At 40.0% G+C, this 64,967-nt stretch overlaps 3 protein-coding genes across 3 annotated transcripts in view; 2 read left to right on the top strand and 1 right to left on the bottom strand.

Moving 5' to 3' along the window:
- The window catches only part of LOC135462469 (1,25-dihydroxyvitamin D(3) 24-hydroxylase, mitochondrial-like), an 18,728-nt gene extending 12,729 nt beyond the window's left edge, over positions 1 to 5,999 (top strand). The window contains exons 9-11 of the mRNA XM_064739695.1: positions 3,271 to 3,427; positions 5,144 to 5,187; positions 5,952 to 5,999. Coding sequence (XP_064595765.1) covers positions 3,271 to 3,427; positions 5,144 to 5,187; positions 5,952 to 5,999 — 249 coding nt within the window. The remainder of the gene's footprint in view (positions 1 to 3,270; positions 3,428 to 5,143; positions 5,188 to 5,951) is intronic.
- A 7,441-nt stretch (positions 6,000 to 13,440) lies between these two features.
- Positions 13,441 to 53,109, top strand: LOC135462470 (C3 and PZP-like alpha-2-macroglobulin domain-containing protein 8). The gene is made up of 39 exons (XM_064739696.1): positions 13,441 to 14,010; positions 18,096 to 18,250; positions 18,940 to 18,962; positions 19,762 to 19,930; positions 20,960 to 21,030; positions 21,669 to 21,723; positions 22,442 to 22,555; positions 23,231 to 23,315; positions 23,724 to 23,832; positions 25,122 to 25,349; positions 26,005 to 26,172; positions 27,200 to 27,328; positions 28,244 to 28,406; positions 30,537 to 30,700; positions 30,973 to 31,122; positions 31,858 to 31,998; positions 33,216 to 33,306; positions 33,568 to 33,688; positions 34,068 to 34,299; positions 36,525 to 36,675; positions 36,951 to 37,121; positions 38,405 to 38,611; positions 39,507 to 39,598; positions 39,908 to 40,034; positions 41,009 to 41,098; positions 41,412 to 41,588; positions 42,764 to 42,845; positions 43,742 to 43,898; positions 45,045 to 45,119; positions 45,875 to 46,040; positions 46,975 to 47,058; positions 48,235 to 48,371; positions 48,582 to 48,800; positions 49,213 to 49,331; positions 49,685 to 49,844; positions 50,550 to 50,655; positions 51,525 to 51,629; positions 51,993 to 52,211; positions 52,570 to 53,109. Exons 1-39 carry the CDS (start codon positions 13,943 to 13,945, stop codon positions 52,635 to 52,637), a joined length of 5,148 nt encoding a protein of 1,715 aa, XP_064595766.1. The 5' UTR covers positions 13,441 to 13,942; the 3' UTR covers positions 52,638 to 53,109.
- Positions 53,110 to 53,880: 771 nt separating this feature from the next.
- LOC135463167 (galactoside alpha-(1,2)-fucosyltransferase 2-like) lies at positions 53,881 to 55,631 on the bottom strand. Its single transcript, XM_064740484.1, has one exon. It carries the CDS (start codon positions 55,086 to 55,088, stop codon positions 53,928 to 53,930), a length of 1,161 nt encoding a protein of 386 aa, XP_064596554.1. The 5' UTR covers positions 55,089 to 55,631; the 3' UTR covers positions 53,881 to 53,927.
- Positions 55,632 to 64,967: the final 9,336 nt, after the last annotated feature.

A 64,967-nucleotide genomic window follows, 5' to 3' on the forward strand; every position in this document is an offset into this window, starting at 1 on the left:
AGAAAACTTCAGCCAACATCTATGCCAATTAGGGTGCTCATTACATAGGTATTATCTATTTCCTCTACATATGAACGTCTGTGTCTTAACATATCTCATGTTATTAGTCTGAGGCTATAATGTCATTAATTATTGTACGCATGCAACCATACATGACCGTTTATATCCATACATATCTTGAACTCATTGTGAACATTCAGACTGAGGATGTCTACGATTTAGAGGTCACGATGAGACGCTAGTTTACCCCTAACTATTGCACTAGAAGATACAATATCTCCGAGTTCGCTTCTATGGATAAATGTTAGCGATCGATTAAATAACCATTTACAATACTTATGTGACACTCCTGATCGAATTTTACCTGAAAGTGATGTAGGAATCATGTATTGTAAAGTGCAAGCATGCTACAAACGGCGTAACATGCTGCCGGTCGCTTACAGCGGATATGCAGTGACGTCACAGCGTCAACAACCGTTACCGCAGATATTACGACATCTACATCCCCTGATATCTACCTACGCAAATTTCAGGTCCTGACATACTATCATTTCCCTTAGGTAGGAAACCGCTCGTACAATTCCACAGTTACCCAAGAATCAAAGAATTATTTCCGGCCAAGGAATAAACTAGTAATGCTTCTTTCAGTAAAACTAAACAAATCTACCGTAATTCCAGACAACTATCGACTTCGGTAACAACTGAGTACGAAATGATTATAAGAGTTACTTCCCTGGAATAACATACATTCCCATACATCACACTAGCGCAGCGTAATGACCCAGTAGCCTCTCACCAATGCGGTCGCTGTGAGTTCAAGTCCAGCTCATGCTGGCTTCCTCTGTGGGAAGGTCTTTCAACAACCTGCGGATGGTCGTGGGTTTCCCCCCGGCTCTGACCGGTTTCCTCCCACCATAATGCTGGCCGCCGTCGTAGGCCTATAAGTGAAATATTCTTGAGTACGGCGTAAAACACCAATCAAATAAATAAATAACTCAAGCTCGGCGTACCGGGAAGAAGACTCAAATCAACTCTACTGCTGCGTTGAGTTCTAACAGCTCGTGTATGTGGATGTGACTCAAATGGAGTTGAGTACTCATGTCATTAGGTGTATGCCGGTCAATTTTAAAGGCATATAGCAACGAACGACTGGGACTAATGTCGTACGACCAGTTGGATTAAGTTCAGTCGCGCCTTGAGTTCTCTGTCTGTCGAGTTTTAGCCAAATAATCTAGTGCTCCCGAAAATTCCTTGAAGTGAAAGACAGCACCTGACTAATGCTTATGTCCGCTGAAAGACTTCCATGCAAAGTAACTTTAACCGGCATAAATTATTTTTTTTAGATTTTTTTCAATCCCGTGAAAGTTTTATGATACTTTGTCTTAACGCAGCTTCAGCGCGTCTCCATTATGGACTGCAAGTTGACGTCACGTTTACTCTAGCTCTCTAATGTCGAAGGTATTTTCCGCATTATAGTCAACGCGGTAGAGTATGGCAGATACAAGTGGTGGACTTCAGCGATGAAGGTTCAAGTGATAAATAGCTTACTGGAAGGATATTTCTTCCACGGTTTGAACTGTTGATACAGTAAGCCTGCTATATCATTTATACAGTTTACAAGTAGCCTCCAGATGCACGGCCGGGGTATTCCTGGTTCAGGTTAGCTCTGTTGGGCTGTGATTACGTATACTATCACAACCCTGTCTTGATCCATAAGCTTACCTGACCACCTCTGTGCTTCCCGTGCGGGCTTCAATACACTACTGTTGGCCACCAAATAATGTGTCTGTCCGTACTCACATTCGTCTCAGACATCGATTCCTGCTAGGTGTCCCAATATATCATCCCTAATAAATCCACACAAGCATGAAACTGGTTAAAGCTGGATAAATTCGAATTCTAACCGCCATGTTTGAATGCATACCCTTCACAGCCCATACAAGGGAGATAACTACTGACACTACTAGCATTTGGCATATTTTATACATCTTGTTTAATCTTTAATTATTTGAGAAACTTTTCAGTGATCAGTCTTGATTATTGGTTCCCTCTAGGCCATTACTGGTACGACTGATCCTAAACAATTAGCTCATGTGTGTCAAAAGGTCAAACAAGCTCAGTAGTAGTAGTGGCAGTGATTAACCTCGACCAGCTTATAAGATGAGAGCAGTGCTGACCTAGTCAGCGCGGACGTCAGAGAAAGCACCTCGGCTTCCACACGGCATTTCAATAAATTTGCTGTAATTTATACAAGAAAACAGGGAAAAAATCAATCTTTGTATGCGATAAAGACAAAGGAGTGAAATTTAAATTCCTCAATTCTAATAAATTTAGAGAAAAAAAGTTATATCATAAGTAATTTTAAGCATTGTCCGGTGAAATGAGTTCTTCTTATCCCCATAAACCTTCGGCATTCCAAATGAAATTTTCACTGATTCTGATATTTATTATTTAGAAACTGCTGACTAAACGTTAAAATGAACGACAAAAAAATTCGTATAATTTGAACAGCGTGTCTAAGTAGGCCTAGGGTCTACTGGGGAGATGAATGTGGTTTGGGCCGAGACGGTATGCTACTGTCTGACATAATTTGTGATACCGTCGTTGAATATTACACGGCTTGTAAATCAACTAATTTTACATCTGTGGTGGTCCGTAAATGATACAGACCTGTCCCACAACACTCTGTGAAATAACTCTTCGGCTACACGTAACTAAATCGTTGTAAACGATCTCAAAATCATGTCTTATGCGGTAATTCTGTATTATCGTATGTCACTTCATAGAGTGAATGGGTAAAGGCTGCGTCACAGCTTAGGCCACTCAACCTGATAGCATCGTGTTTGATTGAATTTATAAAATTCTCAAGATGTCTGCCTGGATTCACACCAGCCATTTGTGCAATATTGTCATTTTGATCTACATGTTCTTCCGCGAAATTCCAGTAAAATAATAAAGTATGATACCGTTTAGAAAGCTTGAGAATCCTGTTTTCGATTGAAATATGTTTTAGCCAGGTGCTGTCTTGTCCTTTAAGGGCTTTCAGGGCACGAATGGATTAAGTTTCATATCATTAATTCCTTTATCGATATCGATGATCTATTTGTGGACATCAGTAATTCTCGAAAAAATGTTAATGGATATATGAATAGGTAATATAAAACGACGAAGTTGGTTGTAAGAAAAATGAAGAAAAATATGCCAAAAAATGAGAAAAATTCATTTTGAGGCATGTTTTATATTTCTTAATATATTTTATTACGATTATAGACCCATCTGGCATGTTCGATGTACGTCATGGGAAGAGACGAGACATTATTCCCTGAACCAGATCGCTTTAAACCAGACAGATGGCTGGGAGGTCGAAACCTAATAGGAGGCTTTTTTACAAAAGTCCCATTCGGATCCGGAGTTCGCATGTGTTTAGGTAAGACGTAATAAATACTGATTTTCTCTTCTACAATCGCTATGATAATTAATGGGATATTCAGTACAACTCAAATATAGTTGCATTCATTTTCCTACTTATTATTTGAGCTTGTAAAGGCCCTCGTTACGGCCGTGGCCTACATTATTCTGCTCACATCTGCAAGCTTTTAAGGTTGAGGGTTCAAATTCAAGATATTCTGCATTTTAATAACAAACCTTTACAACATTGTTTTAAACTATTAAAATTTAACTTAATTTAAAAGTCATAACTTTATATTTAACTTTTAAATTTATTTTAAAAGTCGTAACTTTATATTTTAATTTTAAAATTTAATTTAATTTTAAAAATCGCAACTTTATTTTAAATTTATAAAATTCAGTTTAATTTAAAAGTCAGTAGTTAAATTTTGATTTCATTCAGTAAGACACATCCATTCGTATGTTGGTTCCGCTGTGGTTGTACCTGAGTTTTTCAAGGTGAAGGACGGTGGTTTACTATGGGCACTCCTAAACCTGACAATCGTTACATCAGTGAAAAATTGTTTAGCGCGGTGTTAACTAGAAATCAAATAAATAAAATCCATTCAAATGTTTAATATACGTGTAGTATAACCCTAAAAAGTACGACTTGTTGTATGTTTCGGAGTTATGGCATTTCATTTTGTCATTATTAATCTTCTAACGATACCAAAGTAAAGTAGGTCCTACTGTAAGAGTGTGTCAGAGTGTATTATACTTAAAGACGTACAGCACAGAGAGTAAAACCAGAGCAGCGACGACAGTGTCAAAGACGTACAGCACAGAGAGTAAAACCAGAGCAGCGACGACAGTGTCAAAGACGTACAGCACAGAGAGTAAAACCAGAGCAGTGACGACAGTGTCAAAGACGTACAGCACAGAGAGTAAAACCAGAGCAGCGACGACAGTGTGACAGACATACAGCATAGAGAGTAGAGCCAGAGCAGCGACGACAATGTCATAGACGTAGAGCATAGAGAGTAAAACCAGAGCACCGACGACAGTGTGACAGAAGTACAGCATAGAGAGTAAAGCCAGTGTAGTGACGACTGTGTGACAGACGTACAGCACAGAGAGTAAAACCAGAGCATCGACGACAGAGTGACAGAAGTACAGCACAGAGAGTAAAAAAAGAACAGCGACGACAGTGTGATATCTGGCAAATAGTCACACGCCTAACCGGTGAAATTCGCCATCTTGTCAATTTACTTCAGTCAGGGTTTTCTTCTCTTCATGTACGTATATAAATGGTAGAAATTTACACGCCACCAAACATCATGGCTTAAGCAGAATTAGGTCAAAAAAAGAATTACTCAAAATTATGACTATAGTAATAACAGTGCTCGTTTTAAACATAAACCTGTATGGTTTCTCTCTGGCTCTGTTCAGTTGGATATTTCCCTGCAATCACAAGCTAATATTAGGGAGATTCGGCGACACGTTACGTTCGCGTAACATTAAATCCTTGTGAAGAAAACTCGTTATGGTATCTTCCTTCTGCAAACTGAGATCGTTGTACGTCTAGTAAAAGAGCTCAAGATAACACGTATTTTTTTCTTTAGGTTTAAGTTACACATATACGTACACGTATACGTACACGTAAAACGTATAGACAAACTTCTCTAACGATTACTGACTTGAATCGTTGAAAACAGTTTTATAATTTTCGTCGGACTTTCTGTTTGTGCCTCACCAGGTCGGAGAATTGCGGAAACAGAAATTTTGCTCTTTCTGCTGGAGGTAAGTGAGCGGTTTTTTTTCTTAGAAATACTTCACGTTGGATTTGTAAGATATAAAGATCTAAAGCATTGCAGGTTTTAATTCTGTCCCAAGCCATAGCGCTAGGATTGCGTGCAATTTGCTTCTGTTTTTGCATTTACATGAGCAGTTAGAATAAAACCCTAACTTAAGTGAATTGACAAGAGGCCATATTTTCACCTCTTTCTTGTGACCATTTGCCAATTATCACACTGTCCTGGCTGCTCTGGTTTTGCTCCCCATGTTGTAGGCTGTATGTTAGATGAAAGCGAAAAAAACAGGATGCTAATGTCTTTTATTTGGAAAGTGTATACAATTTTTGAACATTTTAGAAACGCATATCATCCTGGAATACCGATTTAAGATGATGCTAGTAAATAGTGATTCATTAGAAATTTTATGAAACGTGTCTCAAAGGTTTGTGTTGAAATAGTTTTCAACACTTTCTTCTATCCGGTTTATCGGCCTAATAACACAGTTAGTCGACCGTCCCGCTTTGGGAGCGGTAGATCCAGGATCAATCCTGGGTCGAGTCACACCTAAGACTTCATAAGGAGGAAGTTGCCTTCGGTAAGGCCGTCTTGGTGAAGCAGCACTAGATAAAAGAGCAGTGAAAATCCCCCTGCAACAGGAGGTATATTACATGCACTCTAAGTATTCCCTTCGTCGTCATACGACATCAAACCCCAAGCACTCAACTCACTCGGTTTTATTGCTTTTGTGATTGACTTTGTGTTCCTTTGCAGATGTGTAAAGCGTACAGAATAGAGGCAGAGTCAAAACACTCCTATTGAGCCGACGTTTTCGTATTCTCATGGTTCCCAAGACACCTCTCAGACTAAATTTTTGTTCCCAGAGAGAGACAAGACGAGACTCAAAGCTTCAGGATATGACTCTTAACCGAGGCGCTCTTAAATCAGTGCCAAAGTTTAAACCATCGATGTCACAGTCAGATATGGACACATTTTTGGTGGGATAACTCCGATTCTCTGGGTGCCACGTTCATGGAAATCTCGCTTGAAATTTCCCTATACTGTGGAAAATTAGATAGGTAGCAATGTGGGCTAAAACCAATAAACAGATTGAACTTACTGTTTATATACCTCCACGTAATGGAGGTACATGCACCTAGATAGAGGATTTCGTCAAAATTCTTCGGCTTTTTATCAATGGGATTTTTTTTTTTTTTTTTTTTTTTTTTTTTACCTGTAGTAGGTCACATTTTTATGCATAGATATGCTCATAAAACATTGAATGACTCGAGAACGGGTTACACAGAGTCAGGGGGCTAAAGGGCTATGGTGGCGGGCCCACCCCCCACCAACCCCCACCCATCGGGGATTTCCCATGTAATAGCGCTATTAGTTAATAGCCTTTCGATTTGACGTCTCGGAAAGGGGATTAAACGTCCGTCTTAACTAATCTAAAATTAAGAGTTAATATGTGATATTAGTGTTTAATTTTAATAGGTCGTCGAACAACTGTAAAACGCATAGTTTTCTTCTGTGACGCTGTAGTGCGCGCGTACTTGATATATGTTTTATGAGCACACATACACCAATAATTGTGACCTTATAAAGGGAAAAACAAATGACTTCACAGCTTTGAAAAGTTTTGATAAAGGCTTGAAGGAGTTTTACGAGTAATTTCCCATTACATCGTACATAAGCACTCCAGCGATTTAGATCTCTTTGTGTAGCTGTATAGCCCACTTGAGTCTCTTAATAAATACCATACATAATTCAATATCTATGCAGATTTTTTTGAATATAGGTCAAAGTTCACTACCACAGTAAACTATGGAATATGAAATTATCTTCCATTCTGATGAGTCCGGTTGCATGCACATTCGCGCAGAGAGTTTTCTATTAAAGTATACGTTGTGTTTGTGTTGTGGTGTAGCGTCATATGGCGACGTGATAGAATGACGTCATAAGGTGACGTCATCTAAGTAGAAATTTCTCCGCACGGAGGTTTATTACAGCGATATTATAAGTTTAAAACACACAAATTCAGTCAGCATGTCGGCACATATTTGATAACCTTAGGGTATTGTGCAGTCGAATTCGGTCACTGAGCTACCTTTTCCCGCGTAACATAGACTCGAGGACAAGCTGAACTGACGACATTGCAATGCATGAGCAATATGTCATCAGTTTGCACTCAAAGCACTATCGCAGAGGTAGAAAATACCAATAGAGTGCACAACCTTAATCGTTCAGAGTTACTTTAGGCCGTAAAGGTTTTCACCCTAACGAAAACACGACTTTTTCCATAGGTTACTTCCCTTTTCAAGGACATGTCTCTCTTGAGGGTAGGTATCTGTTCTTCATTTTTGCATAAAAGCGTGTGGGACTATGGAAAGTATTACCGTTTACTTTGTCAGTTTCTCAAGTCAATTGCAACATGATTCAAAAGTAATAAACCTGATTTTACAGATGGATTAGCCGAGGTTAATCACATCGGTTGTTGAAATTACACCACACCGGTAGCTCCAAATGCTCTAAATGTTAATCACAAATTACGTACATATCCTATATCAACTATATAATCCAGGGACAAGCTATAATGTCGTGAATGTTCGATTTGTCTATTTATTGTTAAAGGAAAAGACAAAAACAATACATGTTGACATCAATATAATGACAGTTTCGCTCTAATTTGAAAGATAATTTTCAGTAGTTCTGTAATTTTTTTTTGTTTTTAGTGTGAACAAATAGCAATTGTATTATACGTTGGATTTTCCTACTTCAGGCATTGTGGAACGTCAACGGGTCTAAACAGCAGAGACGCACGCTTCGGAACATACCCGCGTCACGACTCGCGTCACAAAACTCCACCTTGGGCGACACCATTTTAAAGTAGGGGGTTATCACACGTATTCAGGCCACAGATTCAATAACGCAGACGACAACAAACTCATGCTAATTGCTTTACCCCTCCGCTTTGTGTGTGTGTGTGGTCCTTTCCATGACGCTCTCGAAGTGCTTTTGACAGCGGACGAGAGAGCAGTGATCGCAGTCTCGTCGTGATCGCAGTCTCGTCGTGATCGCAATCTCGCAGTGATCTCTGTCTCGTCGTGATCACAGTCTCGTCGTGATCACAGTCTCGCAGTGATTTCTGTCTCGCAGTGATCCCAGTCTCGCAGTCTCGCAGTGATCGCAGTGAGGGAGTCCTGGGTCACTGTGCAAGAACTGAAAATGTGAAACAAATAGTATGCGTATATCATGCGACTAGAAATCATTGTGTGTGTGTAATTATACTATCTTCCTGCGGCATGGCGAGTCCATGCCGCCAATGTCCTGCCGCCACTGAAGAATCATGCCGAAGACACCTGGCACGACACCTCACCCAGTCACATTATACCCACACCAGGCCAACCGTCAAGCTTTATTGCTCTAACCCCTCAGTGATCAGCGCCAAGTGAGGCAGCAAAACATACCTCTAACCTGTAGGCAACCGAAGAATATCTGTCTTGGTTCTGGTAACATTTGTAGGTAAACTTGAACTTGAAACCGCGTGCACGAACACTGAATTCGATTTAGTAACCGCTTTCATAGCATATATGACTTGCAAAGTTTTTGCGAAGATATACTATTCTGAAACAGTAGGTGACTTTCGACTTCCCTAGTTGACTAAATTTTGTCCTTGCCTCGTTTCCCTTGTCGGATATCTGAGTGTTGACTAAATTTTGTCCTTGCCTCGTTTCCCTTGTCGGATATCTGAGTGTTGACTAAATTTTGTCCTTGCCTCGTTTCCCTTGTCGGATATCTGAGTGTTGACTAAATTTTGTCCTTGCCTCGTTTCCCTTGTCGGATATCTGAGTGTTGATTAACTGTTTATCTATGAATAGATATGAAGATATGAATATCAAATAGTGTTAGATGTGGTTCATTTATATTAAATACCGTGTACTTTTTCATTTAGTATGTATGGTCCCTGTCATTATTTATTAAATGTTACTGTTTATTAAATGTGTTGAAAACACAGTAATTGAGTAATTCTACACAAGTGGCATTTAATATATTGCGATTAAAATCACATCATTTTTTGCCTAGTTCTGCATAAGCCATGATGCTAGGTGGCGTGTATAATTTGCTACTATGATCTACATGGACAGTTAGAATAAAAACCATTAACTGACAAGAGACCTGATTTCATTGGTTGTAACCCTTTACTAATTACCACAATGTCCATGTTGTAGACTTTTATGTTATATGGCAACGAAAGAACCAGTTATCCGGCATCCAGATTCCCCAGATGGTGCCCACAAACATGCCCGCCCAAACCACGTGCGGTTAATGGCTCCTCTGTTTGACAGTAGTGTTTAACAAGTGTTAATAGGCCATGTAGTCTGGTTTATCGCTTTTCTACTGCAAGGCCTTCCCTGACACGTGCAAGGCACCTGACACACGAAGAACAATCCCTAGCGTAAATAAACGCCATTGATAACATTCTAAAACAGACTATGCTGAGAAGGCGGCTCTAACGTTATTGACGGCCGTTTTATTCCCCATATTAGGAATGACCATACAGTATGCTCCCCATACAATCCCTGTTTTGGGGGTTTTCTTTGGCCTTTTCTATGGTAGTTTTTTTTTTGTTCGTTCTACAGCATGTTGAAACATTTTTTTCTGATTTTGTGGCCTACAAGTTAAAACAAAACTATACCAATAGGGGTCTATATATGGACATGAAAGTTGATGCCAAAAACGTATGGAAATTCTCAAGATGACGACGGTTAAAACACAAATGTTGCGATAACAACAGCCGTTAAGTGGTGGAAGTCATGTTAGGGAATTCAAAATGGCTGTTAATTACAGCAAAGGCGATATTCCTCTGCCTTGCCGAAAAAGAATTTAGTATCTGTGATAAGAATATTATAGCTATAGGCTTGACAAGACATGTCTGTGGTGAAATATACAAGGAAATGAACATCGATGGAAGCGTGTCAAAACATTTTGGCACCAACACACACGGCGATCTGGACTGTACAGCACGTGTCCGGTGTCAGCAGCTTATCACGGGTGGCTGAAGTGATATCTTGCCCGAGATGGGCCATTCAGTGTGAGTTCGGGTGATGGTGGGCAGGTGCACAAAGTCCGTGGGCAAAGAGGTGGAACCCGTGTCTTCCATTGTCAACGGGACTCACAAGATGAGATGGTTAAATTATGGCCCAATGCAACAATCAGGCCCTTGACCACTGAGGTTGCGAGTTCGAATCCAGCTCTCTGTGTTTCTATCAAGACCTTATGCCAAGACTTTTGTCAGGTAAATGTCGAAGATCTGAAGTTTTCTACACCCAGGGAACCTCGATTCCCTCACCAACGCGAAAAATTCTTGGGCACGGCGTTAAACTCCAGTCAAATAAATGAATTGAAATTCTCTAAAGTGAATATTAGCCTGATTACAAAGTTACGGTTTTGGTAATTTCTAAGTAAGTTCCAAAAAGTGGATACAGATGTGAGGATTACAGATCAGACCATCGCTCTTCACCAGGTGACCTATACCTGACACACCTGACAAGGAACAGATCAGTATTTGACAAATGCCAATGTGATGGCGGTTCCAAAAACTATTTCTCACACGACTGAACCACGTTCAAATTTGTCAGACTGTTGCAGTATTTATGTATTAGTTCGATTGTTATTTTACGCCGCACTCAAGAATATTTTACTTATATACTTATGCAGGCGGCCTGCATAAATCGGGCATAGTACGTCCGGGGTAATCCCACGAATGCCCATAAAATATCTAAAAGAAGACCTTATTCTGCAGTTACATTCGCCTACAGTTTATCGGATGGGGCGGGGGGGGGGATTAAGTATGCTTTCATTTGTTCTTATTTGTAATAATGTAATAATACTTCAAATGAAAGCTAAAATGTAACGTCCGGTTCATGTGACTGTCAGCAATAAACTATAAGTAATAATGAATTTTTGTTTTAGAATTTTAAAGAGAGCCCGTGCGCTTAAATGTAAAAATTCTAATATGATGGACTTTCTTAACCATAAAGGTTGTTTTCAGCTTTATTATTCACAAGTGGAGGCCTCCGTGGCTCAGTTGGTTAGCGCGCTAGCGCAGCATAATGACCCAGGAGTCTCTCACCAATGCGGTCGCTGTGAGTTCAAGTCCAGCTCATGCTGGCTTCCTCTCCGGCCGTAAGTGGGAAGGTCTGCCAGCTACCTGCGGATGGTCGTGGGTTCCCGCCGGGCTGTACCGGTTTCCACCCACCATAATGCTGGCCGCCGTCGTATAAGTGAAATATTCTTGAGTACGGCGTAAAACACCAATCAAATAAATAAATCAATATTATTCACAAGTAACAGATCGTGTATTAATAAAGATTTTACAAAAAAATTCAACTATAGATGATTAAAACGACAAATGGGTGTGACCTCAGAGTTCCTGCCATTGGCTGTGTTGCGGTCCTAATAACCCATATAATGCAATTCACATATTTGAATATTCATTTACTTCCACGTCAAAGAAGTTTAGAGATAAGAATAATAATACTCTTCAGTCTAGATCTATCTGGAGACGCTCACTTCAATTTTGAACATATTCCTTTAAAGTATATTTTTTCTAATATTATCTATGTCAATTTTGAACACTATAACTAACTGCCAACTTCCGTTCTCCTGTCTGTTTAGTGGTTATCATATCAGGCGAATTACACGTATACACTTACTCCCCATCTGTTACTCTGTCTGGCACGTGTTGTGGTGTGTCACGTGACAGACGCAGGCTTTCACATGTTTTCGGAGCTTACCAATTATCATATAAACCTTTCGAGTCAATGAAGAGATAGAGGGATCTTGATACACCGGTCTTCAGTTTCGGTATACCTCCCGTGGATTCGGCTGGCGGCCGTTTGAGTATCCTCGTTCGTCTGAACAAGGTTTGTACGCGTACAGTGTGCTCAGCGCTGAGGATAGACCAGACTGTAAGTACAAACCTTATGGCTTGTTTGTAATTCACGGAGAGACAAGGTGTAAAGTCTTGGGATTTAGCGGCAGTAAGCAATTTTTACCCTTATTAATCATTTATTCATTTGATTGGTATTTTACGTCATATTAAAAAACATTTCACTTACACTACGGCGGCCAGTATTATGGTGGGAGGAAACTAGGGACAGCCCGGGGGGAACCCACGACCATCCGCAGAATTCTGGCCGATCTTCCCAGGTACGGCCGGGGAGGACGTCAACATGAGCTTGAACCCACGCCGATCGCACTGGTGAGAGGCTCCTGAGCCATCGTGCAGCCCAAGCACCGTTAAGCGCTAGGTCACGTAAGACCCATTAATCCTGTTAGTCGGGTGACAGTGTTACTGGAATTACAGCATGACAAGATGTCTGTCTTAACTGTCTTCAGTTAAGACAGAAACGCTGAAATAGCCAAAAAAAAACTAACAGGTAAGTTGAAAGCAGGGCTGACATTTTAGGTGAAGCATTTGTAATTGCCATCTGTTGTAGCTTAGGAAGAGATTGAATGAATGAATGAATGCTTGGAGCTTAACGTTGTATCGGTACGTTTTTACCAGTACAATTTTTCATTCATATGATGACAAGGCGTCATTAGGTTGTGTACATATACTGTGTCTTCCTCCAGAGTGGTGCCGCCACTGAAGCATCATGCCGAAGACACCAGACATGACACCTCGCCCAGTCACAGTATACTGACACCGGGCCAACCAGTAGTGTTTCCTTGCTCTGATTTCCCAGTGCAGAGCACCAGCGAAGCAGCAAGAACTACAGTTTTAAAAGTCTTTGGTATGACCCTACCTGGGCTTAACCCAGTGTCTCACGCTTCGAAAAGAGCGTGAAAATACTTTTTTACGATGTACGATAGATAATCAGGAGTAGGTAAGTTGCTCGAAAGACGTAACACACATTGCACAAACGAATCACGTGCTAATAATCAGGTTAGTTAAGGTTAAGCCATAGTTAAAAACAGGGAACAGCATACTTCAAACATTTATTTGCATGTGACAGTATAAGCCTATTACAAGCCGTCAAACTTTAAATTAAGCCTTAGCTGAAGTGCCAAGAGTATCGACTAAGTTAACTGCCAAAAATGTTACTTCGTTTTTCAGCACAATATTTCACGTTTTTTGTTTCGCTGTCAGATAATTGAGAGTACTGCGCAGAACAAGGTGGCATTTGTTTACGACAGTACAGTGAATGGAGCAGTGGAAATGCATTTACTATAGCAGATGAAGTGGAAGAGAAACACCGACCTGTTTAACAAGACACAGTGAAGGGCGTTTCATCTTGGCGCGTACATGGTACTTTGGGTAATGCTCGCCATGCTTGCAGTTTGTGTTTTTTCTGATGGACACTGAACGCTGGGATGGAGTTCTGAAGGCGACGTCGGATTAATTCTGCTTGTAAGATTCGTGTGCCTTATCCGAGAACAAGTGTATATCTTTCTTACCACTGCATAAATAATACTTGTTGCTGTTAGTAAGATTACTTGAATAATGAAGACGATTACCACTTTGCTAAGGCTGTCGGATCGGGATTTTGTCAAACTATTTTAAGATTACTGTCAATCGATGCATTATTCAAGCTGATTCATTTGACTTTATTCGCTGCATCGAATCGTGGCATCTCGTTAACGACCGACGCAAATTCTAAACCTGTGTCACGCAGTCTTGTGATGAAAAGAACTACCTTCAACAGAAACAATATGGAATCGTATTCTGTTGTGAGATTATGACCCGAACAGACGACATGACTTCCCACGTGACTTTCTGGATATTTTTTCTCGCCGTTTGTCCATGGAGTGTGAGTACAAATGAGTAAGTAGGCAGTGTTTTTCTGATCATTTGTAAATGTGATTATACTGTTATAACTGTAGGTGACTTTATGTATCTGTGGGTTTTAAAGCATACAGAATCAATTCTGAATTGCTGGTGAGAGAGAAAGGCTTTGTCTAGTCAAAGCTGAATTTTAGGTATGGCAGATTTATTCAAGCGTAACCAAAGCTGAGGATTTAACCCAGGGAACTCTATCACCACTGTCAACCAATCAGCGTCGATTCCTTATCCATTTAATCTGGTTTTGTGTTATGTGTCATGACCAAACAGGATTGTGAGTAAATGAACACAGGTGACGTCTAATAATTCTCAACTATCATCACTGCATTTTTTTTACCTAATTCTGATAAAGCCATGATCCTAGGTGCGTGCACTTTGCTACGTTTAGGCATATCCATGAACAAAAATGTATACATGAGGTAAATTGACAAGCGGCCGGGTTTCGCCCTTAATACGTGTGACGATTTGCCAACTAGCACACTGTGGTCAGAGCTCTGCTTTTGCTTTCTACGTTGTAAGTCTTTCACTGTATTGTATTTTTCTTGTAGAACAGTTCGTAAAAGCACAGCAGTGGAAACAGCAGAGTTATCAGAAGGCGTTTATAGTTTTACGGGCAAAAAGATTAGTATGCCAGATACTGTACCGTTGTTTTGGAATCGAGCCAAAACAAATTTTTCTGTCGCTGTGATAGAAATTTTCACTAAGTGCAGATTGACACAAGCAAAGCTAAGCATGTAATCTACCTAGTTTGATCTTATAAGCTAGTGTGGGAACATAACTTTAGAGCATTATAGTTGGAATTGTTACTAACCATTCACGCAGAACAACAATCATGGCTGGAGCTCTACTTATAGTTAGTTACATATTTGACATCGCGCTCAAAAATTTTATTTTGGACTTTTACTTCGTTAATTGTAAATATTTCCCGTGGATACACCTGAATATACATGTATAATATTCTATTCTTCGAGAGAAGACTTATTTATTTAATAATATTTTATGGCGATTTAATAGAGTTAAATGGAGCAAACCGTGCAAAACCACAGACCTTTGTAAAGCACTTGGCACACCTGCTCACTTATACCTGAATATACATGTATAATATTCTACTCTTCGAGAGAAGACTTATTTATTTAATAATATTTTATGGCGATTTAATAGAGTTAAATGGAGCAAACCGTGCAAAACCACAAACCTTTGTAAAGCACTTGACACACCTGCTCACTTATACCGCAACAGTGAAGTGGAATTACATAGAACATGGTGGCAAACTCACCTTGACGTCAGGGTACCTCTCCCTTGCAAAATGAATTAACCAGTGTTAATACTCTTGTCATCATTGGGTAATACGTTTCTTCGCAAAACGTCATCTAAGGGGCAGGAATAAACAAAAGATTACAAAGCTTGGATCCAAATAACTGTAGACGGGAAAGACTTTTCAGTACAGCAGCTTCCAAAATTTCGAAATTTTTATCAGTTTGTCGGTGATAGTTTTCGTTTTCTCATCAAAATCTTTATTATCTTGTGGATTTTGTTGGTCTATTCATTTCATATCTTCATCAAAAAAAAAATATTATGACGGTGAAGGATTTGTAATTATTGACTGTTTACACTGGCCTACATATTCATTGTTATTGGAGCCACGCATACTATGGTTTTGAAACGGTATAGACCAATCGTTGAGATTGACGTCAAGCGCAACACAGACAGACATGCAGACATGTGGTTTCATCTTCCGACGTATTATCAGGGGCGGCATAAGTGAGGTGTATGGAATTTTGACAAGACTGCTGCTTAGCGGTGTTAAGACATGTAAACAAGACGCCCAGATGGCTGAGCACTTAACTAGAGGGCAGACCTGGCTGCTTGAATCAAGTGCCGATCACAGAGAGTAAATCACGACGGCGGCAGCAGAGTGTCTATTTACATTACCTTCACACTGTCTAACAGGCCTCAGGGATTCAACTGTGGTGTATTTCTGGCCACGTTAGTGGTTAAGGTGCCCTTCTTGTATACAGCTGCCTTTTTACATACACATGCTCCTTACCCCATCCTCGACACAAGAGCCTCTCACCAATGATGTCGCTATGGGTTCAAATCCACCTCATGCTGGTTTCCTCTACGACCGCACGTGGGAAGGCTGTCTAGAACCTGGGGATGGGGGTTGGCTTTCCCCGGGCTCTCTCGTCGTTGACGGCTGACTGACGGAGCGGCTTACATAGCTGCATGTAGCAGGGGATTTGCATGAGGTGCATATCAACCGGAATGGCGTGCATTTTTGAAATGTGCATTAAAACTTGTTAGTCAGTTGTTTAAATAAGACCCATTAAATCATCTTTAACTTGTCCGTACAAATATTTAAAACGACAGCAATACAATGCTATATATACACGAGCAGTAATGTGGCTTTTTGACTCATTTCCTGTTGTATTCCTGCATAAAGCGGGATTACTGATGGTGGCTAAGCATTTTTGAGACCTGGTACCCTTGTATTTATTTATGTTATTTGATTGATGTTTTACGCCGCACTCAAGAATGTCTCATTTATACGACGGCAGCCAGCATTATGGTGGGAGGAAACCGGGGGAAACCCACGACCATCCAGAGGTGACTGGCAAACCTTCCCACCTACGGCCGGAGAGGAAGCCAGCATGAGCTGGACTTGAACTCACAGCGACTGCATTGGCGAGAGGCTCCTCTCATTACGCTGGTCACAGCGCGTACTTAACGTGATGATAGCACGGTATTTGAATACATTAGTAACATCTAATACATTTGCAATTAACATCACTGCATATTTTTAAAGCTTATTCTGCTAAGGCCGTGGTGAACCAAGTGAAAGTGTAAATTTGCTACACGAATACATGAATGGTTGAATAAAACCCTTAGTGAGGTAGACATGGGACCATATTTCATTTGCATCGTGTCACCATTTGGCAACTTTCACACTGTCGTCAGTGCTCTGTTTTTTACACTCTGTGCGGAAATCTGGTTGTGAATTGCACGACTAATTTGGGACGAGAAGTCGAATGGTGCCAACCGTGCCATATGCCCTCACTCCCAACGTTCTCTCGACTGCAGTACAAATTACAAAACAGCGTGGCACCAAAACTTGTATTAGTTCCGTAGGCCTACATCATTAAGTATAATCATTAGCACCCTAAAATGCATAACCGGAAAAAATAACGGACCTTCTGACGGGTAAAAACTAATGTCAAGTTAACTCATGTCAAATGTATAAAAAGGGAAGAAATGGGAAGAAATTGACAAAAAACAAAAGAATTTTAAAAACCGTAGCCAGAAGTACGCACCAAGAACGAGTCTTGCGTTATGGCGTGTGGCTTAAGTCCTGTGACAATTGAGGCCTATAATCAGCGTTAGCATTTGTGTGCGACAAACTGTTTAACATGGAAAACATTTAGCGTTCTGCTTCATGGGGATTAAGGAAGCAAATCTTGCAACCCATGGGACAGGATTGCCTGCCACCTACTTGAAATAACAATGCTGCAGTCATTTCAATAATAATAAATCTGCCAGGCGCTGCCCAAGGTCCCACAAGCAGTGAGAGTGTGGGAATCTACAAATTCCCTGTCCAGTGAGTGAGTGAGTGAGTGAGCGAGTGCTTAGTCTTTAACGCCCTACTTAACAATTTTTCAGTCATATGACGACGAAGGATTCCTTAGAGTTCCTTGTTCGTGCAATGTGCCTCCTTGTTGCTGGACGGATTTCCACGGCTCTTTTTTCTAGTGCTGCTTCACTGAGACGTCTTACCGAAGTAAAGTAAAGCGCCTCGCCCGAGCCATTATACTGATACGGGTCAACCAATCGTTGCACTATCACCTTAATGCTGAACGCAAAGCGAGAAAGCTACAACTTTCTCCGTTAAGGTCATAGGTGTGACCCGATACGGGGTTGACCCTGAATCTACAACCGCACCCGACGCAGATGCTCTACCAATTCCTTTCCAAGAGATGACATGCATGTAAATTCCGTGTTGCTTTTGTAGCGTGACAGTAGAGCCACCCAGTCGGTAAGCAATCATCCAACTTTCTTATCTTTTCATTCAGTGGTTACCTGATAGTGGCCCCGTCCGTTTTTAGACCCGGCGTCCGGGAATTGATCAGCGTCACCATTCTACACCCTACCGCCCCCATCACGGTCGAATCCAAGTTGATCACCGATAAAGGGGAGATCATAGCGCATGAAGGACGCGAAATATTCGGTATGTCGAAGGATCAGATGTTAATAAATTGTACTCCTCTTGTAAACTCCTTTAAAACGTATCCATTCTGCTTTCATTTGTTTGTTGTTCGATTCAATTTGAAAAATCAATTTATATTGAGTACTAAAGTTTCTGAGCTGTAATTTGACCTAAATTATAAAAAAAGAAAATAGAAAACGCAAAGAGTAGTATTATGATTACGTGTTTTATCAAGGTCTCCTTTTAAATTATGCCTCGCAGTTGGTATGACTCATTTATTCCATTATAATTGTGTTTAACGCCAAATGGGATAAAGTTTCACTTATCTAACGGCGGTCCGGTATATGGGTGGAATACACCGGATACCCTGGAGTGAATCGCTTCGCTGGCTACCTGACAGACCCTGCTTTCTCTGTCATTATATTTATACTGCATGCATCTCACCAATGCGGTTGCTGTGAGTTCAAGTCCAGCTCATCCTTGCTTCCTCTCCAGCCGTACGTGGGAAGGTCTGTCAGAAACCTGTGGATGGTCGTGGATTTATCCCGGGCTCTACCCCGTTTCCACCCACCATAATTCTGGCCGCCATCGTATAAGTGAAATATTCTTGAGTACGGCGTAAAACACCGATCAAATAAATAAATAGATAAATAAATATACTGCATGCACAAAATTTAAAGTGATTTTCTTATACAATATTTTACTTACAGGCAAAGGATCACTTGTTTTAGAGGTAAATATACATTTGTTTTGTATTGTCTAAATTTTTTGTTGTTTCTACCGTAAAGTCACAGGTTCTGATTCGTACCATTTTAGGGTGGTGTGCAGGGAATAAGAAAGAATATACGTTCTGTGAATCAGTGAATTTTGTAAAGAGTCAGTTTGGAGATCAAATTCCCAAAACTGTTATGCATTCTTGGGAATCATCGTGTTAACAAGCACGATACAGACGCATTAGAATAACAGTACTTTTGGTAAACGCGATGAAGGGTGTCTCATGGAAGCCATACACCCCCATTGTGTATTACACAATTTTCATTCTCGTTTGCAGAAATGCTTACGAAAAGACTTCTTGTAGTAGCTCAGAGGGGCCTCCTTGGCTGAGTGCGATGCAATGCCTCAGGAGCCTATCGCCAACGCGGCCGCTGTGAGTTCAAGTCCAGCTCATGATGACTTCCTCTCCGGCCGAACGTGAAATATTCTTGAGTACGGCGTAAAGCACCAAATAAATAAATAAATAAAAGACATAATGCGTAACAGTGCACTCATAACTGCCTGACCGAAATTGTCAATTATAATCGTGCATACAGTTCCACATAACAAGAAAGTAATTCAGAACAAACGTATACTAAATACAGGTCTGCCAGCAGCCTGCGGGTGGTTGTGGCTTTCCCCCCGGGCTATGTCAGGTTTCCTCCCACAATATTGCTGGCCGCCGTTGTATCGTTGAAATATTCTTGAGTACGACGTAAAACACCAATCAAATAAATATATACATATAAATAGTAGCTCAGGGGTTTTAAAATGCACAGGTGCCAATGAATGCCAAAGGACTTGCGCAGTTGAAAGTTTGTGGGAACTGCCTGTCTACGGAAAAGAGAGACTACTCGTTCTTCAATTCCAGTTCTGTGGTGATCGAAAAGCGACGGTCGGTGCTGTTTATAGATACAGACAAACCGATGTACAAACCGGGACAAACAGGTACGTCATCATCAGCATCACCACCATCACCACCATCAGCAGAAGCAGCATCAACATCACTGTCATCTCCCAGAGTACTAGGGTCGTTACCGTCATCATTGCAGTCATCCAAAACATCTGACAATCTGCATGATATATATACATTGTTCTGTGCTTTCAACATGTATCATTATGCCGTTTACCGTAAAACCTACATTGTATTTCTTTATTTGCAGAATGGCGAATAGGTATTTTGGGCACATAAATGTGATCGTTTATTCCATTTAATATATGTTTACCTCTGAAACCAAACTAGTGGTGCTCGCTGGCCAGATGCTGGGTTTCCTTGCAACCAATGGGATCGTGTGCACGAATCCACCTCTTACTCTTTTGGTTGCAGATTTAAGCCAGTAGGTTTTCAGATATACCTGACAGTCTACAGTGGTTTTCTCTGGACTATTAAATATAAACAAAAGAATAAATGAGTGCATAATTAAGGTTTCATAGCACATAGACAGAACTTCAGCCAAATATAATTACATGATCTTTAGAGCACATGTACCCATCACTTCTCTCGTTGTATCACTGCCACCACTAGATAATCTTGACCTTTGGAGCCTTTGATACGCACGTAAGTTTGTTAAAACTTTGCCTCACCACTGATCTCCTCCCGTGGATCCTTCATCAGCATTATTCAGTAAAACTGTTTTACATGTCCGTTAGAATCACGTTGTGCATTTTTTAGATAAGAAGAATGCTTTTGTATTGATTTATTTATTTATTTGATTGGTGCTTTACGCCGTACTCTAGAATATTTCACTTATACAATGGCGGCCAGCATTTGTACTGAGAATAAATAGAGAGGCTAAAAGAGAGTGTTTGTGGTTTCTGACATAACTTTAATCCAGTCTTATCACCGTGACCCAAGTGACTTGATGGCGTTGTCTAAGGTTTCTGCACAAAATTTTCCAGTGGTGACAGCGATTAAAGCGAAATGTAGAGAGTTGCGCATGCGCTGTAAGGAGTGTAATATATTTTTGTATACCGCAGTTTACATCACAGCCATAACGACGGGCATCGACCTCAAGCCGGTGAACGAGGACGTGTTACTGTACATAGAGGTAACTTACTTAAAATCGGACTTCGCTTTCGTGAACGAACCTTCTATTCCGCGTACTTCGTAATAAAATGTAATGACCTACAAAATAACTTTCTCATTCGCACCTTTCCATAAGCTGCTGTCCAACTGTAAGTGTCTTCTTGTTGTGGAGAGAAAACCAACTAGCCTTAGTTATCCTACTGAGAATAAAAAAAAGGATCGAAATCCTTTTAAATGCTAGTAATGTGTTTAACATTGACTTCATATAGTGTTAATTCCAGTGCACGATGGTTCCTTACCTTTGGCCTGTTACAGGTGCATTTGTAGTTAATTGTTCAGTTTTTGGGCTTTAAGCCAGTAGGTTTGTCAGGTACCTGGCAATAGTCGGTAATTTACTCAGCGCGCACCCCTTTCGTTACAGCACACTTCTGATATCTGTCATACAGGTGAAAACTCATTGATCAACAGTCAAGCAGCCAAGCCAACCTGTATCGGAATATTTCCCAAGTACATAGTATTTTCTTTCCTGTCGTTTGAAGTATAAGTGAAACAGTTTTGGGTAAAACCTGGCCCACAAATCAACAAAATTATTCTGTTTTTTTTTTCTACATCTATGATAAAACTTGTTTAAAAAATTGTTAAAATTCTGTTTTTTTACAGGACGGACACGGAACAAGGGTTGCACAATGGACCAAGCTACCTGAAATATGTAAAGGTATAAAACAGGTTCATATTTATTAAGGTATTTAGAACTTAAGTCATAAAATGCAAGTGCTCTTAGAAACAGTCTAAGAACAAGCAAAACTCCAATTGTGGTTGGTATATTGTTCCGCAGTAAATAATCCGTGTACAAATTTTAAACTTCCTAGAGCAAAACACTTTAATTGTAGTTGTGTTTGAATTTTTGACTCGAGTGTAAAAATTTGTGTCGAGATTTATTCCTCGCTGTCTTTATATGAGTTTCCATCTACGTATAATTGCAATGGACATTGGCTCGCGCGTACAATAACGGAAACTCACGTTTCTATTTATAGACCAACTAGTCGCGACGCATTCTGGTAGTTCGTTTTACAGGAAAATGGCTAAATGCAGGAATATGTAATTAAACCTGTACATAGATATACTTTCACACCCGAGTCTGTTTGACAAAATACCCAACCTTGCCTCAATGCCAAAGGCAGTCGATTAGTTTAAGATTGAAGTGTCAAATTTAACAACATCGCCAAAAGATATTTGTTGGAAAATTTGTTAGAATGAATGGTTATTAATTAACGCCAAAAACATGTTAAAAATAATAATGTACCTGTGATTCATATCATCATTATTTGTTTTGAAAACATTTGCTTTTTAAAAAAAGGGTTTAGAGAAGAATGGGTAATTAATGTACTGATGCATGCACTGTGTATTCTATCTTTAACACTTTCCCTCTATAGGCGTGTATGAAGTTAGCCTGCCTCTTTCGTCACAACCAGTGCTCGGACAATGGATGATATATTCCGAGGTCAGAGGTCACGACTACAACAGAAGCTTTACAGTTGAAAAATACGGTATCTTCTGATTGCTGCTGTTGCCTTTTTGGTTTTATCCCTCTCTTGTGCGAGAGTGAAGGCTATTAATTTGAGTGTGTCATTCTGTCTGTCCGCACAAATCTGTCACGCTTTGGTCACGCTTGTAGTTAATGCTCCACATATTGTTTAATGTTGATAAAAGTTTGTTTCAAGTTTGAAAACCAGTGGAATCCGTCCTTACGTTCAACATATTTAACGATTTCCTTGATTTTCATTGTTTATTCGTTTATCCATGTATACGTTTAACAGCTTCATCCTTTCATAGCCTTTGCATGTTTAGTATAGGGTATACACTCTCGAAAATCGCTTGCTCCTTTACTTTTGCTGAGTTTAACCACTCTTTTCCAACTTTGATTATACGTAACAAGACATTAAATGTTAATTCTTTAGTATGTGTCTCTAAAAGAAACGCATATTGCATATAAATTTATTTTTATTTATTTATTTTTTCATTGGTATTTTACGCCGTACTCAAGAATATTTCACTTATACGACGGCGGCCAGCATTATGGTGGGAGGAAACCGGGCAGAGCCCGGGGGAAACCTACGGCAATTCCATATAAACTTATAAAATTGAACAGGGAGATCAATCTACTTTAATAAATATTTTTGTATAATACTGTTTCTTGTGTTGCTTAACATGTTTTGATCCAGTTCTGCCTCGATATACCGTGGACATTCAACCACCATCCTATTTCCGTGATTGGACACGCTGTGAAGAATTTACCGTTACCGCTAGGTGAGGAACCGCAATCATGTATGTCACAGGTTCAATCCAGCTATCACTGGTTTAGGCGTGGCCAGAAGGTATATCACAGCTGTCTGGTCTGGTGTGAATGTTTTCCAAGGGCTCTGTCTGGGCGCTTCGAATCATGTGAAATATCTTTGCATGCTGGTTAAAACGATAATGAAATTCATAAATGCCGGAGGCTGATGGATTATACGGTAAACACGACCCAAAGCGTCTAAACATAAAGGAGAATCTAGTCAAATTTGACACCATTTGACATAGTAGTAATTTGTTTTTTGCATTTGAAGACATTTTAAGACAACCTTTCCAATGCAGTTCCTTCTTTTACGGCAGTCCTTATGTGTTTGTTACTTGGCATTTTCTAATGCGCCTTGTGTCCTTTTTTCTTGTATTCAGGTATGTGTATAACCAGCCTGTCCACGGCCGGCTGATTGCATCCGCCTCACTCAAGGGCCTAGGGTATTACTCCGACTATCAAGGGGAGACAATCGTCATAGATCAAACGGTGAGTGAGTCGTATAACTTTATTTAACGTGACGATCTCTGTGCAAAAGCATTCATTTACACTTAACTATGGAAATATTTTACGTGAACCACGACGAGTTTTTCCTGCTACAGAATAACTTTATAGCTCTATTTCGGGTGTTATAATAAAATAGAATAGATTGTATTTAATCCACAGATCTCTTACTGGGTATTATTGGGTATGCTTTCAGCACACACATTCAGTACTTTATTAATATAAATTTCTTAAAATACAATATTTTTGTGTAAACTTTGTAAGCGTTTTCACAGTCTTTACAAAAGACTCGTAAAGACACTATCTATACAAAAGACTCGTAAAGACACTATCTTTACAAAAAGCCCGTAAAGACACAATCTTTACAAAAGACTCGTAAAGACACAATCTTTACAAAAGACTCGTAAAGACTTGGTAGGTAATGGTTTGTCACTCTGTTCTGTAACATTTTATAATTATGGTTAGTGGCAAGGGCATTCAGGTTCAGGTACACTTCAAACTCAATTTTGTCTTCAGATCGGTGAAAATCACACTTGCTTGATACCCGAAGTTCAGCTGTCCACATTTGAATACATTGGTCATGCAGTGAATAAAACTGATCTTACCGCTCTACTGGCCTGGCAACGTCAATGATACGTCACTCACAGTCTCATCATCACCTATCTCACTGTATCCTCTCGCTCAAACTTTCATCATTAAAACTCAAAACAAAAGTTGAGACAATATCTATCATTTTGATACCAGTCTTGCACCTATGCACCCAAAATGGCAGGCTGGCAGCGAAAAAAGACTTTACACCCTAAAATACAACGAATTATATTCGGAAGTGCTAATATGGTACAGATTTTACTTTTTTCCACTAATGCTGTGGATAAGTGTACGCCACATGTGGGAAATTTTGACAGTAACTAACCCCGGCCAATCAGGTTTCCTTAATACTGACCGCCATCGTGTAATTGAAAAATGCTCAATAAATAAACCAATAAAAACTAAATGTATTTTTCCATCTGAACGAGGAAATTCAGGTGCTGACATTTTTTTCAAAACTAATATTAACGAGTATTTAAAATTTCAAGTGAGAAGTTAACCTAAGCGTCTCGAGACAATAGTTTTCTTTTCGTTTTCGTGTTTCGGTTTAATCTTGTTTTCAAATTGAATGGAATGTAAAGTTGCGTCCTTAACAGTTTATTGCAGGACAGAAGATTATGAATTCGCTAGGGAGGGAGATGCAGTTGTAAAAAAGATTCAGGAGAGATAAATCTTTCTGCTTTCAGATTGATGGATCAACATCATTTAACCTCTGCATAGCTGATCTTATCCGGAACGAGGTTGGGGATCATTTCCGGGGTCATGTTGACGTTGAAGCAGAGGTCGTGACCCCTGACGGGAAGTCAGTTAGGGCCAGTGATGGAACATGCGCTGTCAACAAGCAACTCGTTGATGTAGCATTTTCTTCTGATACGAGAAAAAATTTTAAGCCCGGAATTCCTTTTAAGGGCAAGGTAAGACCCAGATTAGCACAGGAGGTGTATAAGGCGCATATTGACGACCAAACTAGTTACAAAATATGAAGACAAAGCGTCATCAAATTGCACTGAAATTAATTTGCGTATATTTCTTAGATGAACAAAACGACAAAAAAACACTTTGTACATAATGACTTATTCACAACCTTTCGGAAGAATTCTCCTATCATCAGGTGTATTGGCAAAGAGCAAAGTGGCAATAATGTGCCATATTATGTAAACAGCTTCGAAATGACGAAAACACATAAAAGCCTTCAACTGAGCTATAGTCACCTGAGTGAAACAATAACACAGGGCTTGCGTGGAGCCATTTGAACCACGTGGTACTGAAAGGTAAACTTACAATTTCCATTCGTATATTTTGTGCTGTCATAGTGCATCGATTCCATCTAGTTTTCTCTTTAAGGGATACAGAATGTTTGTTAATGAGCTCATGTGATAGATAAGCAAGTACAGACTGTGATTCAAGCCTAAGATTCGTTTTACGCATAGCATTCATTCAAGCTTGAGCAAAACTCAAGGACTTTACTCTTTCTCCACAATCAGAATATCAGTGTCGATTCTGACTGTATCTCTTCACTCGCGTTTATAATTTTCCAGAATTATATCCACTATTTTTTCTTCTCCGAAGGTGAATGTGATGTACCCTGACGGAAGTCCAGCAGAAAACGTCACGATTCTACTCAGGACCGACGTCAACGGAGGAAACTTCTCCGCCAAGGTGTATGACGTCATATCCGGTGCCGTTCACTTCGAAATTCCTGAACTACCAGTGGCTTCAAATGTTGTATGGATTGAGGTAGGCCTTAAATCCTGCATGTTGCAAATAATAATGCAGTTGTCACTCGTTGAGACTTGTGCATTTTCGCAGTGCAGTATGAACAATGACATTGTTCACATTTCAATGACATGTATGCAAATGGATTCAAAGGCCGAGTCCGCATTTGTAGTGTTTAGTTAGCCAAGACTTTCATCCAGTAATGAGGGTCTGTGGTTATCGAATCATATTGCTATAATTTTATGTCGTAGTTGTTTCAATTCTGGGAAAGGTCTCGCTATTATACACAAAATCAAGGACAGAAGGGCATTCGAATAATAAACAAACCAGCCAATCAAAAATGAAGCAAAAATAAACCAATGTGTATGCGTCAACCAGGTCAGGCTTCAGTTTCAAAGTGATGCTTTGGAAAATAAACATACATCAAAGCTTAGCTGAGCGTAAAACCACACGTTCATAGAATATTAGTCATCTATATCGGATAGTTTTATTTATTTATTTATTTATTTATTTATTTAATTATTAATTCATTTATTTATCTGATTGGTGTTTTATGCCGTACTCAAGAGTATTTCACTTTTACGACGGCAGCCAGCATTATGGTGGACGGAAACCGGGCACAGCCCGGTGGAAACCCACAACCATCCGCAGGTTGCTGCCAGATCTTCCCACGTGCGATCGGAGAGGAAGCCAGCATGAGCTGGACTTGAACTCACAGCGACCGCATTGGTGAGAGGTTCCTGGGTCATTACGCTGCGCTAGCGCGCTCCCCACAGAGCCACGAGGCCTTCCCCCGGATAATTTGAGTGAGTGAGTGCTTGGGGTTTAACGTCGTACTCAACAACGACGACGGATAATTTGAAGATTTTTTCTTATAAACTCTATCTTATGCCATCAAGGGTTTAATCAACCAACCAGCCCATCAAATATTAATATACAGGCCTAGGTCGTGTAGATTTCAAACAAGTTAACTCATTCGATTAACCAACTCACCTAATCAGTGAATTACCAGTCAACCACAGCAATCTGTTGCGGTGTATATTTCCAGGCCAAGGTTTTGCAGGTGTCAGGCCGTGATGTGGCTAACACGTATCTCTCCTCCCACATGTCAATCACCGGTTGGTACTCACCCAGTAAGTGTCACGTGCTCGTCCAGGCCAAAGATTCTGTCTTCCGGGTAAGTGGTATACAAAGGTACTTTTATGATGTGGAACGTTATTTAATTGGATTAGTTATACGAGTACATGAAATGAGGCTGGTGACGCTATATATCTTGTGGGCATAACAAAAATGTGCCGTACTTTGATGCTGCATTGCTCCTTTCTACTTGGTTCAAACCCTTTTAAACTTTAGGCATTCATATGGCATGATTTTGCTAATATACTGACTAATTTTCAAGGTCATAGATTGAGTAGTCTGTACACAGGGTTAAAAGATAAAACATAGCCTCAAAAACGCACGTTTCGGTGTCCCATATTGCATCACCTGTCAAGGGTCATGAGTAGAGCACGCGCTGCACCTGTGTGACACGCGTCAGTCAAGTGTCGTCTGGAAAAATTCTCTGGCTCTAGTGTCAGAGAAACCCTTCTGCCAGATAGGCACAGGTTTTGCTGAATCAAGATGGTTTTCTCTGCGGCAGACAAGGAATTGATCACCTTTTCAAGTAAAACAAGGTAGAACATCATTTTGAAATGTCGGAACATGTGTTTTTGACTCATTTTTTTTTTGGCCCTATGAATAGGCTTAGGACATAATGGCTTTTGAGCGTGTAAATTTTTAGAAGCTGACGTAATAGGGTTTCTGAGATATTGAGTGTCAAAGTATGGCCCATTTTTATGCCCACCCGATATATTTGATTGAATATTCTTTAACGACATACCAGTTAAGTGAATAAATTACGATACAAAAAAAAATATCAGAAGTGTCTCACGTTCAAATCTCACATATATATTTAACCCCATACCACAATGGCGTAAAACGACCACCATTTATACAACCATAGGTCACCATGATTTTGGAAGTGGTGTTAAGCCATCATCCATTATTCGTTCATTCTTTACTGTAATCATTCAAACATTTGTTCTTCCTTCAGGTCGGCAAAGATGCTCGGTTCAGCCTCCTGTCCACGTGCCCATGTAACTTCACTTTGTTTTTCGAGGTGATATCTCGCGGGAATATTGTGCACTCTGGGATTCACTATTCTCACCATCACGACAAGCGAGACGCCGAGGTCCGCTTCACGGAGCAAACGTTGGGTGAGCCGGATTTCCACCTGCATGCTCTACGTTCCATGGCAATACTGTGTTCACTTACTGCATTCTTTTCTTAGACAATCTTCAAAGCTATTTCCTGTATTCGGCCAAACCAAACTTTATGTAGAAGGAAAAAAGCCATAATGGTTTCCTCCCACCATAATGCTGGCTGCCGTCGTATAAGTGAAATATTCTTGAGCACGGCGTAAAACACCAATCAAATAAATAAATAAAAGACATGATACAGAACAGTACACTCATAACTGGCTGATCGAAATTGTCGATTATAATCGTGCATACAGTTTCACATAACAAGAAAGTAATTCACAACAAACGTTCACTAAATACAGGTCTGTCAGAAACCTGCGGATGGTCGTGGGATTCTCTCGTTTTCCCCGTTTTCCCCCTACCATAATGCTGGCCGCCGTCGTATAAGTGATATATTCTTGAGTACGGCGTAAAACACCAATCAAATAAATAAATTAATAAAACCAGTTTCAGATAATGCAGGCATTAGTACTGAATTACTGTAATATATAAATACTTTAATGACAATTTGACGTAATACACATATACTTGTACTAATGAAGAGTGAGGGGCCTCCGTGACTCAGTTGGTTAGCGCGCTAGCGCAGCGTAATGACCCAGGAACATCCCACCGATGCTGTCGCTGTGAGTTCAAGTCCAGCTCATGCTGGCTTCCTCTAGTGGGTTCCTCCAAGCTCTGGCCGGTTTCCACCCACCGGACACTATAATGCTGGCCGCTGTCGTATAAGTGAAATATTCTTGAGTACGGCGTAAAACATCAATCAAATAAATAAATACATTAAGGAAGAGTGACAACTTCATCGAGAATAGAGATACAATTTCACGTAATATATATTCCAATATAATTATATTTGACCGCTTCGGTGGCCTAATGGTTAGATCGTCCGCCTCGAAGTCGGGAGACTCGGGATCAAACCCGGGAATACCAAAGTCTCAACACCGAGAGGCTAGAGCAAGGAATGAGGACTGGTTGGCCCCTTCTCAGTATAATGTGGGTTGGTGGTGTCGACTCGCCGTGCCATAAGACACTGTACATGTACACACAACTGATGACTCCTCGTCGTGATATGAGGAAACATTGTTGAGTACCACGTAATACCGCAAGCATTCATTCATACATACAATCATGTTCGTGCATTAAGTAAAATTCCACATGATGTATATAACAAAAACAAAATAACCACATGAGTACACTAACACTAGATTTACTTGATTCATGTTTTACGCCGTACTCAAGAACATTTCACTTATGCGACGGCGGCCATCAGGTTGCTGCTAGACCTTTCCACGTACGCCGGGAGAGGAAGCCAGCCTGAGCTGAACTTGAACTTACAGCGACTGCATTAGTGGATCAACAATAGAGTTCTGCTGTACCATGTGATCTGTAAGAAAGTTTAGGCAACTATTTGTGAAATGTCGAAACGGTTGTGAAACGTTTGAAGTTCCTGGAGGACATGGGTGTCATTTGTGCTTTCAGAAAATGGTGAAACGAGTAATCAATAAATTAATGTCATCAAAAGTTTCCCTTTTGACAAATCACATGACACAGCAGAACTGTACCTTTACAAGAAGAGAGTTCGAGCTCGAAACTCACTTTTTGTTGAGATTTATTTATTTATTTAACTGGTGTTTTACGTCGTACTATAGAATATTTCACTTATACGACGGCGGCCATCATTATGGTGGGAGGAAATCGGGCAGTGCCCGGGGGAAACCCACGATCATCCGCAGGTTGCTGCAAGACCTTTCCACGTACGCCCGGAGAGGAAGCCAGCATGAGCTGAACTTGAACTTACAGCGACTGCGTTGGTGAGAGGCTCCTGGATCATTACGCTGTGCTAGCGTGCTAACCAACTGAGCCATGGAGGCCCCCTTGTTGAGATCAAGCTTCCCCGATACATATATATACAGCAAATGCGTAAGCTAGCATGAGCCAGACTTGAGCTCACAGCATCAACATGTGTGAGAGGCTTCTGGGCCATGCGCCGCGTTTGCGTTCTAACCTGCTCGGCCGAGGAGGCTCCTCATGAATTAAAGATGGCTTTGTCCTTACTTGTACTGTCTCACCTTTGACCTTTGACCACAGTGCCGGATACCACTGATGATCGTCTGTGTAGTACTCACTTCAAGTTCACGGTCACTCCAAAGATGGCTCCGCTCAGCAGGCTTCTGGTGTACTACGTCAGAGAAAACGGGGAAGGCGTGGCTGATGCAACTACACTAAACATCGAGCCCAGCTTTGAAAACAAGGTATTTAATTATATATGTCCTTTTGTGGCATGTCTTCTTAATTTTAAGTCCTGCATTGTGCGGGTCTTTACTTTACTGACAGAAATTTTTGATTTACTGTTAGAATTTACTGACCAAATCCTTTGATATTTGAAATGAGTTACTTATTGGGATTTGACCCATGTCAGTGAACAAATAATTTTTTTTCATTCAACACTCAAGACTCTTTTATCATCAAAAGCATTGTCATAGGGTACTGAAGTATTAATTTTACTATGGTCGTTGATCCACAGCTGGTTTTGCTGACGTCAATCAAGGAGGCGTTGCCAGGTGATAGCTTGGAGCTGACGTCACGAACGAAGCCGGACTCGTGCGTCTGCTTGACAGCTACCGACAAGAGTCTGCACTACCTCGGTAACAACAAGAGGCTTAACACAGACATGGTGAGATACCTACTCAGATCAGCTAAACGCACACCTTATTAATCGTAACATCGTATGATCACTCAATGAATCTATAAATTTCCTGTTCAGTTTGCCATCCAGTCGTTTGCTTTACTGATTGAAAAGCAAAGGCCACCAGACCGTCGGTAAACTGTTAGTAAATACTCTAATTTTTTTCCTCTAGGTTAGTGGACACGTGACATGAGACTTCCTGTGACTCACTATGCGTCATAGTTTGCCCTCATAAAATCCCTTATTTTCCTTGTTTTCCAAATTCGAAACTCTTTTCATGCTGTGATTTGGAAAGTTTTAACAACACTGCCACGTGTTCGATTTCAGCTGATTATGACCGGGCTGGCATATACGATTCTACATTACATTGCAAAAACGTGTTTATAATATGAAGGGTATGGTACCCCGGGAAATCGTGTCCGGGGTTGAAATTAAACCGTCTTAGATACTTAAATATCAAATGTGTTATGCTAAATTTCCGTGTAAACAACACTACCTTATAAGTACAATTCCAGCAGGTTGGTGCGTTACTGTTGCTCAGAAATCAGTTCAGTCTATTAAACAGTAGTGCTAGAGGTCGACCACCTCGCACCTCAGGCACTCATCGTGTTTCTCCCTCAAACATATACACCTCCACAAATAAGTGCGCTACAATTTCAGCGGCTTCACCTTTATTCCGTAACGACACCAACCCATAAAGGGCAAGATGATATCCTGTTTCAGATATTCGACGAAATGCGGGAGTTTGACGTGACCTTGACCGGTAGTGAGGCTCCCTACTGGTGGGGCTTATCCTCAAGATACAGGCGCTCTCTGGACCTCTGGAGTCTTCTCAAGAATAAGGACGCCAAATTTGCCTTCGAGGTACACACAATTTATAGACATATTTTTACTATTATTATTATTTGTGGGTGAGAGCGGAAGTCGCTGATTAAACAGCTCGATAGTGTGGTGGTTTTTGTGTTTATTTTCAAAACAAGTGTGTTTTTTAAACGTGACGTAGAGACAAGCACACAGACTTATTTTGCCAAAGTAAGGTAGGTAATAATGTAAAACATTACGGTATGGCGAGTAAAACTAAAGTAGCGATGACATTGTGATAGACTTACAGCACAGAGAGTAAAGCCAGAGCAGCGACGACAATGTGATGGACGTACAACATAGAGAGTAAGACCAGAGCAGCGACGACAGTGTGACAGACGTGCAGCATAGAGAGTAAGACCAGAGCAGTGACGACAGTGTGATAGACGTACAACATAGAGAGTAAGACCAGAGCAGCGGCGACAGTGTGACAGACGTGCAGCATAGAGAGTAAGACCAGAGCAGCGACGACAGTGTGATAGACTTACAGCACAGGGAGTAAAACCAGAGCAGCTACGACAGTGTGATAGATGGCAAATTGTCACAAGTTATCAAAGAAATACATCCTCTTGTCAATTTACCTTAGTTAAGGATTTACTTTTTTTAACTGTTCAAGATTATGCTGAAATCATAACAACTTACACGTCCCATAACATCATGGTTTAAGCAGAATGTAGTGACAAAAAGTGCTTCAAATGTTAAGGTACACACATATTTAGACATATTTGTGTTTTCCACACATTGATATGAAGGTAAGTCTTAAATTAAACAGGCCGATAGTCTGTTTTTTTAAGGAATAAACTGGTCTTTGATAAAAGTGACATGCGCACTCAGGAGAGTAATCTTCTATACACAAGTCAGGTCTGTTTGACTCATGCGATGTTATCAGTCTTATCGATTTGAACACGTGATCTTTTCCATCATGAGTTTTGTTATAGTATGCGTATTAGCAACGCTCTAGATAACTGTTCGAATTCGAAATTCTTTAGACGCTGTAATGTGGAATGTTTGAACAACGCAGCCTCGTGTTCGAGTGGAATTGATTCTGACTTCATTGGCATGTACGATTCAATATTATAAAGGCAAAACATGTTTAAAACACAAAGATCATGTATCCGGGCAATTGTGTCTGGGGCTAAAATTAAACCACTTGAGATGTACACTTATCATATAAGCTACGCTCAAGGTAACTGTCATGTGTATTCCATTTTATCATTCAGGAGGCTGGTATGCTTGTGATGACGGACAGGGTACGGTTGCATCACGGGAAGGACCTTGGCTCCATTTCCGGTCCAGTCTTTCACAGGCCTGGTGAGAACACTGTCTTTAACCGTTTGACAAAAACTGGCAGCTGGCGATCTAGATGTTTTCGTAGATCTTTGTAGGTTGAATCAGTCCTCTGACGATTAAAAAAATTTGATTCACAAGAAAACTGGATGTTGTTTTAGAGATTGTTCCACTGAGAATGACCTGAAAATTACTTGCAGAGTTATGTAACTGTATGTATTAAATTATTTCACTGTGTCATTTGTGTTTAAATGTTAAGATACCTTCCGTTATTTTTCTCAAAAGGGTACCTACCTGCAGAATCATTGGAAGTTTTCATGAGAGGTATGAAACACCGGAAAGCTAACTTGCGCAAGCGCAGAACATACTTTCCTGACATGTGGTTCCGGAAATGCTACAATACGACGTAAGTCACATAAAAGTCTAATTTGAAAGATCAATCTAATGAAGTTTCACAGATGTTTCGAAATTACAGAAGTAAGAAAAGAGACACCAAACACAAATTATAACAATATTTGCGGAAGACAAAAACGGGGTGTTTAATGTCAGATTTTTCCTTCTGTGAACAGGTATACATTACATGAGTGAAGTTTACAGTTATGTTAATCACATCTAAACACAGAGGTGTAGAAAGTCGTGCACAACAAAAAACAGTAAAAATGTTTTCACGTACAGCATTTAATGGTCTTTCTTCTGGTCCTTCTTTTATTTCACGTTTTCTTTCTAAATCTTGAACAGCATCTCGGATTTTTGTCCCACCGCAATATGACATTTTACTTTTCCAGTTCGAGCAGTAAATATCACTCATTTTGGACCACCATACCTGACTCTCTTACCACGTGGGTGGTAAACGGGTTTTCTGTGTCTACCAAAGACGGTTTGTCTGTAGCGCGTTCCATAGAAGTCACGACGGCCAAGTCGTTTTTCTCTGAGCTCGCCCTGCCCTACTCCGTCATTCGGGGTGAGCAAGTGAAGATTCCCATCACTGTCCATAACTACTACGATTACTGCACTGAGGTGAGTAGACGTACATAGACAGGCAGATTGGCAGCCGTACACACCGAATGGTAACCCTTACACATACAGGCAGACAGGCAGACTGGCAGACGTACACACCGAATGGTAACCCTTACACCTACAGGCAGACAGGCAGCCAGGCGGCCAGGCAGAAGTACATACCGAATGGTAACCCTTACACGTACAGGCAGACAGACAGAACCGTAAACCGCACACAAAGACAAACAGACATACAGACAAACAGGCATACGAGCAGACTGACGAAAAGACAGGCAGACAGACACACTGACGAAAAGACAGGCAGACAGACAGACAGACTGACGGAACGACAGACTGGTAGACTGAAAGACTTTCAGACAGCCAGAACACACCGCCAGGTAGATAGACAGACCGAATGGCAACCCCTACACACACAGACACCAATGCAGACAGAATAGCAACCCCAGATACATAGACAGACAGACAGAAAGGCGACAGAAAGTCAAACAGAAAGACAGAATAGCAACCCCAGACAGACAGACAGACAGAAATAAAGGCAGACAGACAACTAGACTGACGAAAAGAGACAGACCGAAAGACAAATAGAGAAACAGACAGGCGGAGATGGTGAGCTAGAAATGATACTGATTATTTCTTTGAAGCCGTCAGGAAAACGGACACAAAGACTAACAGGGCGCAGTTTGGTAAACCATTCAGTGCGGTGATTCAGTTCTCACGATTGATACAATCAATGGGAAACGTTCAAGCTGGCAAACAGGTTGAGAGCGTGGCTAGTGCGTCAGTCTTCACTACCTTTAATAGAAACTATCAGGCAAACTAACACGCGGTCTTTGCTGACCAAGGGTGGCAGAATTCAGTTGTGTTGAAGTGATTACGAAATTGGTCCATATATACAGGGAATTTAATGACATCAACCGTAAAATGATTGACTTATTTATTCAGCTCATTACATATCGCCCTTGGGAATAAACCAGCGACCTTTGGCGAGTTACTGGCAAACTCTCCATTGTTCTAACACCTATCTAATTGCCCTTTATTAACGTTGTACTGTCCTTTTATACATCCAGTCGGCACGGACTCCATTTCTGAATTTGGATCTAGCCGACTTCTAAATCAGGAACCCATTTAAACATCAGTTATCAAATACCAACCTTCACAATCACTCCGCAAATGCGTTTCCCACTAAAGAGGGCGATGGCGGACCAACGGACGATCTCCGGCAAACATTGTTTGCTCTAATTGTCTATAAATATAGTATAATTAAGACGTACAGCGTAGAGAGTAAAACCAGAACAGCGACAACAATGTCATAGATGGCAAATGTCTTGTCAGTTTACCCCAGTTTTTTTTAAGGTTTTTTTTCTAACTGTTCATGCAAATGCTTGCAAAGTAGCAGAGTACACGCCCCCTGGCAGCATGACCAAAGCAGAATTACGTAAAACAATATGCATTGATGTTAATTGCAATGTAATAGACGTCACGGATCTAGACAAAGAATAAAGACATAGCTTCCATCGATGATCGATCATAGCTTATTTGTGGATATCGTTTAGAATGTTTCGATTAGTACATGAATGTTTGTCACAACATAGAGATTTAGAGTAGAAAATTCTGATAATCTCGATTCAGGGACTTCAAAGATCCTCATCAAAATTCTTTTCATTTTACTACAATAGATCGTACGTTGGAAGGTCTATGGATGCGGATGGTCGTGGATTTTCCCCGGGCTCTGCCCGGTTTCCTCCCACCATAATGCTGGCTGCCGTCGTATAAGGGAAATATTCTTGAATATGGCGTAAAACATCAATCAAATAAATAAATAAATACTATAACATTTATAACATTCGTTGAGTATTCTCCATGGGATGTACGTTCTAAATGTCACGAATGTATGATATGTCTACATGTGGCAGGGCGAGTCCATGCTTCCAAAGTGCTACCGCCTCTGAAGTATCATCCCGAAGACACCAGGCATGACACCCCACCAGTCACATTATACTGACACCGATTTTTAAGTTTTAACTTTTCAATGCTGAGTGCCAAGCGAGGCCGCAACAAGTACCATTTTTTAAAGCTTTTGATATGATCCGACCTGGTTTTGATTCGAGTTCTCCCGACTTCGACATCATTCCGTCATCATCTCTTAAACTCTATTTTGAAATTAAAGAATTATTGTTTTTATATTATTTCCCGTTAAATAATACTAATTTTCTTTACTTGTGCAGGTGTACATTAATATCAGGGTACCAGAGAGCGTAACACTGTTGTTATCCAGTGAGAACACTAAACAGATTGCTGTTTGTATCGGGAAAAATACGTCTGTCACTAAAAGCTTCGCGGCTTCCTTCAGTGGACCTGGGGTGGTGAATATCACAGGTTTGTCTCTTCGTGTTCCTCGGGGTATCCGACAGACAAATATTTTATTTTACACCGTCGTTTTTAGAGTGTAATCCGCTGACCTCGAAATTGCTGGAATTTTCAGCTGTGAAACAAAAGCAGGGATTTTTTTATACGTTATCGGCCAGCTAGCTTTGGCAAACTCCACGTGTAAAAGCATGCAAAATGACTAGCTTATGCATTTTGTGACTTTTTGTAATGACACACGTCAAGTTGGTTTCTTTATTTTTATATGTGAACAATCTACCTTTCAGCCATAACGGAGGGGTACCCCAGCTTAAGGTGCTGCTCCGGCACCCCTACAACTAACTGGTCTCTTATTAGAAGGAAGATCGTGGGGTATGATCACGTGACGCGCTCAGTCCGTGTAGAACCTGAGGGCATCCTCAAAGAGTACACGAACTCGGTGTTCCTGTGTCCAAAAGGTGAGTCAGTTTGGCGCTTAAACGTACGGTCTGGCAAGTATGGCTCACATGAAACTGTCCTTTCGTCCGGAAATTGTTGTTAAAGGCCAATTACCTTGCGTATATCATTATCCGTCAGATCAGCGCCTTTATTAATACATTTTTCAGTGATAACTTTTTCTCTGTGCAATGGGGTTTTTTTTAGTAATCTAATATACTTTCGAATAGATTCTATAACTTAATTATTGAAGAGTAACATTTGTGTTCACGGAAATCAAAATCTTGCGAGTCATTATAGTTCAACGACATCAGTTATTAGCCAGTCAGATTTCTTGCCGATAGGTTGAACTGACTATAAAAACAAAGTGGCATTAAACGACAAGAGAAACCATGAGCAATTTGAATACATCTCTCCCTTCTTGTGCATGAAACTTGTCTCAAGCCATAATCAGCGTTACGAATTACATAAAACAACGGACTGATCCTCCGCCTGGGGTAGTGAGGGATCAGATTAGCTGATTGACCGTTTACTTTGTCACAGTATTCAAGTGATTGATTGCGCGAAATTAAGCACAAGTGCACTTTTTGGCTGCCAAGATCATGTCAAGAGTAGGCGGGAAGAGGGGGGTGGTGTTGTTGGGATGGCGTTCATTTATGTATGTATTTATCTGATTGGTATTTTATGCCGTATTCAAGAATATTTCATTTATACAACGGCGGCCAACATTATGGTGGGAGGATTGCGGACAGAAACACACAACCATCCACAGGCTGCTGGCAGACTTGCCCATCCCATGGTGTTCGTCTTATTCATGTGGCTGCATATAGGACATTATTAAGCCACATAATTATCCCTGAAGAAGCATTCGAGTGTTGTCGTTGCTCCTCACCTGTATAAGTAATATCATAATTGATTATCAAACGATATTTTGATGAGTTATTGACACAGAAAGTTTTGGAGGGAACGTTAACCCCATAATACAATGTTTGTATGATTTTTACTAAACATCTTCTAAACATCCCTTTACAGCTCGTACTGACTTCCTCTCCGGTCGTACGTGGAAAGGTCTTACACCAACCTGCGGATCGTCGTGGGTGTCACCCTGGATCTGCCCGGTTTCCTCCCATCATAGGGCTGGTTGCCATCGTATAAGTGAAATATTCTTGAGTACGGCGTAAAACACCAATCAAATAAAAAAAATAAATAAATCCCCTCAAATTTACATCTATTCACATAGATATGAATGACCAATTAACAGAGCTACCAGTATAATTTTTATAACTTTACACACATGTTTTTTCAGAGAGCCTCCATGTCTCTACTCCAGCGGCGTTCGTCGTCCAATATCTACCAAAACCACGAGGAATGACGGCATTCAGCTTTACCGTCCGCGCAGTCAGTTCTGCGCACCTCCGACTGACGTCAGTTCCTGGAGACACAAATCACGTGGTAGAAATTCTCATTGGAGGAAATGGCAACAGCTTATCATCTATTAGTAGAGGAAAATCAGGTTTGCGATGTCAGAAGGCTATTTTTACACTTTTGATGGCGAAAAGAGTGTCTATTACCACGATCCCAGCAATCTATGCTGTCAGATTGTGAATACTGCTAAATCATCAATCAGCAAGATCCTTTAGTATGACCTTGAGGCCTCGTGGGAGAGGAGGTTAGCACGTCGCTATAACCCAGGGGCTCATGCTCATGCTGGCTTCCTCTCGGACCGTACGTGGCCGGTCTGACAGCAACGTGCATATGGTCGTGGGTTTTCGTACGGGCTATACCCGCTTTCCTCCCATCATAATACTGGCCGTCGTCGTTTAGTGAAATATTCATAAATGCGTTGTATCGTACCAATCAAATAAAGAACTGGTATGACCTTCAACAACAGTCATTAAATTAGTATGTCAACAAGCAAAGTCCTTCTTTTTATCTGCAATATCAGAGCATATACGTACAAATACAGGAGGAATTGATATTACACCGCTTTCCAATTTAATAAAAAAGAACTGATTTTGAGTACTTCACCATCAAAAAGGCTATGTTTTCCTCTACAATTTTTAGGGATTGAGATACTCATGTCAACAGAAATAGCTAGTAAATCGTTTTCAGAACGCTCTAAGCGCACAAATTTAATCGATATCCAAATTTTTATCTGTATTAACTTTCAATGGCTGTGAGTTCACACCCAGTTCATCCTGCCTTACGTGGAAAGGTCCGCAGCAACCTGCGGATGGTTGTGGGTTTCCCGCGGACTCTGCCCGTTTTGCCGTCATGTGAGTGAAATATTCTTGAGTACTGCGTAAAACACCAAGATTATGATATTGTTCTTAGATTTCAACTCTTTAAATATCCATTCGATATTATCAAACTCAGTGTAGATGATTACTGACATATTTTTTTTAAAGATTCTGACCAGGTGACAGCACACACCCCAAATGTACTCACTATGGAGGAGTACAGAGCCTTCTGGGTGTCGTGGGAAGGCGGACGTGTCAGAGTAAGTTTCACGCGATAGTGTGATAGTTGGCAATATGTCACACGTATTCCCCCGGTAAAATCCGGTCATTCGTCATTTCACCCCAGTTACTGTAGCAAATTGTAGCAAGATGTCACTGATCTACTGCTAAAATTGTTGTGTAGTCATCACATTTAAATCTAAAACGCAATAAATAATGTAAAGCAAAGTTAAGACAATGCAATACCCGAAAATAGGTCCGCCTACCTATCATGCCCAGGCAGTCTTTATGTCATTATTTTGTTCATTAGTCAGGTAATCAGTTTTTAACAATACGTCTTTTTCGTACAGGTGGGCTTGGGATCTCATATCAACTACCAGCAGCTCATGAGTCTGGACCTGCATGAGGAGCATACGGTGGAGTATATTGGGTTTGCGACGTCCAGCGGGGTGCCAGCTACATTTAAAATCTGGACAGGTGGGTTTAACCTATCCATGAGTGAATCAGACTATAGTTCCAGGTGCCCGTTTCAAAAATCGGTTTCGGGCTTCAACTCGATATTCTTATGTATGTATGTATGTATGTATGAAGCCAGTCGAAGATTTTCGCTGCTGATTCTTTGGTATAGTAGTGCAATTCAAGTTAATTTTAAGCGTACAGCTTCAAATGCTTTTTGTAGAAAATAACCTCTGGTACAGTAAATTTATTATATTTATTTCTTTATTTATTTATTTATACATTTATTTATTTGGGTCGTTGTATTTATTTACTTATTTACTGCTTTATTTATTTTTGGGTCGTTGTATTTATTAATTTGGGCAAGTATTCAACACTCTACTCAAAAATTTTTCACGCATATGATGAAGCCCAGTGCGTGGAGAAAACCGGAGTATCTGATGGCCGCGTAATCACCGAAATTGGGCGAGTTAATGGCAAACTATTTGATGGCCACTTAATCACCGAAATTGGACGAGTTAATGGCAAACTATTTGATGGCCACTTAATCACCGAAATTGGGCGAGTTAATGGCAAACTATTTGATGACCACTTAATCACCGAAATTGGACGAGTTAATGGCAAACTATTTGATGACCACTTAATCACCGAAATTGGGCGAGTTAATGGCAAACTATTTGATGACCACTTAATCACCGAAATTGGGCGAGTTAATGGTAAACTATTTGATGGCCACTTAATCACCGAAATTGGGCGAGTTAATGGCAAACTATTTGATGGCCACTTAATCACCGAAATTGGACGAGTTAATGGCAAACTATTTGATGGCCACTTAATCACCGAAATTGGGCGAGTTAGTGGCAAACTTTCCCACATGACCTAATTTATAGTGGTTTAGACGTTTCTAACTTAATTCTAATCAATGTCCGTTTTCCGTCTTTATACATTTGTGGGAGACCATAAAACATTACGACCAACCACATCACTTGTTACAGATTCCGAAGGGACCTATGGGGAGGTCTTCCATCTTGGAATTCCAGCCAATCACGTTAAGGGTTCAGCAAGAGCGGAAGTTAAACTCATCGGTATAAATATTTAGGTCATTAAAACTGACATTACAGCCAGAAAACTGGATAACAAAGAGTGAAGGCTTGATTCGTAAAGGTCTTTCATTATTTATGGGGGACGCTTAAATCTGGACAGAATATTTAAACTGAATTCTTTACACATTTTTGTTAATTCGTAATACTGGCAATATAAAGTTTATGTATTGCTAAAATATTCTTACCTATATTTGGTTTGGGTTTTTTTTTTCAAATGGTAATTTTAAGCTTTTTCTGACGACGAATCGTGAATAATATTTGATTTATGCCTTGCCTTTTTCTTGTTATTTTTGAGGTGACACCCTTGGTTCCACGATGAGGAATCTGGACCAATTGATTCGTCTCCCTCATGGGTGTGGTGAACAAAACATGGTGTACTTCGCGCCCAATATCCACGTTTTGAAATATCTCAAGTTAACTGAGCAACTGTTAGACGATGTCCAAGAGAAAGCGCTGTATATGCTAACTAAAGGTAAAGATATCACTGATGGTGCTTGCTGCAAACGGTCACATAAATGTACATGCATGTATATCTGACAACCTGGCCTAATACTTACACCCTTAAAATTAATCTGTTAATTTTAATAGACAGTCTGTTGTACGAGTGATGCTAGAGTGTACGCTGATATTGCAGCAGATTATTCTGTTAAATATAAACACACACATTATTTCAGCACAAAGATTGTATGAGATTAACGGCATGCTATAACAAAACATTCCGGCATCACTCGTACAACAGACTTTCTGTTATAATTAACAAATCGTGTTTTGTGAATGTCAAAAAAAAAAACGGAATCACAGAAAACCTTTAAAGACTCTGTCGGGTGGTTCATCAAAAGAACCATGAGCTGTGCTTCAAGAAACATTTTTCGAATCAAGAATTTGCTTTGATGAACCATAAGGCTTATTATCCCTCTGCGACCAGAGCCATATTTGTTTATCAACTTTATCAAAACCCTTTAAACGACGATTTCCCTTTGAAAGAAACATTCTATATTTTACGATAACCTGAACCGCATTAAATTAATTAACACTTCCACCGTATATGACTTATTTATATATATGAATGGTGTTTACGCCGTACTGAAGATATATTTCATTTATAAGACGGCAACCAGCATTATGGTGGGAGGAAACCAGGCAGAACCCGGGGGAAACCGACGATCATCCGCATGTTGCTGAAAGACCTTCCCAAGTACGGCCGGAGAGGAAGCCAGCTTGAGCTGAACTTGACCTCACAGCGACCGCATTGGTGGGAGGCTCCTGGGTCATTACGCTGCGCAAGCGCCCAAACCAACTGAGCCACGGAGAGCACCCCCCCCCCCCCCCCCCCACCCACCGTGTATGACGTCATCTCTCTAACGCAGATGGAATTAACATAAGATTATTTAGATGTAGCGTTTTATTAAGAGGGTTATATGAGGGGGGAAATTCAATTAGGTAAAAACATGTAATCAATAAAACCCATTATGCATGATTACTCTGTAGTAGGCTACAAATGTTTCAGGTAATTCGTAACTTAACCCTGTAGTATTGTGCAAGCACAACAGAAAACATTGAGACATTTTCTCAAAGTATTGTTGATTTTATTCGTACTGAAGAAAGTTTGTAACCTTGACCTTTGACCTCTGGTGTGATGACCTTTAGGTTACCAGCGGCAGTTGACATATCAAAGATGGGATGGATCCTACAGCGTGTTCGGAGAAAAAGATGCCTCTGGTAGCATGTGGTAAGTTTGTAGCCATTTTAACTAGATTCAGAATCTTAACAGCTAATGGAGTCTGTGTATTTATTTTGTAATTTAACTGACATTTTAACCTGAATAGATTTATGAGAGGAGAACCTCTAAGGGGCCAAAGACTTTGGGCAATCCTGAATTATTTGATTGTTGTTTTACGCCATACTGAAGATTTTTTCACTTATATCATGGCTTTCAAATTTATGGATGGACGAAACGGGAGTGGCCTTGCCAAACCACCTTGATGGAACACAAGTAACCTTCAACGAACGTTAGACAATTTGCAAATGGCTTCACTAGCCTGGTTGAGAAAGTCCCAGAAAGCCCGCACCTCGGGTATTCCAGAGATAGATGGGTTAAGACATTTAACGACCAGACAACGGTCGAATTCCTCGTGGTGAACAGAATATATATATATATATATATATATATATATATATATATATATATATATATATATATATATATATATATATATATATGTATAAATACCAAGCAAAGTGGAATTTTTTCTAAACCCTGTTTTTCTTACTTGTAACGTGAAATTCCATCACACATCTCGTATAAAACGGCCAATGTCTTCTCCTTGTTCTCTCCTGAAAACCGCTACAAAAATACTTCTGATACAAAAATACTTTTGATACAAAAATACTTCTGATACAAAAATACTTTTGATACAACAATACTTTTGACTCGAAAATAGTTTTGATACAACAATACTTTTGCCCCGAAAATAGTTCTGATACAAAAATACTTCTGATACAAAACGACTTTTGGCACAAAAATACTTTTGTCACAAAATTACCTTTGTCACAAAAATACTTTTGATGCAAAAATACTCTGGGTATTTTGTAAAATAAAAACGTCTGTGATGTTGTGCCATACAGGCTGACTGCGTTCGTGCTTAAGTCACTGATCCAGGCCAAGGAGTTCATCTACATCGACCAGACGTTGATAGAGAGGACGGAGAACTGGATGTTGTCTTACCAAGAGGAAGACGGCTCCTTCCCTAATATAGGCAGAGTGATTAACAAGGAATTACAGGTGAGTTCAAGTAGATTACCTGCTTCATTTTACTGAATCTATGCTATGAAAGACACCATCTGTACACCATCCGTCCACCAGCTAATTCCCAAATCGTTGTTTAACACCAAACTACCAAGATACTTAAGAAAACATGCAAAGTTCGAAATCAGAACGGAATCATGCAAAGAGTTGTCAATAATTAAAAACTGCGCTTTGATTACAACTTTTGAGATATCCATCTAATTGAACACGATGATTATACAGACGTATGTATAATAATATGGTGATTGCATGACTTACTGACTACGTGAATGAGAGAACTCCTGCGGGACTACACGTACAACTTCTTAACTGGGCAGTTCGGAGAATAGTCCTAATATCTTCACACTTCACCCAGAAACCTCCCATATTACAACTAAAGGCGGAGAAAACATAAAAATGACATAAAGTTCAGATGAAAGAGTGCGAAAAGTTATTCCTAAATGTGCTCTCCAATACTTTTTCCGATTTTTCCTCAAGGAGAAAAAGACACTTGAAAATAATTTTTGTATGGGGGGTATTTGGGACCACCTTTTGGTATTTATAGTCTTTGTTTAATAATGTCATAGATGAGGGTGTAAAACAGGTTTAATAAATATTTTTGCACTAGAACTTGTTCTTTTCAGATAAATACCAAAATTTGATCCCAAATACCCTTTTCTCTTGAAAAAAAATCCAAAAAAAATATTAAAGATCACATTTGCAAATAAGTTTTGACGCCCTTTCATCTGATTTTGGCATCATTTTATGTTTTCTTCTCCTTTAAGATAAGATTTACTGCTTTTTAAAAAAAATTTGGCAGTAAAAATCCATATTCGGTAATAAAATCAAATTTTCTCTATTCTTGTCTTTCACTAAATATCAAGACGTTCTACATTTAGTGTTAAAATGATCACTTTGAAAACGTTATAATAAGTTATTATAATCAGCTTTTAAGTCTTAGGGACTGCATTGCCGATTATGATCGGTAACATTTGTACCAGCGAGACTGGCTTTTAGAGAAAGGAAACTATTTGAGCTATTCTAAAATAAAATTCGCATCCACTGGTGCTGATAGATTTTTGCCAAAAATCTCTACAATATTTTCACCATCATGCATTGGCCACATTTTTCTGAATTTTCCAGTCCGGAGCTCACAGCGCTATACCTTTGACGGCATACGTGCTGACGTCATTATTGGAACTGCCACGAGACGATGACGTAAGTGAATACTGCAACAGTCTATGCAAGTACATAGAGATCAGATTTAAACAGGAGTACGCAGTCTTTGTAATGGGAACACAAGTTATTATATAGACTAGCGTTAACGTGTCACGGAAATTATGTTCACGTTGGTAAACGGGATTTCTTATTAGATGAATTGTATCCCAGTCTCTTTCGGTTAAAGTGGTGTGCTCACCATGCACTATTGGCCCTCGACCAATGCGGTACCCAGCTCAGCTGAGACTTTCGCTGCTTCGTCTCAGGCTTACACCCAGGAGGTTGTCAGGTGATTGACAAAGAGAGGATGTTTCCACAGGGCAAGCGAGTTCCCTCTACCCATAAACCTGACATTGGACGGTGTATGGATGAAAGCACTAACCAAGTCAGCATATAAAAAGGAATTCATTTAAAATTTGTCCACATGTTCTATACCACTCTGTCGTCCTGTAACTCAGTAGTGGACATTTGAATATAGAGCACGATTCAACCGCATTCAGGAATCGTTTCATGTGTGAAGGATTGGATACCGCTGTATTCACTTTCGACTACATTTATCTACGTGTACATTCATTTCTCACTTATTTTTAGAGAAAGGCAAACACTTAACACGTAAATAGATTTCGTATTACTTCTTAGTTTGAATTTGTTATTTTTCGTATTCTCTTATAAAATATATCGATCTTTTCTTTTTTAAGAAAGTGTAACACTGTCGAATGAGTCTAAGACCTTGCTTTCTTATCATTTGTTTTCAGTATGTACAAAGCGCCATAGAGCGAGCTAAGTCGTTCCTTGAAGGCAAGGTTTCCGTCATATCTGACCCGTACACTGCCGCCTTGTGCTCATATGCTCTGTCATTAGTCAACAGTGATATGGCTCTAATGGCGTTACGGAAATTAAACCAGATGGCTCTGACAACAGGTGCGTATGTCAAATGATTCCTGATTTCAAAGAACGTGTTCTCGGTTTAACAAAACTTCCTAAAATCAGTAAATTTCTTAAACCAATAGTTCAACCTGAGATGAAAATGAAGTCAAACACTTATCCCTCAGCTTGAGAAAAAAGAATAAAAATTACATAAAGTACAGATGAAGGAGTGTGGAAAGTTAGTTGTAAATGTGGTGTTCAATATTTTTCCGATTTTTCTTTAAAGAGAAAAAAACTGAATGGTGGATATATGGGAACACTTCTTCGTAGATTTTGCCTTTGCGTAATCATGTTATAAATGAGGATGTAACACATGGTTAATAAATCTATTTGCATAAGAATGTAGCCTTTTACCTAACAAATTTGTTCATTTTCGATTTTGATCATATTTATATATTTAATATATTCATAAATATTGGCATAATTCATATTAAATAAATTTATGAGACATGAATCACATCCTTATTTAGAACATTATAACAAGAGGTGGTCCCGAATACCCACCATACACAATTATTTTCAAATAACCTTTTTCTCTGGTTTATTCTCTGATTCATTTTTTTTTTACCTTATAAACTGTACCTTGCCAAAAGTGATTGTTTACTCGTATGTTGTATGGCGTTGAACGCCAATGGGGCATTCTGTCGAATCTTGTCTTGTGAAACACGCATAATACGTTATTAGTTCGCCCACACAGTTGTCATCATAAAGGTGTGAATGAACTATTGTCCGCATCTTTATTTAAGGGGGGGAAATTAAATCAGTACATATGGAGGAAGTAAACATGCCAGACAGCCTATTGTGACGTTTACCATAAGTTTATCTTCTGTGATTGCCAACAGTTTTATTGTTATTGTATGTGCTGTAACATGCACTCATTCTGCACGGTCACTTATTTGTTGTTGTTGTTGTTGTTTTCTGCAACAAGACGACATGAAATTCTGGAAGATTAGTGGACGTCCAGTACAGAAGGATGTCATCTATACTTTCCAAGATGGACTTACAAAGAGTGGTAAGCGTTACTCCTTTGAAAATATCGTTCAGTCACTGGTCATTTTCTCTCAGATATACATATATTATTTCCAATGATAAATTATTCTCTTATTGGTTGATAATAACATACTTATCATCTAGGCTGTCTTGTCTTCAAGTCGTTAGACCGCGTGAGCCTCACTCCCAGTCTGGGAACGGGAATATTTGTCATTCTCCTGCCACCATTGCCTTTGGGCAACAAATGGTCTGCATCGCTCAGTTAACATCATCAACAATTCTGCTAAAGCCGTGATGCTAGGGATGAGGCATTTACATGAAGAGTTAATAAAATGAGATTCTAACTAAGGTAAACTGACAGGAGGCCTTACTTCACCCCGTGTGACCATTTGCCAACTATCAGAGTTCATGTTGTCACTGTTCTGTATTGTTTTAACTCTCCGTTCTGTAGTCTTTTACATCGAATAAATACTACTTTCCATGTAGTCATACATGATAGGTCATCTCAGGTAACATGCTTGTCACTAATACACAGCCTCCGCAATCTGACAATGATTTAACATCATGTATTTCCACCAATATTGTGTGCGTATGTGTACGTCACATGTGGAGAAGTTGGTCAGTAATTTGCCAATGGTCGGTTCGTTACACGGACACTTTGTTTTCCTCCACGTATAAAAATGGCTGTCATCGTACGAGTGAAAACTTCTTCGAGTTAAGAGTATGACGTTAAACCGTACTCAAGCAAAGGAATATGTCACGTGTGTACTTCTGTGCGTCATATGTTTAAAGGTTCGTCAGTTGCTTGCCAATCTCCTGCTTGTGACCGCCGTTGTGTAAATGATTTTTATTATTTATTATTTGCTTGGTGTTTTACGCTAAGAATATTTCACTTATACGACCGCGGCCAGCATTATGGTGGGAGGAAACCGGGCAGAGCCCGGGTAAAACTTTCGACCATCCGCAATTTGCTGGCGGAGCTTTCCACGTAGGACTGGAGAGGAAGCCAGCATGAGCTGGACTTGAACTCACAGTGACCCCAATGTCGAGAGACTCCTGGGTCATTGCGTTGAGTAAATGAAATAGTTGATGTAACGACGTTAAACAACAGTCATGTAAATAAAGAAATGAATCTATGACTCTTTTCTTTTTCTTTGTTTGTAAATTATAACTCTCTTAAATAATGTATTGAATTTAGTTTCTTCAGCGGAAGTAGAGGTCGCTGCTTACGCTCTGCTGACATACAGCACTCGTGGTGACGTTACGTCTGCTCTGCCTGTTGTCAAATGGCTGTCAAGAAAACGGAATGCGTGGGGTGGATTCTCGTCAACTCACGTGTGTATATAAGTATTCAAAGTAGTTTGATATACTTTTATGCTTGTGAAACGATATAAAAGATAAATAAAAAATTTAAAAGAATTTTCCCTTTAGATTGCTAGTTTTCTGTTTTTGAAGACATCTGCCGTACACACTTTCATATTAAAAAAGCATTTCTGTTTGCAATCAAATAATGTACTAAAATTTTATTTTGCTTTTTTTTTTAAGGACACATCCATAGCTCTTTACGCATTATCTAAATTCGCCACTTTGGTGTACAGCGGTCAGCTTAACATGTCCGTGACCTTGGCCTCCACCAACCTTGATCTTCAGCAGAAACTCACGCTTCACCCTGGCAACAGTGACGTCGTTCAGTCCGTCCCCATACCAACGCTTCCCACGGGATTATTTGTCAGCGCGGTTGGAGACGGCTGCGCACTACTTCAGGTTACGTTTCCATCGTGTACAAATGTCATCAGACAAGTTCACGATGTGGCGATTGGAACGTAAATAAAGCCACGTGATTTTGTTTGACCATTCAGTACACGGAGTTTGGTTATACGGGCGATTGCTGTGGTCGTCACAAGAGCCAGTTCTACATTTAGCTGCTTTAAGCAGGCTGGCTGGCTGAAATACGTGTTTCAAAAAGCCTACGTTTCAAGGAGTAAACTATTAAGGCAACACTGTGAGCTCTTGTACTAGGTTCAAGTGTGCAAATAAAACCAACCATATTCGATAGGTTTATTAAGATAAAAGGAAACTAGATCTGAAGCTCCAAAACTTAACTCAAATTAAAAAGCAAAGAAACAGCTCCCATAATCTTATCGGTCTTTAACGGTATCCTTTCTTTCGTTAACAGGTGGATGTGGAGTACAATATTCCAGACCCAAGTTCCCGGCAATCATTCCACGTGACGGTCAATGTCCGGCAGACCCGCAAGGGAGATAACCAGTACTTGAGTCTTGAAATCTGTTCAAGGTGAGGCGCAGTTAAATATTCACCACTTTGATTTCCATACGAATATACTGAAGACTGCTACATGTATTTACATAAAAATTTTAAAAAATCGCCACCGGCCACTGACCAGTAAGATCACAGATTACATTCCCGGCTTGAAGGCAGGAAATTTGCCAGGGACCTAGAGAGCTACAGTCACTCCACGCGGGATCGATACTGACACCCTATTAAACCAGACCACCGTAAAGTGAAACGATTTCGGTGTGGCCAGGACATTAAGTTAAATGAAATCATTAAATTTAGTGCATTTATTATTTGTTGTCAGACATGTATTTTAACTGTGTTAAAACAGAAAGGACTGCTCTGTTCTCTAGATGGATACACGCGGGAAGTTCTAACATGGCGGTCACTGAGGTGGTCTTGTTATCCGGATTTGAAGCAGATACGGAAACGCTCGATGAGCTTTTGATCACCAGCGAAAACGTCAAACGATACGAAGTAAACAAAAAGACCGTCGTCTTATATATGGACGAGGTAAAATATTCTCTTCCTTCTGTATTAGAATGAGGTCTTTAAAAATTCTCATTTTCACTTTAACTTTTAACAATTGTGCCCGAAGCTTGACATATAGCCATTCTGTTTTAAAAGTAACTCGATTATTAAAGACATGTGTTACCATGATATCAGTTATGATTGAATTGTTAAAAAGCGCCTTTGTTTATGGTTTGCATTCCATAGAAACTGTTCCAGGAAAAGAAAACATAAACATGACTTAATCGTCAGTAAACAAAAACCATCAAAAATTGTATCTGAAAGTATCTTCACCCACGAGCACTACTTGAAAATGGTCCGACCCGGGTTTGATCCAAGGCCTGCCGACTTCGAGGCGGACGCTCTCACCATTATGGAAATGAAGCGGTGATGAAAGAATTGAAGCCGGATGTTTGTTTGTAAGATGTGCTTTATGGGCCATATTGACAATGTATGTGACCAATGACAGTATATGATTTACTGATGCGGACTGACTTACTGACAGACAGACAGACAGACAGACAGACAGACGAGGGTACTTGTATTATCCTCCAGTACTTGTAGTACCCTCCGGTACCAGTAGGTGACTCCAAATGACCTCCTCATACAATATTAGGCTAGATTCATTCTTCCACTGATTCGTGTCCATCAAGTTAACATTGATCTCGCGTTTGCTTCCGATTGTCCCCCTTTTTTGATCTATTTCAGATCAGTAGCAGATGTCGTACATGCGTATCATTTTCCGCAATACAAATCTTCAAAGTAGGGAAGATCACAAAGGGCTCTGTAAAAGTCTATGACTATTACGAACCCGGCAAGTATTTTCTTGTTCATTTCTTTTTATTCGTTTTATTATTTTCGAATTGATTTGTTCACATTTATGTTCGTGTAGTTTCTAGTTTTGTTCTTGTTTTAACTCTGACATCAAAATATCTGGGGGCCTCCATGGCTCAGTCGGTTAGCGCGCTAGCGCAGCGTAATGACCCAGGAGCCTCTCGACCCATGCGGTCGCTGTGAGTTCAAGTCCAGCTCATGCTGGCTTCCTCTCCTGTCGTAAGTGGGAAGGTCTGATAGCAACCCGCGGATGGTCGTGGGTTTCCCCCGGGCTGTGCCCAGTTTCCTCCCACCATAATACTGGGCGCCGTCGTATAAGTGAAATATTCTTGAGTACGGCATGAAACACCAATCAGATAAATAAATAAAATCAAAATATCTAAAAGCAAAGTATAGCCTAATGTGCAATATATGTACCACAAGAAGAGTCTGACATTGCTCTTTCCGATTATTTTATTTGAATGTTTTTTAAAGATGGCGACATAACCAGGCTATATAATGGAAGTAGGCAAAGAAATCAGCGTAGGCTAGCGTAAATTGCGGTGGACATTTATTCATGACTGGGTGTACTACATTTCCCAATTGACACAGGAAGGGTGGAAAATGGCCGTGAATATTGCTAGTTCCAATCAGATATATGTGGTTATCATCATTTCACCACTCATTTAAGTGATTTTAAACATTTATTCTATACACTTTAGCACAAATTTGAAAAGAAATAAAGCCAGATATTAGTATTTTTTTTAAAGATAGATTCGTTATTCAGGAGATACAGGCTCTTTCACAAGTTTTAAAAAAAAAGAAATGTCTTTCTGCTTTACTCATTTTTCGTGTATTTCTTCTTTTTAGCTTACGAAGCCATCTCATTTTATAGTGCGACCAAAACCAGCGGTCTAACGGGATCCATTTGTGAAGGGGGCATGTGTAATGAAATATACGAGGGAAACGAAGAGGGTAAGACAAATTGGTCATTCGAAGATCGTTCGAAACCAGCCGTTGCCGATTTTGTTCCTGTTATTTCAAAACATATATCTCATCTCAATGACGTAAGAATATCTGCTTAATGTTTTCCAAATTAAGAATGTCTAAATATTTTAGGGTAATTTTCCTTGCAATCATTTGCTCTCCATAATGCCTTAATAAAGTTACAAAATGATTTCGTTTTGTCCCACAGTAATTACATGGGTAACCGTGGTTAATCTGTTTGTAATTTTCAATGTTATATTCTGTTTGTAGCTGTGGCATACACTGCTATGTTCTTCTTGTCTAAAGGTTCTTTACTGGATCCTTTGATAAAAATGTTGTTCATCGGTACAGAAATCAGCGAAACAGAGTCCTGCAGCTCTCCGAACGGTTGCCATGAAAAATCCGTACCGAAGTGCCACTGCTACAAAGAGTGTACCGGAAGCTTAACCCCTGTCTGCGGAACTGACGGCGTGATGTATGATGGGATATGTGAATTAAAAATGGCGGCTTGTTCGAGAGATATCGTCATCGACATGACTAACGAACGTTTTTGCGATATGCTTACAAGAGGTGAGGGTACACCTAGTTATCAAAGTGTTTTTTTGGCAATGGAAGTCCTTTATTCCTGAAAGCAATTCGGTCCAAAGCTGCTTATTCTATTGTTCATTCGTACTTCTCCAGTGGCTTTTGTGGGCATACTGATAACTAACTATTTATGTATTTCATAAACCTGACCGCCATCATTTAAGTGAAATATCGTTGAGTGTTTGTTAACACTCCGAATGAAAGATCGGGCTATTCATGATGGGAATAATTTTTTAGTGATGCCCTGCCAGATTACAGGGCTTTGCAGCTGTCATACTGCATGTCTTTTTGTTTTAAACTTATGACTTAAAAATGTTTTACTGTTTTTTCGTTTTATAAACAGAAAAGACTAAAAACGGGTTGGATTCCATTGGAGATGAAATGGACGATTCTTTGCCAGATCACATGTAAGGGATCTTGACCAGCAAGGCTGAAACATTGTGCAACCTCATATTTGTAATATACATGCTTTTATGGCGGCAGTTCGCGGCAGAGGTCACATTCATTGTGGCGATGTGCTACTAGGAGTTGTTTCACAGGCAAGGGAGACAACTTTGCATAACAGAAACGGCACAGCAGAGGTTGTAACGTGAAGATGAAAGTAGGAATACCTATTCAAGGTACAATGTCCAGAGGTTTACAATGATAGTGAGCCTCCATTGCATGAAGGTAACTAATGTCATACAAAAGAAATAAAGTCACTTTTTTACTTCTTAATACCGTGCTTTCAGCAAGAATGTTCTCACGCGCATACTCCACACAGCGCATGCGTCGCACACCACGTTCGGTTTACATCACTGTCACCACTAACAAATTTCAAGACATCAGATATTATGTAGCGCCCAATCACCGAGCAATATAAGTCCCCGTCTCCTAATATTAATATGTAGCTTGTATTTATTTTTTAATTATTTATTTATTTATTTGCTTAACTAGTGTTTAACACCATGCTCAAGACTGTTTCATTTCGAGGACAATAGTCAGGTTTACGGATGAAAGGAAACAGGAGTGAATCGCCGAACTTCGACTGGTACCTGATGAACCTTATTTACAGATTAAGCCAAAATGGCGAAATATGGATTAGAGTTTGCGACCTTGTATTGGTCAATGGTCCGTTAGTTGCAGAGAGCCAGCGCTTTAACTATCCAGCTTGTTTGTGGAGTCAGTATAAGGCGTGTACTCGACATGATCTGCTGCTTATCGTGCTAAGTGACCCACGGGCCCCTAACCAACGCGATCGCTGTGAGTCCAGCTCATGCTGGCCTCCTCTCCAGCCGTACGTGGGAAGGTCTAGTAGCAGCCTGCGGAAGGTCGGGAGTTTTCTCCGGGTTCTGCCCGGTTTCCTGTTACCATATTGCTGGCCACCGTCTTATAGGTAAAATATCCTGGAGTACGACGTAAAACTCGAATGAAATAATTAAAAAAATAGAAAGAATGAAATCTCAATCTATTCATAGTCATTCGACGGTCGCTTTTAGTGACCGTGCTTCTCAGGTAAGTGGCGATGGACAGTGGTTTACGGTGGCACTCTGGTTTTCTGAATCCATAAATCTTTTGGCCGTGGTGAAATAAATAAATGAGACAAACACCATTACATCATTGAATCAAAGAAAAATCAAAGAATAAAATGTATTCCCATGGAATTAATGTGTGGTAATAAATGAAAAAAAAAATCCCACCGACAGTTTATTCAGCAAAATTTCACGCTAATCCAATCCATGATTTGGGAAAATAGTCTGGCCTTACACAAGTGGAGTCAAGCCATGACCCTGGTGCCGGGAAATTGCGGTAATACACGACGTCACCGCCAGCAAGCCATGCCCCCCACCAGCCAAATGACCCGGAAGTGATTATGGTGTGATTACACAACGACAAAATAGCGAGGTCCACTTCCGGGTTAAGCTTTACTGAAAACCTAACATCTTTTCCTTTAATATGTGTTTGCGACCATCCGAAATCGTCGGAGCAGACGATGAATAAGACGTTCGAATATTTTGAACGGTAGTATTTAAAAGCCCTGTGGAGATAAGTGGCGTTGGCAGGCGTGTAACCTCGTTTTCGAGACGTAGACAGAGTCATGTCCCCTCTCCGTACATGTACTCCTATCAGTGTCACATTTTCAGTGGAGCCGTTTACAGCCTTTCGGAGGAAAGCCTTCGCTTCCTCCAAAATGGAATCCTTGAATTTAAATTCGTTCCGAATTGTTCGAGAAAAATTCGCGAAATATCGCCAAGACTGTAAATAGGTCATAATTGTGTAATTAAAACCCGGTAGGAACTCTTTTAAAAGTCTCGAGCAATAAGTCATAGGCTTGTCTTCCAAAAGCATGACTGGGTGTTTTAATTTAATCGGACCACTTTTCGCTCCTCCTAAATGAAAAGCGCCATACAGTGTGTTTAGATGACTGTCCTCTTCCACTACCGGAAATATTCCTGGTTGCGTTTTTGAAGCTTCCTTAGTAAGACCAATCAGAGCTGCGTACTGGAACATTCGGTTGCCCAATCGACCCGCTCTGCCACCTGAAATCGTAACAAAGATGGCATCCTTGTAATTTACAGGAGTTACATCAAACTTGTTCTGTAGGCCGTAGACCTGAAGATTCTCATCAGAGTCAGTGCTCAGATTTGAAGCCACATTTCCTTCTATTTGTACTGAGGTCGCGTTCACGAAGACTTCGTTTAATCGGGTCACGTTTGGAATTTTTCTCCTGGATTCCAACTCCAAACTACTCGACCCCTCAGAACTCGATGGAACGGGCCTAACCTTCATGTTGTTCAAATAAAGTTTGCAGAGCAACAACGTACACGCCAAGCTGAATCCAGTTAGACCCAGAAGTTTTCGTCGATGACACAAAAACATCATAGGGAAGCGACGGAATCTAGGCGTTGGTTCATAAATTTACGCTACGCTGGTACAAGAATCACATAGAATCAAGTCAGCATCGGTTTCTTTAGCACTCTAAGATCAATGTTCCGGAAGTTGCTCAAGCAGTTTTAGAAGGATGCCTGTATTTTATGAGGCCGACACTGCGGGCCTTTGTTCGCAATTTTGTTGTACATAGGCACTAAAATAGATGTAGATTGTACGTATCGTAGAACTATTCTGAGCAGGGGCATTTATAATATTTTTAGCGGAAAATGGGGTGAAACTGTCTTCAAAATGTCTTCAAAGGGTGCTCGAGTTGTCTTTATGTAATTCACAGACGGCGCTGGCGCCAAATTAAACTTCAGCCGTAAACGAAACCAACGGCACTAGTTTCCATCGAGCTCGTGACATTCAGAATTTGACATGACGTCTAGCTGTAAACGTTTGGGTACATTCCAACAGGCATATGGTTTGTTATTCAAACACAGTCACCAATAAAAACAGCGCACACGTTACACAGAATGATATGAGGGACGGTTCATACCAACACTTCAAAATCGGTTTAGGAAAGCACGAGATACAACAGTTCGTTGATATATGTGTACAAGCCAAGGCAGATATGATTCAGTGGAGGTTTTACAAGCATGCGAATCCTCAACACACGATGTACTCGTCTTATTCAATAAAAGTTGTTAAAATCCACAATGCGAATCCACAACACACGATGTTCTCGTCTTATTCAATAAAAGTTGTTAAATCCACAATGCGAATCCTCAACACACGATGTACTCGTCTTATTCAATAAAAGTTGTTAAAATCCACAATGCGAATCCTCAACACACGATGTACTCGTCTTATTCAATAAAAGTTGTTAAAAACCACAATGCGAATCCACAACACACGATGTACTCGTCTTATTCAATAAAAGTTGTTAAAATCCACAATGCGAATCCACAACACACGATGTACTCGTCTTATTCAATAAAAGTTGTTAAAATCCACAATGCGAATCCTCAACACATGGTGTACTCGTCTTATTCAATAAAAGTTGTTAAAATCCACAATGCGAATCCACAACACACGATGTACTCGTCTTATTCAATAAAAGTTGTTAAAATCCACAATGCGAATCCACAACACACGATGTTCTCGTCTTATTCAATAAAAGTTGTTAAAATCCACAGTACGAATCTTACCAAAATTCAGCTGTAAGCATCCAAAATGCCCTGAACAATTGATGTAAGCATGCACAATGTACATGTATTACTGAACAACTGCAGGAAGCATCCACGAATTGTATGTATTACTGAATAACATATTACTGAATGGTACAATGTGCGCGTATTACTGAACAACTTCTGTAAGCATCCACAATGCGCGCGTATTACTGAACACCTGCTGTAGGCTTCCACAATGGGCGTGTATTACTGAACAACTTCTGTAAGCATCCACAATGGGTACGTATAACTGAACAACAGCTGTAAGCATCCACAATGAGCGTGTATCACTGAAAAACAGCACCAATACTTCACAATATACACTTCTTACTGAATCACGGTATTATGCAGACTCGGCCCAGTTAAACATAGCAGCGCATAGTAACTATAGGAGCGTACATGTAACAGTGCATACGGCTCTGTCTGAAATGTTTCCTCGTTATTGTTCAAACAGCCGCATTACACTGAGGATCTCTTCCTGGTCAGATTGCCGAGTTCAGCTCATCACACAAGAACAGTGGTTTGCGGTCATATAGTTTCCTCTAATCCCTTCCCTTTACATCAAGAAATCACTGAAACAAAAATTACATGAAAAATTAAAACAGAAGCCGGCTTAATGATCACTAATATACACGTACATGTATAGGGCTGGACGACAGTAAAACACTGTCATATAAATAGATTTCTAGCCTAGTAAATCTAGCCTGTAATCATATAAAAAGAATTCTAGTCTATAGGAAAACATAATCATACATACAGAATTCTAATCTAGTAAAACACAATCATACATACAGAATTCTAGCTTAGTAAAATACAATTATATATACAGAATTCTAGCCTATAGTAAAACATAATCATACATACAGAATTCTAATCTATTAAAACACAATCATACATACAGAATTCTAATCTAATAAAACACAATCATACATACAGAATTCTAGCTTGGTAAAATACAATTATATATACAGAATTCTAGCCTATAGTAAAACACAATGATACATACAGAATTCTAATCTAGTAAACACAATCATACATACAGAATTCTAATCTAGTAAAACACAATGATACATACAGAATTCTAATCTAGTAAAACACAATCATACATACAGAATTCTAATCTAGTAAAACACAATCATACATACAGAATTCTAGCTTAGTAAAATACAATAATATATACAGAATTCTAGCCTATAGTAAAACACAATGATACATACAGAATTCTAATCTACTAAACACAATCATACAAACAGATTTTTAATCTAGTAAAACACAATCATAAACACAGAATTCTAGCCTAGTAAAATACAATCACATACACAGATTTCTAGCCAAGAGTAAAACGCAATTACACGTACAGAATTCTAGCCCACTAAAACACAACTATACATACAGAATTCTAGCCTAATAAAAATGATCACATATACAGAATTCTAGCCTATCGTAAAACACAACCACATGTACAGAATTCTAATCTAGTAAAACACAATCGTACAAACAGAACTAAGCATACTAAAACACAGTCATACATACAGAATTTTGGCCTAGTAAAATATTGATCATATATACAGGATTCTAGCCTAGTAAAACACGATCACATATAGAGTATTCTAGTAACTAATCTATACTGCCTACTCAAACCATCGACGATTCAAAATTATGGTGACCTTTCCCACAATTATCCGCCACATTCCCTGTTTCCAGGAACCTGGAGAGGTACTTCAAGTTCTCGCGGAGTCTTTCTCGTATAACACATACGTAGTACATGCATATCACAGCGTTACAGAAAGGAACACAGAACTGAACCGACTTTTTAAAAAAATGCATGGTTGTTAAAAATTTATGATTGAACAATTAGTCAACCATATTCACTCCAAAATAAGTTATGTCGTTAATCGATGAGCCTGTCCATCGATTAATAGTGTATATGTCTAGCCTTCATAATATACCGAATATGCATTGTAGGAGTCTAGGCGAGGGAACGCGGGGGCACTCGCAAGTCATTTTACGAATAATATGAGGTCCGATTACCTCGTCTCGTCCAAACCTGCGTGAATGTACGAGATTTCTTAATACTCGTGTACACAAGCAATAGACGACTCGTAAGACTCCAGCACGTCTGGATATATAAGAAGTTAAATAAATATACGTGACAGTACAGTAAACAGACATGATTTGCAACACACATGAGAGAAAAAATAGGGTGTTTTAACCCGTAGAGCTTGTATACCCCTGGTACCGGTGATAGCGCGTATATTAATTTTTATCTCACATATGTACTATTGGCCTATTTGTCATAAACGTTATGAACCTCTCAGTAATGCGGTCACTGTGAGTTCATGCTGGCTTCCTTTCCAGCGGAACGTGGAAAGGTCTTGCAGCAGCCGGCGGACGGTATCTCACCAAGTGAAATATTCTTGAGTACGGTGTAAAACAGCAATCAAATTTACAAATAAACCATACACAGTATGATGTGACTTGCAAAACAAACCAGAAAACGTACATGAAGGTAATGCCTATCTCATGATAATGACACTGAATGCAAAGGTCATACCTCTTATATAGGCCAGGGGCAGGTTTCATGAAGCATACTTGGTGTTCAGTAGCCCTTAGCTAAGGGCACTTTATATCTCTACAACATACATCGTCATGGTAGTTAAGGGTAAATTTAGCTAAGTAAGCATCATGAAACCGGCCACAGGATAATTTTACTTAAGGAATATTTCCCTTACTGACTGCTTAATATATTATTTTGCATATTTTTAATTATTGTCTGATAATCAATAATTACCTTGTAATTATGATTACCACTGGGAAAGGTGACCTTTCCGTTCTAAAGTGCATGTAATTCGAGCCCACGCTTTTGGGGGGACCTTGTAATTATGATTACCACTGGGAAAGGTGACCTTTCCGTTCTAAAGTGCATGTAATTCGAGCCCACGCTTTTGGGGGGACCTTGTAATTATGATTACCACTGGGAAAGGTGACCTTTCCGTTCTAAAGTGCATGTAATTCGAGCCCATGCTTTTGGGGGGACCTTGTAATTATGATTACCACTGGGAAAGGTGACCTTTCCGTTCTAAAGTGCATGTAATTCGAGCCCAAGCTTTTGGGGGGACCTTGTAATTATGATTACCACTGGGAAAGGTGACCTTTCCGTTCTAAAGTGCATGTAATTCGAGCCCAAGCTTTTGGGGGGACCTTGTAATTATGATTACCACTGGGAAAGGTAACCTTTCCATTCTAAAGTGCATGTAATTCGAGCCCACGCTTTTGGGGGGACCTTGTAATTATGATTACCACTGGGAAAGGTAACCTTTCCGTTCTAAAGTGCATGTAATTCGAGCCCAGGCTTTGGGGGGACGTTATGTGAACAAACTGAGGGAGTTGTAAAGACATGGCTGATACCTTTGTTGGCCGTTCAACCATATTTCAAATGTTCATTAATGGTCGTGAGTTTCACCCGGGCTCTGCCCGGTTTCCTCCCACCATAATGCTGACCGCCGTCCTGTAAGTGAAATATTCTTGAGTACGGCGTAAAGCAGCAATCAAATAAATAAATAAATCAAATGTTCATTGTGAAAAGCGGATTCTTCTGTGAATTGACGTGACTCCACCACGTGGCAGCAACCTAACCTTTACAGTAGTTCAAAAGGGTAAAGTACTAACTTACTCATGTGGTATCAAAATGTATGGCGCTTGAGTGCTATGTATGCAACATCGTGATCATATGCTAAATTATTCATATTTAAGCGATTTTCCTGCATCTTCTCGAATACTAAGAACTGCCTATAACATATGGCTGCCGGTGGTTGAGGTGCACACGATGGAAAGGTCTATTTATCCACGCCCCCCACAACACGCCACCCACACCAATCCCCATCTCCATCAGATATATTTAAAAAGCTCCCGCAAGTCATAAAGCTCCATCTCACATCGACTATGTGCAATAATGCGTCTCTGCACTGAAAAAGGATCCATGCTTGGCGGCAAATATAAAGGGATCTAACTCTTGTTAGCGATTAAAATAATGGCGTCTATACACACAAGAGATTATTGTTCCTTCAGACTTGATCTCAGAGGACAAGACTGTAGTCTATAAATGAAATTGCACGAAAACATCGGATCCATTTGATCTGAATATAAGGATACCGTGTAAAAATTTACGCCGATATTAGTGGTCGACCGATCAATGTTCATTCCTGATAGATTGACAGGTACTGAATCAGTAGCATGTCGGTCTGCCCACAGCGGTGCTAGCTATTTCCTTTAAAAAAAATACTTATATATAGTTAACGGAAATGCACAGGTATTCACATAACAACCTTCATAACAAAACTGTCATTTTTTCTCAAATTACTATGTATTTATATACCTGTGCATTTGTGTACAAGAAAATATACGGAAGCCTATAAGATCATGTCTTAGTTATACATACCTGTATTTATTGATATATGTTTTACTCAAGAATATTCCACTAATACGACAGCGGCCAGAATTATGGTGGGAGGAAACCACGCAAAGCCCGGGGGAAACCACGCAAAGCCCGGGGGAAACCACGCAAAGTCCGGGGGAAACCAACGACCATCCGTAAGTTGCTGACGCACCTTCCCGCATACTATTTCATATACATAAACAATACATTAAAATAAATATATTTACCGTATAAGTTTAGAATCGGTGCACTCTTCCAGCTGTATATCAGCCAATGCGTTAGGTGGAGTCCGCTTTATCACACGTCGTTCTTAAGTAAATACTGGTCAGAAAGCAGCGATAATAGGCTGGCAAAGTGACATGAACAGAATGGGTGAATGAACGTCTTGTGTTGGCTGAGCATAGGAGACGTATAAGGTCAAACCGACCTACGACGTCTAACTGCTCGTCCGCAGTTCTTCAGAAAAATACAAGCCTTAGTGTAACACTGTCTGATTCCTGTTACATCACGTATAACAATCAACTTACACGGTAGGGGGCGTTAGTGAGAAAATAAAACTCCTACCGCTTCAAGAAGCATGTGACTGACTTTGAGTATCACAGGTTAAAAAATATTTGTTTATTTCTTTGATTGGTGTTTTACGTTGTACTCAAGAGTTTTTCGCTTATACGACAGCGTCCAGCATCGGAAAGTTTCTGCAACACCTTCGCACTGACGGCCGGAGAGGAAGCCAGCATGAGTTGAACTTACACTCACAGCGAGAGCATTGCTCCATGCTAACCACCTCGGTCAAGAAGGCCCCCCAGTAGGAAATATACCAACTCATGAAGTTTGACATATATTTTACCCTGCCCTATTTAATATATTTAATTTCAGTTGCCACTTACTAACAAATCTGAATCAGAATTCTAAATTTTCAGAGAAAAATAAATAAATGATTGATTTATTGTTTGACAAGATATAAATTTCTTTTTTTCACTATTAAAATAGATAATGAGTTAAGTAAACCAGTTAGTGAGTAAATCACCAGCCTTTGGTAAGTAATTGACAAGCATTAACACATCTGACGTGAACACGTATTTCATTTCGGTGGAAGGCAGTTTAAAAGAAAAGACAACACCAGACTAAATGAATCTGTACATCGATAAAGTATCCCACGTGAGGTCTAAAAAGCATAACATTTTGTCTCTGTACACGTGCTGTTGCATAACCGAGATGTCGAAATTCAAAATCAGCCAGATCGCACACATTGAGAAAATTGACATCACTGATATGTTATCCGTTTTAGTTTATCAGTCAAGCGTTTTCTACATAACGCGATTCGCGGCTGTTTGCGCTATGTGTTAACCATATGTGTATGAGGTACAAGAGACTCGAGTCCGCTCGTCATGCAGTCCTGAATCCATCGGTAAATAATAGAGTGAACTACTGATTGGATCTGTGGGAACTCGCTAATGAATTTCTTGCAAAGTTTTGGCGAATGGATGTCTGTTAAACAGCTATAATGGATTATTGCATGATCACAGATTTCGACATTTTCTAAGAGGTTTCTGTCAATATTTGATATTGCAAGCATCTGGGCCTTTATATAGACAATTATAAAGTCACCAATTTTGTGTGTTTGTGTGTGTGTGTTTTACGGCCGAGCCAACATCAAAAATGGAATGAAAACAAAATTTAAAATTCAAATTTTAGTTTGTCCGATCTTAATATCTGACAAGATTTTCTCGTTAGCCAAAACTTCTAGATCACGTAAATATGTCTATAAGGGGAACAATTGCAGGGAGAGTCCCCAACCCCACCCCACCCCACCCCACCCCTGCAAATTAAAACATTTTTCAGTTTTATCTTTTATAAAAGATTTATTCTACCTCCAAAACAAACATTTAAATTGATGTGGCCTTATTGAATGACTGCTGTTCATCTAAAAAATTTCTGAGCAACAGGTCATGAATCTTCCTCCACTTTCCGATGTACTTCTCTATTCTATTTTGCATGCCTTTTGTATGCGGTTTTCTTTATTTGACATACAAATAATAATTTTACAACTTTATAAAGGCTTGATTCCCTATATAAAAGCACTATATCTAGAATACAAGGATTATCGAAGCCGAAAATGGCGCAATTTCGCGTCCTGAAACCTACTGAGTACGATTGGTGCTCAGTACTGTAGCAAAAATGCACACTGACATAATTCTCTCAGCCAGCAGTACTCAAACTGTGTAGGTTTTAATGCTATAAAAGTGCATACAATCTGTACTGCTTACACGCACGTCTTTGTGGAGCTGCAAATTTGTATACTCAGGTCGTTTATGTTTATTTATTTATTTATTTATTTGATTGGTGTTTTACGCCGTACTCAAGAATAATTTACTTACACGACGGCCGCCAGCATTATGGTGGGAGGAAACAGGGCAGAGATGTGGGAAACCCACGATCGTCCGTAGGTTGCTGGCAGACCTTCCAACATACGGCCGGTGAGGAAGCTCAAAGCAGCCGCATTGGTGAGAGACTCCTGGGTCATTACGCTGCGCTAGCGCTATAATCAATTGAGCCATGCCGGCCCCAAGGTCGATTAGAGAGACACATAGTATATACGGTTTATCACATATAATGTTTATATATTTATTAATATTTACTCACAATATCTTCCCTATATACGATGGCGTCCATGCTTAGCACCATATTAAATTACTGTCGGTCGCCAGGTACCTGACAAAAGTGATGAACCGAAAATAGCGACAGGTGGATTCGACCCTGTTAACTCAATGGAAGCGACAGTCGTGCAGACTATGTCCACATCACACACCACCACACCCCTCCCCCACCCACCCCCCACCCCCCACCACCCACCACCCACTCCCCCCTCCACCCAAATACACACAAACTGATCGACTAAACACATGCAGCTACCCAATCCGCTTCGTTGCCCTTCCTCACTGAGCAACGAAGCTTAGCTTTTTAATGAAGTTGCAGAGCTGACCAAAATTCATCAACGTTATTCATGATTTGTATCGATCATGAGGCCGATAATTGGATATTTTATATTCACATTGCCAGATATTTGGCGGACGTTCAGCTATATCTTGCCCGTGGAGGGCACACGGTGCACAGACAAGATGATCTCTCGAGATCAGTATCTCACATTATCCTCCCGGAGAACTGATCGAACATGTTATTAACAGCACCAGGATCGGAAATTGGACCACGACTGGGGGAAGTTTGAGGTCACGTCCCGAGACGTATATATATACATATATGCACGTCAAAAATAGGCTAAGGATGTTCTTAGTTGTTCGAGAGAGGGCTTCGTTGAATGCATGCATTAAACTCAAAGACAGAACTGCTGGGAATTCAAAATAATCTAATATTAATACGTGTACATCGCTTCGTGTTCTTTCTGGTATCTATATAGTACCTGTAATGGACGGGTACTCCAATGAGACGGTTGATAGCTGTGAGCAGTATCGGTAAATAATTTGTTTGTATGTTTGTTGTTTTAATTATTGCTTAACGCCTTACACAAAATGGTTTATAATTCATTGGTATTTTACGCCTTATACGACGGCAGCTAGAATTATGGTTGGGGGTGGGGGAGCGAGCAGAGCACATGATAAACCAACGACCCTCCGCGAGTTACTACTGACCTTCCTACGTAGAGTCGGAGAAGAAGGCATGTGCGACAGCATTGGTGAGAGGCTTCTGCATGGGCCATTGCGCAGCGCTGGTACGCTAACCATCTCGGCCACGGAGGTCCCTCCTGGCTATTGTAAAGTATCGGCAATGATACCTGTCTGCTATATGAAGACATTGTTATCATCACCTGACCGGTATAATGATGCAATTAACTTAAACAATTACAATAAAATGACTTGTACACCAGAGTTATTCATTACGTGTACCTTCAAAAGGTTTGAAAGACTACAGCATAGAGAGTAAAACCAGCACGTTTTGCTTCCGTGTATCTGAAAGGTGCTGTTCGACCGTTGCATTATCGTTACACTAACAATGCTAACTCCTGCGTGACAATAAAGAGACAACATGTTTAGATACACTATACCGGAGATTTTTGGGAAGAAATCCAATCCAATTTTTGCTGTTATAGAATAGCCCCAAAAATGACCTTCACAAAATGTAAGCATCGCCTGTGCACGTGCATTTTATACCGTTCAATAAAGTTCCTAAAATATATAAAACGCATTATAATTTGTTCAAATCATAATT

This window comes from Liolophura sinensis, chromosome 2, assembly GCF_032854445.1.
Source record: "Liolophura sinensis isolate JHLJ2023 chromosome 2, CUHK_Ljap_v2, whole genome shotgun sequence".
NCBI classification, from domain to species: Eukaryota; Metazoa; Mollusca; class Polyplacophora; order Chitonida; family Chitonidae; genus Liolophura; species Liolophura sinensis.

Excerpts from the sequence above, each read along its gene's own strand:
- LOC135462470 (XM_064739696.1), top strand. The coding sequence starts at position 13,943 with ATGACTTCCCACGTGACTTTCTGGATATTTTTTCTCGCCGTTTGTCCA. Across the intron at positions 18,963-19,761 it reads AAGGATCACTTGTTTTAGAG|GTGCCAATGAATGCCAAAGG; the intron begins GTAAATATACAT and ends TAAAATGCACAG. Across the intron at positions 19,931-20,959 it reads GTACAAACCGGGACAAACAG|TTTACATCACAGCCATAACG; the intron begins GTACGTCATCAT and ends TGTATACCGCAG.
- LOC135463167 (XM_064740484.1), bottom strand. The coding sequence starts at position 55,088 with ATGATGTTTTTGTGTCATCGACGAAAACTTCTGGGTCTAACTGGATTC.